Raw genomic sequence first — 72,089 nt, 5'->3', positions numbered from 1 at the left:
GTCCTCTGGTCTGTTGGACATGATGGCAGCTATTGGGATTTGTGGGGTGTAAGGGTCGGTCAGCTTGACCGATTTGCAGGCCCGATTCCAGATCTGGATGCCCAGGCGGATTAGGTGTGTATTATGCATTTTTGGCGCTGGTTTGATCCAGAGAAGGTCCCTGAGCAACCAGGGTGCGTCTGGGGGCTGTAAGAGGCTTGTGTCCGTTGAGGCGTCGTCAGCCATCCACTGAATCACGTGCTTGAGCTGGGCTGCTATATAGTAGAGCTCAAAGTTGGGGGTTTTTAGGCCTCCTTTGTTGTACGGTCTCTGTGTTATGTCTAGGGCGACTCTGTGCCTTCCTTCCCGCCATAGAAGTTTCCTACAAAGTTTATTCAGGTCTCTGAAGAAATGATGCAGGATATTGTAAGGGACATTGGTGAAGAAGTGTAGAAGACGCGGGAGTGCCACCATTTTAAGGAGTCCCGCCCTACCAGCCATCGAGAGGGGCAGTTTGCACCAGAAGTCAATTGATTTAGCCAGGCCTTCCTTTGCCCTGCCGGTGTTTAGTGCGTGTTCGGCTACGGGGTCACGGTGGATCATGACACCCAGGTATTTGAATGTGGTGGGTTCCCATTTGAGGGCTAGCGGGGGGAGGTGTTCTTTCTCAGTCTCGCTAAGGGCAGCCAGGGGGAATAGGCAAGACTTGCTGTGATTGATCTGGATCCCGGTGCATCTGTGGAACCCATCTAGGGTTTCAAGAATGTAGGGGAGGATGTGTTCGGGATCTTTTAGGTAGAGGAGCATGTCGTCCGCGTACATGAAAACGAGGTGGTTCACTCCATTTATCATTATACCCCTGTCTCCGTACTCCTGCCTGAGGTATGCCGCCACTGGTTCGATCGCTAGGATGTAGAGCAAAGGGGATAGGGGGCACCCTTGTCGGGTGCCTCTGGCCAGGCTCCATTTTTCTGAAAAGGTGTTATTGGTTCGCACTCTGGCGGTGGGATTGGTGTAGATGAGTTTGACCCAATTCATGAAAGCCGGACCGATCCCCATCTTAGATAGGGCGGCGTAGAGCCATTTCCATCGGACCGAATCAAAGGCCTTAGAGGCGTCGAGGGACACAACAGCGTATTTGCCGGGTATGCTGTTTGTGCCGTGTATGACGTGATGCAGCCTGCGCAGGTTCTCTGAGATGGAACGGCCCTGCACGTAACCCGTTTGGTCCTGGTGTATGAGGTGTGGGATGGCTGCCTGAAGCCTTCTGGCCAGTAGTGCTGTAAGGATTTTGTTATCTACATTTAGCATGGACAAGGGACGATACGAGCCGCAGTCAGTGCTATCTTTGTCGGGTTTAAGTAAAGGGATGATGGTGGCTTCAGCCATGGAGTCAGGGAGGTGGCATTTTTCGTACGCCTCGTTGTATACTTTGGACAATAGGGGGGCTAGTATGTCCTCGTAGGCTTTATAAAATTCACCTAGGAGGCCGTCTGGTCCCGGCGTTTTCCTGGAGGGCAGTGACCTCATGGTGGCCGTGACCTCGTCTGGGGTGACAGGGCCTCCGAGGGGGTCTGCCAGGTGGTCTGCCAGGCAAGGGAGCCTGATGATGTCCAGGACATCTTCAATTGAGGAGTCTGGGGGCGGGGCAGGATCGGAATAGAGGGTTTGATAATATTCCTTGAACGCTGCATTGATCCCCACTTGCGTGTGGAGGGTCAGGCCATCTATGGTACGGATAGTGCAGATGGGGTGCCTGGGGGTTTCCCGCTTTTAAAGCCACGCGAGTAGTTTCCCGGGTTTATCGCCTAGGGCGTGGTTCCTTTCAGTGTATTTGGTGTAGCTTAGTTTCCCCAGTGTCTCCCAGTGTGTCAAGCATGTCTGTTTGAGTTCGATCAATTTGTGCGTATGGGCAGGGTCAGGGGATGGTGTTGCTTCGAGGGCTTGGAGTTCGGCTTCGGTGCGCGCTAGTTGGGACGTGATGAGTTTTAGGGTCCCTCCAGCGGCGGCTATCATTTGCCCTCTTGTTACCACTTTATAGGCTTCCCATGCTGTACTTATGTGTTGGACACTATCAATGTTGGTTTGCCAGTATTGTGTAGTGCCCTCTCTGATTTGTTCATTAAAGGCTTTGTCTAGTAGCGCTTCGCTTCTTAGTTTCCATGTTGGGATGGGAGGTCTAGGGGCTTTGATGGCCCATGAGGTCATCAGGGGGGAGTGGTCCGATAGCACTCTGGCCAGGTACTGCGTGTCCTCAAATCTGGCCGCATGCTCTTCACTAACGAACAAACAGTCTATTCTGGTGTGAACCTTATGTGGGGGGGAGTAGAAGGAGTAGCCTCTGGTTTTGGGGTTTTGTGCTCTCCACAGGTCTTTCAGGGCGTATTGCTGCGTGAGGGTGTTCAGTATTCTGGCGGGTGGGGAGGGGTCACCATGCTTGCTATCCGATCTGTCTATGCGAGGGTCTAAGGTGCAGTTGTTATCGCCTCCCCATATTGTTATGCATTCGTTACTCGGGGACAGCCGGGTGTACAGCGAGCGAAAGAAGACAGTTGCATCCTGATTCGGGGCGTAGGTGCAGATCAGGCGCATATCACGCCCTTCTATGGTGCCCTGTACCAGGGCCATTCTGCCTTCATTGTCCGTTTTGGTGTGGGTCAGCGAGACGGGGACGGAGGGGGCAATCCATATCAAGACTCCTCTGGAGTATGTGGAGTACGAGGAGCCCACCAGGGTGCCTCTCCAGACTTTGGCTAGCGCTGCTAGCTTGGGGGGGCTTAGGTGGGTCTCCTGGAGGAGGGCGATTCCGACTCTGTGGCGTTTCATGTAGGCGTGGATGCGGCGCTGTTTGATGTAGCTATTTAGTCCCCTGACGTTCCAGGACATGACTCTGATCTTCTCAGCCATAGTCTGGATGTGGTCGTGGGGCTGTGGACAGTCTGAGGTTGAGGTATTGGACAATCTTGGTCAGCCTGGTGGCGGTTCCGTTGCGCGTGGTCCCGGTCTGGCGTGTGGAGAGCTTAAACTGTAATCCCAACTTGGGGTTCCCCCCATGAACAATAACGTCTAACTTAACTTTAAACACAACACGTCTAGCGAGGTTACCCTTGCTCTGACTTTCCCGTTTCTGCCCCATCGGACCTGGGTCTTCCGGAGCCATACGGGCGGGTGAACTCACCCAAACTAGCCTGGGGGTAGGGGAGGGGTTGCCTCCGGGGATGTTATCAAGAGGTACGCCGTGTCCGGCGCCGCTCCAGTACCATCAGTGTCACCGCCATTGCTGGCGTGTTGCTGTGTGATTGATGGGTGCTGTCCATAAGAAGTGAGGAAGGGACCCTCGCTGCGGGCGGCTAGGGTCTGCGTTGCTTCAGTTCGATGTCTGGGATCTGTTCTCTGTCCATCCATTCGCAGGCCTCTGCGGGGGTGTCAAATAAGTGTGCCTTGTTGTTGCGCAGGACTTTCAGTCTAGCCGGGTAGAGGAGTAAATAGCGCAGGCCTGCGTTCTTGAGTCTAGCTTTGGTGTGGTGGAACTGGGCCCTACTCCTTTGAACCTGTAGGGTGTATTCGGGGTATATTGCGATCTTTGCTGCGTCCCTCTGTATAGAGCCACCCATTCTGGAGAAGGCCAAGATGGTTTCCCTGTCCTTGTAGTTGAGGACTTTGGCTATTACAGGTCTGGGTGGGTTCCCCGGAGGGGGCCGCCTGGCTAGGGAGCGGTGGGCTCTTTCTATGGTGAAGCCCTGTGACAGTTTTCCGGCTCCAATTTCGTGTATGAGGAGGTCATCGAAGTAATTAGTGGGGTCGTTGCCCTCGATGCCCTCGGGCAGGCCGATGATTCTAATGTTATTTCTGCGGGCCCGTCCTTCGGCCTCATCAGCCCTGTCTTCCAGGTTCTTCACCTTTTGCGCCAAAATGTCCACTTCCTTTAAAAGCTGTGTTTTGGACTCGGTGTTGTCTCGAACTTGGATCTCGAGGGCGTCCGTTCTGTTGGCGATGGAGCGCACATCCTGCCGCAGTAAGTTCAGGTCGATGGCGACCGCGTCTATTTTGTTCTCCATGGTCTTTTGAAGAGTCATGATGGCCTTTAGTAGCTGGGAGTTGGCCGGCTCGGGCGTCTCGGCGCCCGGCGCCCCCCTAGGGGCGGGAGCCGCCTCGGGCCCAGTCGCTCTGGCGGCCGCGAAGGACTCCATGGTGGTTTGGCGGTGTTTGTTTCGGGCACCCTTGCTGGTCATGTCCCCGCCGCGAGGCCCCCCAGTCCTCGGCAGGCACTGTGCGGTCTGTAGCCTCTGGTTGTACTGATGGTCCGCTGTCATGCGAGGGATACCCGGAGTGGGTAGTCCTGTGCGTGTCGTCGGAGACGGTACTGCCGGCTGGTGTGGGGGGAAGCTTTTCCCGTTCCGAGGGGCCTGTCTCCCGGTGTTCGTGCGCTGGTTGTCCCCGGGCCTTGCTCAGGGTGCCAATGGGATGTGGGTCATCGGCCCGCCGGGCAATGCCAGCGGAGTGTGGGTGCCTCAGCTGCTTGGCAGGGTGGCTAGGTGCAGATCGGCTTCGAGGCCCCTGCCTCGGGTCCGGTGTGGGTGCAGTAAAGGCCGCGCCAGGCGCTCCCCCTCTCCGACTCCTTACCGCTTTCCTTCGTGGTTGCGGGAGTGCGGATCTCAGCGGGGGCCGCCGCTGCCACCACAATCCGATTTCCTCCGAGGCAGTTCCGACTCCCCCTCCGACGGCCTGGGGCTCGGGCGTGCAGGTCCAGGCCCCGCGGGTGCAGGCGCCCTCTTCGGATCACCGTTGGTCGGGCGCCCAGGTCCTCAGCGAGCTCCTTCGAGATTGGTCGCAGCGCTCCGCTTACAGCAAAGGGCCGGAACTCACAATGGCCGCCATTTTCTGTGCCCGCATGGCGTTCTTTTCTTTTCGACGTTGCGGGCCAACGGAGGGACGCAGGGCTTCCAAACTTCGACAGCGGGCAGATCAGGCTTTCGCACGGCTTGTGTGCTGTTTTCAGATGTTTGTAATCGTATAAAGCAGTAGTTGGCGGCGGATCGTTAAACGTATCGTGCGGAGCTGCACCAAACACGTCTCTCCTACATGGCGGTTAGCCACACCCCCTTAGACAACTCCTTGATATTCAGTGGTTTCCGCAAATCTCCTGCTATCCCCTCAGTATGCGGGTACATTTGAAACGGTTGTCTGAGTACATAACGTCTCTCATAAACTTGATGCAGTATTGGTATGATACCTGGTGTCATGCACAGTGTCTTCTTGTTATTCATCCAGTATGATGGAGGTGAGGGGGCAGACTCCTTCAGTGACATATACGTTTGCTCCTCTATACTGTGATAAAGCTTAAGTACCTTTTTAGGGGCTCCATCTAACATTGTTCTTCATGAAGTGGTTTGGTGGTTTTGGATGCACGCATCCGAAAAAGAAGTAACCCTAGGAACTGGGTTTGAAATGCACCACCTCCTCCAACGCCATTCTGAATTGGCCTTATTTAATTTAATGTTGTTTTTATTTATCTGATAGTAAATATTTAAAACATAGATAGACAATATGGGGCTTTTGTATGCTTGGGCAGCAATGAACCACATCCTTGCTAGATTAGGCGATCGGCTGCAGCCTGTGCAACAACACTTGACCGGTTTAGTTAATTAATCCCGGGATCAAAGTATGGAACCCCTTGATGACCAAAGCAGTGTTTTTGGTTTACTCTCTGCAGTGACTCTTTTTCTTCCTGAACAGTATGCTACTACTTGGGCTGCCTTTTTATTTTCTTTAAATTGAACTTTTAATTGGATTGCTTCACAGAATCACAGTTTTGAAGTGGATGTACTATGTTTTTGGGTTGTGGTCGTTTGGTAGGTATTTGTTTCTATGGGTGTGTTATGCTGCAGTGGTTGTGGCCAGGGACTAGAGTCTTGGGTGCATTGCCGTAGGCCATAGGCCATGCACCAAAGACTGTAGGCCCTACCCACAACCACCGCAGCATAACGCTACAATGCTAGCAAACATGTTTATTGTGGTATGTGGGCTGCTTAGGGGATACGTTTTCAAAAATGTGAGTACTGGTTGGTAGTAGTGTAATAGTGTTTATAGGATAGTGAGATGATGTGTGGATTGGGGAGGGGAAGCACTTACTTTTTTGGATGGAAAGAGTAGGTTTCTTCTGAGTTCTCGTTCGTACTTCAGACGTTGTTAATGTATACTTTGTTTTTGCAGTAGTAGTGCTTTCTGATAACTGTGCATAGCATGCACATGCACTTTTCTTTGCCTATGTGTATTCTGTATATTTTATTTACAATCTGCTAGTCGAATGTGCTTTAGAAATTAGTACAATAGTAAGTGCACAGAGCACACCTGGCTTCGTAAGGCGGTGTTATTGGATGTTAGAAGATAGAAAAAATATTCGTATGCTTTGTTTGCTATTTTTACAGGGTACATGGCAGGAACTGTATGGACAAGTATGCAATGTATGTATTTGTGAAGGTGCGGGAAATAAATCAGAAGGATTTGATGGGGTCAGCAGCTTATTACTCAGTAGGTGATTACTAAAGTACTGGGTGATTCTGTGGTGCTTGGAGATGGGAGAGTCTGAAATAAAGTAAGGGTTGCGGGGAAGGACCTGGTGCTTGTGTTGCAGACTGAAAGTAAGGGGGGAGATGTTGTATGTCTTGCTTTACAACACTGTACATAATTGTAGATGATGTGATGGATATGACTGCACCTGTGCATAGTTGAATGCTGTTGTGAAATCTAGAACGGAATGGACAACCAGCTGGAATGAGAGAGCTGTGTAGATTGGAAGAACAGTTGTAGAGGCAATGGTGTTGTTTTAGCTGGGAGCCTTTCAAATGATATTGGTTATCTGACTGCATACATAAAGATGCATGTACTCATCCTGGCTGCGTGTAATTTTATAACACATTAGAAAGCATTTTTCGATAATTATACTGTTATTTCTCCCATCTTTTAACATGAAATGACACTTTGTTGGTTAGCTGTGTGTGTTGTGTCTGATTACTAATAAAGTCATTTGTAAAAGAAGTTGCTGCGTTTAATTTTATAACACACTAGAAAGCATTTTTCGATAATTATACTGTTATTTCTCCCATCTTTTAACATGAAATGACACTTTGTTGGATAGCTGTGTGTGTTGTGTCTGATTACTAATAAAGTCATTTGTAAAAGAAGTTGAAAGGATAGAATGTTTGTGAAATATGGAGAAATATGGAGAACATATAGAAAGAAAATTGTATGTACATCTTATGCACTTTAATGCATTAAGTGCTATCATGGTTGAAATGTGGTTAAATACGTGGCAGTGGTTACAGAAATGATAGAATGAATGAGGAAAATAACAGTTTGCACATTGCAGTTAATAATATGGGTAAATAAAACTTTGGAGAGCAGACACCTTTGCAAGTGACACTTGATGATAGTAGATGGGAGAAATGATAGTAAGTTTGTTTTAGAGGTTACACAGGGTCAGTGACAGTTACTCTGTTTATATGCTTTTATACAAAAGATGTACATGTACCATACATGGCAATCCTCCCGGCAGACTCCCGATTTTTCAGTGAAAAATATTGTTATTTTTCACGTTCTCCCACCGAAAATATATCTTTGCCCAATGCATTCTTATGACACAAATGTTGACTTCCGATTTTTCGGAGGAAATGTCCCTCCCAGGTGGGTCGGAATGTTGGCATGTATGATGTACTGTGCAAAAAATATTCATACCTGTACTCTGTGTTCATGCATGTGGATGTGCATGAATCTGCAAGTAAAAATGTTGGATAGTTTACTAGTAGTTGCTGTAGGGGCTTTGTAGTCGCAGCGCAATTGTACTCGGAGTGATCAACAGTACATCTAAAGTGCTGAATTTTGATGATGTAGTTAGACGTAGAGGTCTTGCATGTGATTGGTGGATGGTTGTGTGACTGCTTAACAGCAGAAAATGAGGGAGTGGTGCAGAGAGTGAAGTGGAAAGGGTAGAAAGGCTACCCTAGTGTTATTTTCATGCTCCATGGACAGCGCGGCTGTTCACAGACAGGGCATGCCACATCCGGGGCTTCCGAGCATGAAATGGGAGCGTATTTTGAGGATTAGCCAATGAGGTGTTGAGGTTCTGCTTCATATTGAGAGAGGCTGTCTGTAGTGAAGATGGTGGAGGTGGAGAAAGCCAGGGTGATGGTGCTTGGATATATGTTTGTGAATGGTTTGGAGCAGTATGCTGAATCTAGGAATGTGGCTAAGCATTTTGACATAAAAGGAGTGGAAGTGGTGTGGTGCACTGTGCCTGGTTTTAATTTTCAGGCAATGCTAGAAGTTTGTCAGGAAATGGATAGGTATTATAGGCCACATGTGGTTGTTCTGCACTGTGGTGCATTGCATTTGGGCTATGTCTGTGCCCCTACTTTGTTGCAAGATCTGCAAAACTTGGTTCAGGCAGTCATGAATGTGCTTCCAAATGCAAAGGTTATTTTTTCTGCTTTGGTCCCTAGGGTAGTATGGGACAATAGTTCTGTTTTTTGTCCTCAGCAAAATGTTGGTAGGTGCTTAATCAACCGAGGATTGTTTGCTATTATGACTAGAGATGGCATGTTCTTTTGCAACAATGAGAACATTGACTCTGGTAATGTTGATTACTTTAAAGAAGAAGGCATGTCTTTATCTTTTATGGGAAATGCCATGCTGTTTTGGAACATAAGGGTTTGCTTTGAAGAAGCTAATCTGAAGATTTTTGGAGGAAAATAAGGAAAAAAGACAATAAAAATACAAAATAAAAGGTGTTTCTGAAGCATCTGCAAAAAACCCAAAAAAAGGCTCTTTTCAGAGCCAACCTCAAAGGGGAAATGGGGCACACCATTTAAATTTCCATTCCTCACTCGCAGATTTTTCGATTTGTCCATGGGCAACGCAGTTGTCCGCGGACAGTGCACATTACATACAGGGTATTTGCGGCTGAGAGGCATGCAAATGAGACTGTACAGAGCAAGGGATTGGTCAATAGGGTTTACTGGGTGTGATGGATGAGTAGAGAGTTTGTCAGAAAGTCTTTTTCCTGAGAGGAGAGGAGATAACTATGGCTGTGTGTTTCAGAAAGCAGATTGTCTGGATTTTGGGAGACTCGTGGATAAATTGGTTGGAGGTGCATGCAGATCGCTATGGAGTGGCTGCACATCTTGGATTCCCTCATGTGGAGGTACACTGGCATGGAGTGCATGGAATGAAGTGGCTGGATTTGGTTCCTCTTTGTGCTACTTTGTGACACAGTGTCATCCAGACATTATTATTATTCGTTGTGGAGGGAACAGTTTAGGACATGTCTCTGGAATCTCTTTGCAATTTTCAATGAAAGAAGGACTTGGGAAAGTCCTGCACATGTTTCCAAAGTCCCGAGTAATTTTTTCTCGTATTGTGCAGAGACAAATGTGGCTGCTTTCTTCTTCATTTGGTCCACAAATGGAGAAAGCGAGGAGCAATGTCAACAAGGCTGTTTGTGCCATTTTGAGAGATGTTGGCATGTCCTCTTTTCACAATGAAAATATTATGTTTCGTAGTACACACATTTTTCGCAGAGATGGAGTACATCTTACTTATGCTGGCAATCATATTTTTCTGCGAAATATACAAAATGCATTGTGACCCTTTTTGGAATTAAAGCAATCCATTTTGCAGTCAGTGTTGACCATTTGAAGTTTTCAAAACACAAAAAAAACCACAAAAAGGCTCTTTTCAGAGCCACCATTTCCTTCCAGAGAAAAGTGCAATGGTTGTTACAGGGCAGCACTGCACAGATTTTAGATGTCCGCGGATGGTCCGCGGACTTCTAAAAAGGCACAGGGGCCTGTGCATTTCATTCACACTTCTCTTTTTGAACTGTGAAAGGCAGCTCTGAATAGAGCCTTTTTGGGGGGGTTTGTTGTTTTATATAATTTTAGTTTTTTTAAACACGACACACAAGGAATGGAAGGGAAAGGAGGATAAGGAAGGGGCACCAACCACAGGAATAAGAAGGGGCAGGTGGAGAGAGGAAGATGTAGGGTGGGCCTTGTTCAATTAGGTAGCAGTTCTTCTGATGCTCCTTCACCACAGTCTCGAAAGCACTTTGAAGGTTCTCCCGCCTGCAGAGTACTGCGTTGCAGTACATGCACAATATTGTGACCCTCGAAAGGTAAGGATCAACAGCATCATGTATGGCTTGCAAGGCAGCTGGAGGGATGCTCTGCCCCACAGGAGTGTCTCTTGTGGTGGCAGGAGCGGAAACGGAGGATGCTGCAGAGGAACTCAACCTACTACGTTTATTGCAAGGTACAACCTTACAAATACCCCCACCGTGGAATGATTTTAGGTATCGCTTCATTGAGGTATTACCATAGCTGTACAAACCCGGTTTCCCATGGCTCAGTACCATCTTGCACTGATTGCAGGTCACCTTGTGTGCACGTGCTTATGGTACTCCATCAACAGTGGTAATTAACCTCCACACCCAAGGTTCACGGTGAGACATAGTAGTAGGGACTTCCACTACCTCATCCTCTTCATCCTCTTCATCATTCTCCTCTGTATCCTGATGCCTGTTCCCCTCTGCAGGCCCTTGGGGAGGTGTTGGTGGTGGAGGGGTTGGGGGTGTTGCTGAGACAGCAGCAGCACCAGCAGCAGCCATGGATGCCATGAGGACAGCTGTTTCAAAGAGCAAGAGCAATCCAATGCAACAATGAGCAGTGCCTGTCCTGGAAACCCAAAAACAGAATAAGGAGCAGCTCTAGGGTGTGGCCTTTTATAGGGGTGCTGGGGAGCTCGCTTCGAACACTAAGAAAGGGCTCAAAAAATTCCAAAAAGTATGCAGATCGCCAGGGACATAGTGTGGGACATGTGCAAGGGTGAACTTTCCCAGGAAAATACCTTGGATTGATGAAAGAAACACTTTTTAGGTGTCCGGGGGCCCGGACAGTATTTGTTACGCTTAGTGCGGGTGCGGTCATATGATGACATGGAGGACACGTTGGCGAATGGGACGGCTGTCCGTAGGACACCAAATGCGCCGTGTCGGGTCTACGCATGCGTGCGGTTGTTCCAAAGACAGTGTTCCAGTCCTTGAACTAATTAAAATTGCGACACACGTGCGGCGGAAAGTTGCGGACAGGCACAATGTTCGTATGGGCAAGGGTGTGGTACGCATGTGCGCGGGTATATTACAGACAGTGTTCAGGTCCCCGAACAAAACAAATGTGCGTCACAACTTTGCAGACAGGCGGACAGGCAATGTGTTCTACTGACATATTAATTCTGGTTACGGACAATGCAGAAAGGGAGAATGTTCTTAGGACACTTTATTTTGCATAGTTGCGAGCATGCAGACGTGTTTAGTGTTCTGCGGACACCCCCATTTTGACTACGGCCATCTCAAACAGGTATACTGTCCTTAGTACATCCCCATTATGGTTAAATATGGAAAGAGGGACATCTTGCATGCAAGCATGTGAGCACCACACACCGTGGGTAATAATAAGCAGCGCTCAGATACCTGAGGTTTCGCAGCGCTATATAAATGCTAAATAATCTTCCTCTCTCTGCCCATGCTCGTAATCTAGGCATTTACTTTGTTTCCTCCCTCTCCTTCACCCACCATATTTCTCTCACTTCCCGCGCATGTCGCTACCACCTTTTCAATATTTGCAAAGTATGCTGCTCACTCACCTTCCACACCACTAAACTTTTAATCTCCTCCCTTTTCTTCTCTCGTCTTTTCTACTGTTCTTCTCTCCTCTTCGGACTCCCTGCTTCTCATCTTGCCCCCCTCAAATCCCTCTACCACTCTGCCATTCGTACCATCTGTCTTCTCTCTCCTCACGACTCCATCTCCTCCTCGCTCTCACATCTTGGCTGGCTTTCCCTTCATTCCCAACTCAAATTCCACTTCCTCTGTCTTGTCTTTACATCTCTTCATGATCTTGCTCCCAAATATCTCTCCTCTCTCATCACATTCTACAGTCCCTCCCATTCCCTCCAATCTGCAGATCTCTTCCTTCTCTTTGTTACCCCGTCCCCATGTGCCTCCTCTCGTTTTCACTCCTTTCAGCTCCTTGCCCCCCTCCACTGGAACTCCCTTCCTCTCTCTATCCGTTCCATCCTCACCTATTCCTCCTTTCGTGTCTCCTTAAAATCTCTTCTTCTCCACTCCCCTCCCTGATACTCTGATCCTCCTCCACCGTCCCCTCTCCCCCCTTTTTTGTTTTTTATCATCCTCATCTTACCTCTCTCCCCCTGCCTCGTTTCCCCTTATGTCCCCTCTCCTCCTCTATCGCCTTCAGCTTATCTCACTTCCTGTTCCCCACTCCCTTCCACCCTCCCCCCTTCTTCCCTCATTTATCTTCACTGGCAAATAGCTGTATTACTGGTTTGACTCATATTTTGTAATTGCTTATACTGTTATTGTATTCTTGTTGTTACAATGTAAAGCGCTTTGGCGTAAAGCGCTATATAAACACAATAAACATAAACATAAATTATTATTATTATTATTATTATTATTATTATTATTATTATTATTATTATTATTATTATTATTATTATTATCTTGTGTGTCCTAAGGACACTTCCACCTTGATTGAAGACAGTGCGAAAAGGCATAGTGTCCTTAGGACACCCCCATTGTGGTTAACTGCGGACAGGCGGACATCTTGTGTGTCCTAAGGACACCTCCATTTTGATTGCCAACAATGCAAATTCAATTATATTGTTATATAGTTAATACATTTATTAATGTGATTATTTATTGGAATTGTTTTATTTTGATCTAGTTGTGTTAAATTGAAATTATTTATATTTGGAAAAATGGAAATAATTTTGTGACGGCCTCCACCCCTTAAAGCATTCTCTTACCTCCAATTTTAATATGAACCTTTGAAAAAGAGTCCAATTGAAAACACCACATTTTAAAAATTCCAAATACACTGTATTTATGTATAATTGCTTTTATTTATTTTATTTTTTGGATATGTGTAAGGTACCTATACAACAAATGGTATTTCAAGGCACCACAAGACACAGTGTTACTTTTAGAAAAATAATTACAGGTTACTGTACTTATAACAAGAACATTTTTATGTACAATGTTTTCTGGGTTTCATTACCCAGATAACCAGAAATTGAGGATGTAAAAGTAGACATACATTTTATTAATATTAAAAAAGCATATTTGTTTGTTGTTTATTTATGTTGGTACTTTTCAATGTTTTTATTTAGAAGAAACTGTTTGTAATGTTCATATGTTATGTACAGCATAAAGCACAATTAAAAATTACATTAGGTGCTGTGTGCCTTTTTAATATTACTGGCTTCATTATTTTAAATTGGTATAAAATGTATGGGTGGTATCCCTTAAGTGCAATGGTAATGCTATTACTGCCACATTTAAAGGTCTGCCCAAAAATGGATCTGTCGTGTTTACCCCCAGCTGACAGAAAGGTCTGCCCAAAAATGGATCTGTCGTGTTTACCCCCAGCTGACAGCTGGGGGTAATCCCACCGGACAAATTCCCATTTTTGGGCCCAATTAGTGGTGCGCTAATTGTGCCGAAAATTCACCATTGTGTCCAATATACCCAATGGGGTATTACAGTTGCTGCCCAACCCTTGATCTGGCGGTAATAGCGCCGGACCGGTGGGCAGAAATGCTATTAGCGTGGGTGGTAACCCAGCAGTAATACTGCCGGGATACTGGCCAACTCATGATGAGGCCCATACTGTTTTGTAAAAAAAAAAGATTTGGTGTCACTAAATATTTACTTTCTAAAAGCATGTCTTAATTGATGTTATTTTAATTTTTGCAGATGAGAAGTGCAGATTTGTTTCTCCTACTGCAATTATTGTTCCTCACTTTAAGCAGCATAAAAAACAATAAGCATACTCATGATCAATACTTGGTCAATTTAGAAGTGGCACACAAACACCAACATGGTGTTTTACAAACGTATTTGCACTTCCAGTTTCTATACATTTTCTTTTAGTATTTGTTTTTTGGGTTGTACTAACTACAGGGGAACTGTTTTTTTAATTGAAGTTTATTAGGTAGATCGATTTTTATAAACATTTTTAAAATATATTTGCTCATGTTTATTTCACATTTGTACTAACATTGCTGAATTTCCTAAATTATATTTTTGAAGGTCACCCCTTTTTAATTTCGATTTTCAGATGGTGAAAATTATTTCAGTTACATTTCATACATCATCTGGGATGTTTGGCACTTCATTTGCCAGATGGAATTTTTCCAGAGGTAGTTATATTTTTGGGATGTTGTTTTTTTTTGTTTTTTACTAGTAGTAGCATTTGAACTGCTTTGACTATCATCAGTACTACTAAAATGTACTTGCAATATTTATTCCGTTGTTGAAGTTTCTGATGTAGAGGTTAAAGGAGTAGTAGTAATAGGTACATTATATCTTTCATTTTGTGTTCCACGCTAGTTTAAAAAGAAAATAATTAAATCCATTTTACAAACAAATATATGCAGTACATAATATGGTACTGTCAAAATACAACATAACAAAAGTAATAAGGAGAAGGCAAATAATTAAGACAGCAAAAGAATTAACATAATAAACATATACCGACTTCCCAAACATATAAGAAAGGAGTCCCTATCCCCTTTAACAGACATAAACGACAAAGCAGAAAACCCACAGTGGGAACAAGAGAAACGCAAAACAAAATGAAGCTGAAGATAAGCACAGGAAAGGAAGTAGGGTTTAGCCAAATCATTAAATCCAGAATCAAACGAAGATTGTAAGGTAACCAAGATGTGTGTAATTAGGCATATAAAGCATTGAAGGTGTACCTTATCAACTGGTATTCCTCAATCAGTTCTCGTTTCGCATATGACACTTTTTCTCTAGCTGACAACAGTAACATATATTGGATCCATTCTTCAAGCTCAGGCTTCCCACTACTCTTCCACTTCTTAAGAATCTTCTTCTTAGGTCTCCCTTGCTATCCCTAAAGTGTGTATTGAAACTCCTGGGCTGTGGCCAGTGCCATATGGCTCTTTGTTTCTGGAGTGGCTGGCTTTCTTGTTCAGGCCTCTTTAAAAAAAACAAGGGGTTCCAGAAGTGTAACACTTGGAGTAGTCACCGTAAACAAGAAAGACTAGGAATAACACATAAATTGTCTTTCTGGAATTCTATACAATAATTGCTAGACTCATTAAAGGTCTGCTGTGTGAGTGTGCTGCTTCCCTGCGCTTCTCTTAATTCTTTAATACACAGTTATGAATCCTCCCAATGGTATGTATTTTGCCAACCTCTGAAGCCTGAAAAGTAGATCCATGCAGGCTTGGCATGTGGCCAACTTTGCACCAGACCTGCAGATGAACTGGCCTTCTGTTAAATCTCAGTTACCAGTTTAATTGTTTCCACTACAGAGTGTAATTTGCTTTCTCACTTTGAGAACATTCAGACATGTAATTGCTAATTTTACTATAGTCGGTTAGATAACTATAGCTGGTAAGATAGCTCAGTGGGTTGAGGTTGAAGGTTCGAATTCCGGCAAGGCCAACTCATCCTTCCATCCTTCTGAGGTTGATAAATGAGTACCTGTAACGCTCACCTGATTCCCGCAGAGGCGCCGGTCTTGACTGGGTGAATGCCGTATCTTCAAAGGTGATGTGTAACACACGGTTGGCTCTTTGGGCTGGACCTCTGTGCACTGTATGTCTGACTCGAAGAGTAAGATGTCTGCAGATAGAAAATATGGGATTAATGAACTGGGGTTATTGGGTGCCTCTCTCCTCTTCCCTTTCTCTTCTCCTGTAGAACCCCAAAGGTTAACACCCTCACCTTAGGTAAGTGAACGCCAAGCTCTCCATCTGCCTCGGGGCAGGGTGCCGTAACCAGTTTCTTCACTGGATAAGGGTGCAGGCCTCTTGACCTCAGAGGACTGCTGTCCGTCGTTAACTGCACGAACGGTAAGTTCTGGGCACTTCAAATGTCTTAAAAGTCTTTTGTAATGATATCTCTTGTTTTGCAGGGTTCCGGCGATGGCGGATGGCGGGCTGATGAGAGTTGAGGATCGAACCCGCGTGAGGAATAGAAGCGCCTGGAAGCACGTAAGTAAGCGCTTGTAGCCTGCTTCACGATGCGCACTAACTGTCCCTTTTATCTTGCAGGTACAAGTTCGGAGCTTTAGAGAAGCTGAAGGGTGCTGGAATATCCACTGGATTCGGCGTGGGAAGGAGTAATGGCACGTGAGTAATAAAGTTGCCCAATGTCTTTAAACGCACCTTCTTTTGTCTTTCAGATGCGGGATGCAGCGCCGAAGGCCTCCGGAGCGTGCGAAGAGCTGGTAAGCTTTTGTCTTTCAGATGCCGGAATGCAGTGCGAAGACCTCCGGAGCATGCGAAGAGTAGGTAAGCCTTTGTCTTTCAGATGCCGGAATGCAGCGCGAGGCGTTGGTGACAGCCGATGGACCAGGTAAGAGATGCGCTGCCACTGAAGACCGTAGTGCTAACCTGTTCTTTCTTTGTCTTTACAGGTGCTGCTGAAGACTGGATTCCAGGATGGTAAGCCTTTGTTCCCTTAGGCCCAGGATCAGAAGCAGAAGACACGATGAGCGTTCTGCTGCAGAGAATGCAGAATAACGCAAAGCAAGATTCATCCATCGGGTGTGGTTTAAATAGCCTCCTGTAGTGCTTAGGTGTCTCCTTCCACAGCCACGCCTAGGTAAGAAAAGAGTTCCTGCTTTCCAGAAGAGTTCCAGTGTTCTGAACCTAGGGAGTGGCTCCTGCCCCACCCAACAGGAAAAGTAGTCCCAAACAGAAGAGGATCAGGGGTTCAACTGGCAGGTAAGTAAGCAGCATGGTCTGCTGCAGGTAAGTCCACCCAAGCATTATGAGCCCGGCGCGTCCAGCGCTGGGACTGGGCATCTTTATGAGCCTGGTGCCACTGGTGCCAGGACAGGGTCCAAAAGGTCCCAATTGGGACTGGCTGGCACTCGGAACCGGGGTTATGGGTCTGCTTCCAAGGGAGTCGGGCAAGTCCTGATCTTTTGGAAGCAGAGATCATGACAGCACCCCCCTCAAGGCCCCTCCCAAACTGGGCTTCTCCGGGGGTTTGGGCTTGTTAAGAAATGTTCGATGAAATCTTTTGATTAGACGAGGCGCGTGGACATTTTCTGCAGGTTCCCAGGATCTTTCTTGGGGACCGTAGCCTTTCCAGTCAATCAGGTAAAATAGTTTAGATTTGGAGATCTTGGAATCCAGGATGCTTTTGACTTCAAACTCGAGTTCTCCATCAACTAGAATAGGTTTTGGAGATGTAGTTAGTCGGGTTTGAGGTTGCACGGGTTTTAATAGAGAGACGTGGAAGACCGGATGTATCTTCATGTGAGGGGGCAAGTCCAACTTGACCGCTACTGGATTTACTATGGTAGTGATGGAATAGGGACCAAGGTATCTTGGGTTGAATGTGCGTGGTCCTTTTAGAGGTAGATATTTGGTGGATAACCAGACTTGATCTCCTACTTGTGTGTCCTAAGGACACCTCCATTTTGATTGCCAACAATGCAAATTCACTTATATTGTTATATAGTTAATACATTTATTAATGTGATTATTTATTGGAATTGTTTTATTTTGATCTAGTTGTGTTAAATTGAAATTATTTATATTTGGAAAAATGGAAATAATTTTGTGACGGCCTCCACCCCTTAAAGCATTCTCTTACCTCCAATTTTAATATGAACCTTTGAAAAAGAGTCCAATTGAAAACACCACATTTTAAAAATTCCAAATACACTGTATTTATGTATAATTGCTTTTATTTATTTTATTTTTTGGATATGTGTAAGGTACCTATACAACAAATGGTATTTCAAGGCACCACAAGACACAGTGTTACTTTTAGAAAAATAATTACAGGTTACTGTACTTATAACAAGAACATTTTTATGTACAATGTTTTCTGGGTTTCATTACCCAGATAACCAGAAATTGAGGATGTAAAAGTAGACATACATTTTATTAATATTAAAAAAGCATATTTGTTTGTTGTTTATTTATGTTGGTACTTTTCAATGTTTTTATTTAGAAGAAACTGTTTGTAATGTTCATATGTTATGTACAGCATAAAGCACAATTAAAAATTACATTAGGTGCTGTGTGCCTTTTTAATATTACTGGCTTCATTATTTTAAATTGGTATAAAATGTATGGGTGGTATCCCTTAAGTGCAGTGGTAATGCTATTACTGCCACATTTAAAGGTCTGCCCAAAAATGGATCTGTCGTGTTTACCCCCAGCTGACAGAAAGGTCTGCCCAAAAATGGATCTGTCGTGTTTACCCCCAGCTGACAGCTGGGGGTAATCCCACCGGACAAATTCCCATTTTTGGGCCCAATTAGTGGCGCGCTAATTGTGCCGAAAATTCACCATTGTGTCCAATGTACCCAATGGGGTATTACAGTTGCTGCCCAACCCTTGATCTGGCGGTAATAGCGCCGGACCGGTGGGCAGAAATGCTATTAGCGTGGGTGGTAACCCAGCAGTAATACTGCCGGGATACTGGCCAACTCATGATGAGGCCCATACTGTTTTGTAAAAAAAAAAGATTTGGTGTCACTAAATATTTACTTTCTAAAAGCATGTCTTAATTGATGTTATTTTAATTTTTTCAGATGAGAAGTGCAGATTTGTTTCTCCTACTGCAATTATTGTTCCTCACTTTAAGCAGCATAAAAAACAATAGGCATACTCAGGATCAATACTTGGTCAATTTAGAAGTGGCACACAAACACCAACATGGTGTTTTACAAACGTATTTGCAGTTCCAGTTTCTATACATTTTCTTTTAGTATTTGTTTTTTGGGTTGTACTAACTACAGGGGAACTGTTTTTTTAATTGAAGTTTATTAGGTAGATCGATTTTTATAAACATTTTTAAAATATATTTGCTCATGTTTATTTCACATTTGTACTAACATTGCTGAATTTCCTAAATTATATTTTTGAAGGTCACCCCTTTTTAATTTCGATTTTCAGATGGTGAAAATTATTTCAGTTACATTTCATACATCATCTGGGATGTTTGGCACTTCATTTGCCAGATGGAATTTTTCCAGAGGTAGTTATATTTTTGGGATGTTGTTTTTTTTTGTTTTTTACTAGTAGTAGCATTTGAACTGCTTTGACTATCATCAGTACTACTAAAATGTACTTGCAATATTTATTCCGTTGTTGAAGTTTCTGATGTAGAGGTTAAAGGAGTAGTAGTAATAGGTACATTATATCTTTCATTTTGTGTTCCACGCTAGTTTAAAAAGAAAATAATTAAATCCATTTTACAAACAAATATATGCAGTACATAATATGGTACTGTCAAAATACAACATAACAAAAGTAATAAGGAGAAGGCAAATAATTAAGACAGCAAAAGAATTAACATAATAAACATATACCGACTTCCCAAACATATAAGAAAGGAGTCCCTATCCCCTTTAACAGACATAAACGACAAAGCAGAAAACCCACAGTGGGAACAAGAGAAACGCAAAACAAAATGAAGCTGAAGATAAGCACAGGAAAGGAAGTAGGGTTTACCCAAATCATTAAATCCAGAATCAAACGAAGATTATAAGGTAACCAAGATGTGTGTAATTAGGCATATAAAGCATTGAAGGTGTACCTTATCAACTGGTATTCCTCAATCAGTTCTCGTTTCGCATATGACACTTTTTCTCTAGCTGACAACAGTAACATATATTGGATCCATTCTTCAAGCTCAGGCTTCCCACTACTCTTCCACTTCTTAAGAATCTTCTTCTTAGGTCTCCCTTGCTATCCCTAAAGTGTGTATTGAAACTCCTGGGCTGTGGCCAGTGCCATATGGCTCTTTGTTTCTGGAGTGGCTGGCTTTCTTGTTCAGGCCTCTTTAAAAAAAACAAGGGGTTCCAGAAGTGTAACACTTGGAGTAGTCACCGTAAACAAGAAAGACTAGGAATAACACATAAATTGTCTTTCTGGAATTCTATACAATAATTGCTAGACTCATTAAAGGTCTGCTGTGTGAGTGTGCTGCTTCCCTGAGCTTCTCTTAATTCTTTAATACACAGTTATGAATCCTCCCAATGGTATGTATTTTGCCAACCTCTGAAGCCTGAAAAGTAAATCCATGCAGGCTTGGCATGTGGCCAACTTTGCACCAGACCTGCAGATGAACTGGCCTTCTGTTAAATCTCAGTTACCAGTTTAATGGTTTCCACTACAGAGTGTAATTTGCTTTCTCACTTTGAGAACATTCAGACATGTAATTGCTAATTTTACTATAGTCGGTTAGATAACTATAGCTGGTAAGATAGCTCAGTGGGTTGAGGTTGAAGGTTCGAATTCCGGCAAGGCCAACTCATCCTTCCATCCTTCTGAGGTTGATAAATGAGTACCTGTAACGCTCACCTGATTCCCGCAGAGGCGCCGGTCTTGACTGGGTGAATGCCGTATCTTCAAAGGTGATGTGTAACACACGGTTGGCTCTTTGGGCTGGACCTCTGTGCACTGTATGTCTGACTCGAAGAGTAAGATGTCTGCAGATAGAAAATATGGGATTAATGAACTGGGGTTATTGGGTGCCTCTCTCCTCTTCTCTTTCTCTTCTCCTGTAGAACCCCAAAGGTTAACACCCTCACCTTAGGTAAGTGAACGCCGAGCTCTCCATCTGCCTCGGGGCAGGGTGCCGTAACCAGTTTCTTCACTGGATAAGGGTGCAGGCCTCTTGACCTCAGAGGACTGCTGTCTGTCGTTAACTGCACGAACGGTAAGTTCTGGGCACTTCAAATGTCTTAAAAGTCTTTTGTAATGATATCTCTTGTTTTGCAGGGTTCCGGCGATGGCGGATGGCGGGCTGATGAGAGTTGAGGATCGAACCCGCGTGAGGAATAGAAGCGCCTGGAAGCACGTAAGTAAGCGCTTGTAGCCTGCTTCACGATGCGCACTAACTGTCCCTTTTATCTTGCAGGTACAAGTTCGGAGCTTTAGAGAAGCTGAAGGGTGCTGGAATATCCACTGGATTCGGCGTGGGAAGGAGTAATGGCACGTGAGTAATAAAGTTGCCCAATGTCTTTAAACGCACCTTCTTTTGTCTTTCAGATGCGGGATGCAGCGCCGAAGGCCTCCGGAGCGTGCGAAGAGCTGGTAAGCTTTTGTCTTTCAGATGCCGGAATGCAGTGCGAAGACCTCCGGAGCATGCGAAGAGTAGGTAAGCCTTTGTCTTTCAGATGCCGGAATGCAGCGCGAGGCGTTGGTGACAGCCGATGGACCAGGTAAGAGATGCACTGCCACTGAAGACCGTAGTGCTAACCTGTTCTTTCTTTGTCTTTACAGGTGCTGCTGAAGACTGGATTCCAGGATGGTAAGCCTTTGTTCCCTTAGGCCCAGGATCAGAAGCAGAAGACACGATGAGCGTTCTGCTGCAGAGAATGCAGAATAACGCAAAGCAAGATTCATCCATCGGGTGTGGTTTAAATAGCCTCCTGTAGTGCTTAGGTGTCTCCTTCCACAGCCACGCCTAGGTAAGAAAAGAGTTCCTGCTTTCCAGAAGAGTTCCAGTGTTCTGAACCTAGGGAGTGGCTCCTGCCCCACCCAACAGGAAAAGTAGTCCCAAACAGAAGAGGATCAGGGGTTCAACTGGCAGGTAAGTAAGCAGCATGGTCTGCTGCAGGTAAGTCCACCCAAGCATTATGAGCCCGGCGCTTCCAGCGCTGGGACTGGGCATCTTTATGAGCCTGGTGCCACTGGCGCCAGGACAGGGTCCAAAAGGTCCCAATTGGGACTGGCTGGCACTCGGAACCGGGGTTTTGGGTCTGCTTCCAAGGGAGTCGGGCAAGTCCTGATCTTTTGGAAGCAGAGATCATGACAGCACCCCCCTCAAGGCCCCTCCCAAACCGGGCTTCTCCGGGGGTTTGGGCTTGTTAGGAAATGTTCGATGAAATCTTTTGATTAGACGAGGCGCGTGGACATATTCTGCAGGTTCCCAGGATCTTTCTTGGGGACCGTAGCCTTTCCAGTCAATCAGGTAAAATAGTTTAGATTTGGAGATCTTGGAATCCAGGATGCTTTTGACTTCAAACTCGAGTTCTCCATCAACTAGAATAGGTTTTGGAGATGTAGTTAGTCGGGTTTGAGGTTGCACGGGTTTTAATAGAGAGACGTGGAAGACCGGATGTATCTTCATGTGAGGGGGCAAGTCCAACTTGACCGCTACTTGATTTACTATGGTAGTGATGGAATAGGGACCAAGGTATCTTGGGTTGAATGTGCGTGGTCCTTTTAGAGGTAGATATTTGGTGGATAACCAGACTTGATCTCCTACTTGTGTGTCCTAAGGACACCTCCATTTTGATTGCCAACAATGCAAATTCACTTATATTGTTATATAGTTAATACATTTATTAATGTGATTATTTATTGGAATTGTTTTATTTTGATCTAGTTGTGTTAAATTGAAATTATTTATATTTGGAAAAATGGAAATAATTTTGTGACGGCCTCCACCCCTTAAAGCATTCTCTTACCTCCAATTTTAATATGAACCTTTGAAAAAGAGTCCAATTGAAAACACCACATTTTAAAAATTCCAAATACACTGTATTTATGTATAATTGCTTTTATTTATTTTATTTTTTGGATATGTGTAAGGTACCTATACAACAAATGGTATTTCAAGGCACCACAAGACACAGTGTTACTTTTAGAAAAATAATTACAGGTTACTGTACTTATAACAAGAACATTTTTATGTACAATGTTTTCTGGGTTTCATTACCCAGATAACCAGAAATTGAGGATGTAAAAGTAGACATACATTTTATTAATATTAAAAAAGCATATTTGTTTGTTGTTTATTTATGTTGGTACTTTTCAATGTTTTTATTTAGAAGAAACTGTTTGTAATGTTCATATGTTATGTACAGCATAAAGCACAATTAAAAATTACATTAGGTGCTGTGTGCCTTTTTAATATTACTGGCTTCATTATTTTAAATTGGTATAAAATGTATGGGTGGTATCCCTTAAGTGCAGTGGTAATGCTATTACTGCCACATTTAAAGGTCTGCCCAAAAATGGATCTGTCGTGTTTACCCCCAGCTGACAGAAAGGTCTGCCCAAAAATGGATCTGTCGTGTTTACCCCCAGCTGACAGCTGGGGGTAATCCCACCGGACAAATTCCCATTTTTGGGCCCAATTAGTGGTGCGCTAATTGTGCCGAAAATTCACCATTGTGTCCAATGTACCCAATGGGGTATTACAGTTGCTGCCCAACCCTTGATCTGGCGGTAATAGCGCCGGACCGGTGGGCAGAAATGCTATTAGCGTGGGTGGTAACCCAGCAGTAATACTGCCGGGATACTGGCCAACTCATGATGAGGCCCATACTGTTTTGTAAAAAAAAAAGATTTGGTGTCACTAAATATTTACTTTCTAAAAGCATGTCTTAATTGATGTTATTTTAATTTTTGCAGATGAGAAGTGCAGATTTGTTTCTCCTACTGCAATTATTGTTCCTCACTTTAAGCAGCATAAAAAACAATAAGCATACTCAGGATCAATACTTGGTCAATTTAGAAGTGGCACACAAACACCAACATGGTGTTTTACAAACGTATTTGCAGTTCCAGTTTCTATACATTTTCTTTTAGTATTTGTTTTTTGGGTTGTACTAACTACAGGGGAACTGTTTTTTTAATTGAAGTTTATTAGGTAGATCGATTTTTATAAACATTTTTAAAATATATTTGCTCATGTTTATTTCACATTTGTACTAACATTGCTGAATTTCCTAAATTATATTTTTGAAGGTCACCCCTTTTTAATTTCGATTTTCAGATGGTGAAAATTATTTCAGTTACATTTCATACATCATCTGGGATGTTTGGCACTTCATTTGCCAGATGGAATTTTTCCAGAGGTAGTTATATTTTTGGGATGTTGTTTTTTTTTGTTTTTTACTAGTAGTAGCATTTGAACTGCTTTGACTATCATCAGTACTACTAAAATGTACTTGCAATATTTATTCCGTTGTTGAAGTTTCTGATGTAGAGGTTAAAGGAGTAGTAGTAATAGGTACATTATATCTTTCATTTTGTGTTCCACGCTAGTTTAAAAAGAAAATAATTAAATCCATTTTACAAACAAATATATGCAGTACATAATATGGTACTGTCAAAATACAACATAACAAAAGTAATAAGGAGAAGGCAAATAATTAAGACAGCAAAAGAATTAACATAATAAACATATACCGACTTCCCAAACATATAAGAAAGGAGTCCCTATCCCCTTTAACAGACATAAACGACAAAGCAGAAAACCCACAGTGGAACCAAGAGAAACGCAAAACAAAATGAAGCTGAAGATAAGCACAGGAAAGGAAGTAGGGTTTAGCCAAATCATTAAATCCAGAATCAAACGAAGATTATAAGGTAACCAAGATGTGTGTAATTAGGCATATAAAGCATTGAAGGTGTACCTTATCAACTGGTATTCCTCAATCAGTTCTCGTTTCGCATATGACACTTTTTCTCTAGCTGACAACAGTAACATATATTGGATCCATTCTTCAAGCTCAGGCTTCCCACTACTCTTCCACTTCTTAAGAATCTTCTTCTTAGGTCTCCCTTGCTATCCCTAAAGTGTGTATTGAAACTCCTGGGCTGTGGCCAGTGCCATATGGCTCTTTGTTTCTGGAGTGGCTGGCTTTCTTGTTCAGGCCTCTTTAAAAAAAACAAGGGGTTCCAGAAGTGTAACACTTGGAGTAGTCACCGTAAACAAGAAAGACTAGGAATAACACATAAATTGTCTTTCTGGAATTCTATACAATAATTGCTAGACTCATTAAAGGTCTGCTGTGTGAGTGTGCTGCTTCCCTGCGCTTCTCTTAATTCTTTAATACACAGTTATGAATCCTCCCAATGGTATGTATTTTGCCAACCTCTGAAGCCTGAAAAGTAGATCCATGCAGGCTTGGCATGTGGCCAACTTTGCACCAGACCTGCAGATGAACTGGCCTTCTGTTAAATCTCAGTTACCAGTTTAATGGTTTCCACTACAGAGTGTAATTTGCTTTCTCACTTTGAGAACATTCAGACATGTAATTGCTAATTTTACTATAGTCGGTTAGATAACTATAGCTGGTAAGATAGCTCAGTGGGTTGAGGTTGAAGGTTCGAATTCCGGCAAGGCCAACTCATCCTTCCATCCTTCTGAGGTTGATAAATGAGTACCTGTAACGCTCACCTGATTCCCGCAGAGGCGCCGGTCTTGACTGGGTGAATGCCGTATCTTCAAAGGTGATGTGTAACACACGGTTGGCTCTTTGGGCTGGACCTCTGTGCACTGTATGTCTGACTCGAAGAGTAAGATGTCTGCAGATAGAAAATATGGGATTAATGAACTGGGGTTATTGGGTGCCTCTCTCCTCTTCCCTTTCTCTTCTCCTGTAGAACCCCAAAGGTTAACACCCTCACCTTAGGTAAGTGAACGCCGAGCTCTCCATCTGCCTCGGGGCAGGGTGCCGTAACCAGTTTCTTCACTGGATAAGGGTGCAGGCCTCTTGACCTCAGAGGACTGCTGTCCGTCGTTAACTGCACGAACGGTAAGTTCTGGGCACTTCAAATGTCTTAAAAGTCTTTTGTAATGATATCTCTTGTTTTGCAGGGTTCCGGCGATGGCGGATGGCGGGCTGATGAGAGTTGAGGATCGAACCCGCGTGAGGAATAGAAGCGCCTGGAAGCACGTAAGTAAGCGCTTGTAGCCTGCTTCACGATGCGCACTAACTGTCCCTTTTATCTTGCAGGTACAAGTTCGGAGCTTTAGAGAAGCTGAAGGGTGCTGGAATATCCACTGGATTCAGCGTGGGAAGGAGTAATGGCACGTGAGTAATAAAGTTGCCCAATGTCTTTAAACGCACCTTCTTTTGTCTTTCAGATGCGGGATGCAGCGCCGAAGGCCTCCGGAGCGTGCGAAGAGCTGGTAAGCTTTTGTCTTTCAGATGCCGGAATGCAGTGCGAAGACCTCCGGAGCATGCGAAGAGTAGGTAAGCTTTTGTCTTTCAGATGCCGGAATGCAGCGCGAGGCGTTGGTGACAGCCGATGGACCAGGTAAGAGATGCGCTGCCACTGAAGACCGTAGTGCTAACCTGTTCTTTCTTTGTCTTTACAGGTGCTGCTGAAGACTGGATTCCAGGATGGTAAGCCTTTGTTCCCTTAGGCCCAGGATCAGAAGCAGAAGACACGATGAGCGTTCTGCTGCAGAGAATGCAGAATAACGCAAAGCAAGATTCATCCATCGGGTGTGGTTTAAATAGCCTCCTGTAGTGCTTAGGTGTCTCCTTCCACAGCCACGCCTAGGTAAGAAAAGAGTTCCTGCTTTCCAGAAGAGTTCCAGTGTTCTGAACCTAGGGAGTGGCTCCTGCCCCACCCAACAGGAAAAGTAGTCCCAAACAGAAGAGGATCAGGGGTTCAACTGGCAGGTAAGTAAGCAGCATGGTCTGCTGCAGGTAAGTCCACCCAAGCATTATGAGCCCGGCGCTTCCAGCGCTGGGACTGGGCATCTTTATGAGCCTGGTGCCACTGGCGCCAGGACAGGGTCCAAAAGGTCCCAATTGGGACTGGCTGGCACTCGGAACCGGGGTTATGGGTCTGCTTCCAAGGGAGTCGGGCAAGTCCTGATCTTTTGGAAGCAGAGATCATGACAGCACCCCCCTCAAGGCCCCTCCCAAACCGGGCTTCTCCGGGGGTTTGGGCTTGTTAGGAAATGTTCGATGAAATCTTTTGATTAGACGAGGCGCGTGGACATATTCTGCAGGTTCCCAGGATCTTTCTTGGGGACCGTAGCCTTTCCAGTCAATCAGGTAAAATAGTTTAGATTTGGAGATCTTGGAATCCAGGATGCTTTTGACTTCAAACTCGAGTTCTCCATCAACTAGAATAGGTTTTGGAGATGTAGTTAGTCGGGTTTGAGGTTGCACGGGTTTTAATAGAGAGACGTGGAAGACCGGATTATCTTCATGTGAGGGGGCAAGTCCAACTTGACCGCTACTGGATTTACTATGGTAGTGATGGAATAGGGACCAAGGTATCTTGGGTTGAATGTGCGTGGTCCTTTTAGAGGTAGATATTTGGTGGATAACCAGACTTGATCTCCTACTTGATATTGGGGGGCTTCCTTCCGATGTTGGTCTGCTCCTTTCTTGTATTGTTCTTTAGCCCTTTGAAGGTGAGAAACGGCTTCCTTAAAGGCTTGGGTGATTGTAGAATGCAGGTGGTCTACTGCTGGTGTTCCAAGATCTTGGAGTGGATCCAACTCCGAGGTTCGAGGGTGACTACCGTATAAAAGAAAAAATGGGGTCTTCCCAGTTCCAGAGTGGACAGAGTTATTGTAGGCATATTCGGCTATCCAAAGGATATCTTTCCAAGTTTTATCAGTTTGTTGTAGCATGCAGCGCAAATACTGTTCCAGAGTTTGATTGGTCCTCTCGGTTTGTCCGACGGTTTGAGGGTGGTGGCTGGTCGAAAGTCTCACATCAATTTGAGCCGACCGACAGCAACTTCGCCAAAAATGAGAAATAAATTGACTACCTCGATCTGAAATTAGAACTGAAGGAAAACCGTGCAGTCGGACGATGTTTTCGAGAAATTCTCGGGCCAGAGTTGCTGCTGTTGGTAAGCCTTTGAGTGGAATGAAATGCGCCATCTTGGAGAATAGGTCCACGATTACTAGGATCGTATTGTATCTGGAGCATGGAGGTAGATCGGTGATGAAGTCCATAGAAAGCGTATGCCAAGGGCGAGGCGGGATGTCAATAGGGCGTAAGAGGCCGGCTGGTTTTTCCTTTTGACTCTTGTTTTGGGCGCATACTCCACAGGACATTATAAAGTCTCTGATATCTTTTTTCCAAGACGGCCACCAGAATTAGCGCTTGATCTTTTCCGAGGTCTTGGTCATACCGGGATGTCCTTCCATTAAAGAATCGTGATAACAAGAGATTACCTTTTTCTGTAAATCTGTGCTGGGCAGGTATAACCGTTCTTGGAAATATAATAGGTTGTCCTTCACCGTAAAGTCCTTTCCCTGCAGATGCCAATTATGTATGTCTGCTGGAGTTACCAGTAGCCTGGCTTTATCCTTAACTTCCTCTATGGATTGTGTGGCGATTACACCTAGAATTCTTTGTTCGGGAATGATAGGTACAGGTTTAGGATTGATCAAATGTTCTTCCACTCCCATCCGAGAAAGGGCATCAGCTTTACCGTTTTTTGTACCAGGTCGATATTTATGAAGTCAAACTCGGCAAAGAATAGTGCCCAACTGAGTTGCCTAGAGGATTGAGCTTTTGCGGTTTTCAAATATTGCAGGTTTCGGTGATCTGTAATCACAGTAACGGTGTGTCGGGCCGCCAGAAGGTAATGCCGCCAAGCCTTAAAGGCGGACTTGATAGCTAGAAGTTCCTTATCAGTAATAGTGTAATTGATTTCAGGAGGCGAGAATTTGCGGGACCAAAATGCCACGGCATGCAACTGATTGGTTACTGGGTCCTTTTGTGATAGAACTGCCCCCATGGCAAGGCTCGAAGCATCAGTTTCAACGATGTAGGGGAGTTCTGGGCGAGGATGTTTTAAGATCGGTGCAGAGATAAATCTAGTCTTCAAATTCTGGAAAGCTTGTTCCGCCTCGGTAGACCATTCAAAACGTTTGTTTTTCTTTAACAAGGCGGTGATGGGCTGGACTATTCGAGAGAATTCGGGGATAAACCTGCGGTAAAAGTTAGCGAAGCCTAACATGCTTTGAACACCTTTTACGGAGGATGGCGATGGCCATTTGAGAATTGCATCGACCTTCTTTGAATCCATACACACTCCGCTAGGTGATAATATGAATCCCAAGAATTCAACTTCAGTCACGTTGAAAACACATTTTTCCAACTTAGCGAAAAGTTTGTGTTGACGCAATCTCTCGAGGACCATTTTCACGTGTTTCCGATGTTCAGTTTCCGATGAAGAATAAACGAGGATGTCGTCAATGTAAACAACAACACACACATCTATGAGTTCTCTGAGGACATCGTTCATAAAATATTGAAAGGCGGCCGGGGCATTGCAAAGTCCGAAGGGCATGACCTGATATTCAAATAGCCCATACTTGGTGCGGAAGGCCGTCTTCCATTCATCGCCCTCTTTTACTCGTACCAAGTGGTAGGCTCCTCTAAGATCCAGCTTTGTATATATGCATGCTTTTCTGACTTGGTCCAGGAGTTCAGGGATCAAAGGTAACGGATATCTATTCTTAACGGTGATCTGGTTCAGGGCGCGATAATCTATACAAGTTCTAAGGTCCCCTTCTTTTTTTGGAACGAAGAACAAAGCTGAGGAAGCAGGGGACTTGGAAGGACGAATAAACCCATTCGCTAGGTATTGATCCAGGTATTGTCAGAGGTGAAGATTCTCAGGCTCGGTGAGGGCATAAATTCTACTACAAGGAGGAGTAGATCCAGGTATCAGGTCTATCTGGCAGTCATAAGACCTATGAGGAGGTAGAGAGTTAGCCTGATCCTTCCGGAAAACATCTTGGAATTCTAGGTATTCAGGAGGTAACTGGGGAGCCTCCGAGGAAATTGCTGCCAGTGCAACACCAGGTCGAGGGTGACAAGTAGAGACACATTCTGGAAACTGAACCGTTCTTGCTCGCCAATCAATCTGAGGATTGTGCTTCTCTAACCAAGGAATTCCTAGAATAATCTGGAACTGAGGGGCCTTGATCACATCGAACACGATCTTCTCATGGTGTCCATCTTGACTTACTAGCGTTACTTCTTGGGTGGTATGCGTTACTGGTCCGGAGGCTATCTCCGTACCATCCACCGTAGTAATGACGTCCTTTACAGCCTTTGGACAAAGAGTCAGATTCATCCTCAAAACCATTTCATGATCCACATAATTGCCGATGGCACCGCTGTCGACGTAAGCTTCAATCGCATGTAATCGATCCGGATGTTCAGGGCTAATGAGGACCATAGGTATCACGAAATGCGAGGTCACGGAACTGGTTTTAACGCTCGGCAAGAGGACCTCTATTCTTGTCGGGCGAGGTCGTTTCCCTGCTCAGAGTTTGTGACCCTGGTAACTGCAGCTCCTACTGCCTTCTTGGCTGGTTTCACCGGACAGTCTCGAAGAAAGTGCCCCGAGTTTCCGCAATAGAGGCATAATTGCAGCTGTTTGCTCCTTTCCCGCTCCTTTCCCGCTCCTTTTGTGTTAGTGGTCCTTTCAGGCCCCCTATTTGCATGGGTTCCCCGGAGTCTACTCCTTTGGTAGGAGTAGGTGGTTTGGAAAATACTCGAGCATCAAACTTGGAACGATCGGCCTTCCTGTTCTGCAGTCTGTGGTCAATTTGAACGACTAAGTCAATATAGTCCGAACAGTCTTGCGGGGGATTCACTACTTGGGCTAACACATCTTTGAGCTCTCCACGTAGACCTCTATAAAACAGCGTAATCCTTTTGTCCTCAGGCCATCGAGTTTCCACTATCAGTCTGTTGAAAGACGCAATATAAGCCAAAAGGTCTTGATTACCCTGTCGCAATGAAAGGAGCTCATTGTCCAAGGCCTGCCCCTGTGAATGTCTTGCAAACAATTTTTCCATACTGAGCTGAAAAGCTTGAAAATCATGGAGAACCGGATCATCTTGATTAACTAGAGGGATCGACCAGTCTGCCGCATTGCCACTAAGGTACGAAAGCACGAAAGCTACCTTAGCTTGATCAGTTGGAAAGGCTGCTGGCCGGCATAAGAAGTGCAACCGGCACTGATTAATAAATACTGCAAACCTCTTTGGGTCACCAGAAAATCATTCGGGCGGCGCCAGAGGTACATTCCCAGGTAGGTTGATCTGCACTGGGTTCGTAGAGGATGTTAAAGGAAAATTTGCCCCTGATGCGGGTAACGGAGTTTGTCCGGCTTGTGACTGTAGCAATTGTCTAGCGAGATCGTCTGTTCGCTCCTTGGAATTAATCAGTTCCCTTCTTAGAGCATTCGTTTCCTGACGGGCTGCATGCACTTCTGCTCTTAGTTCCCCAAGTAACTGGGCTAGCTGGTCGGTATCCGAGGTTTCCATAGCGCCTGGGTGGGAGTTTTGCGATAGGCTTTGCGTTCTGTAACGCTCACCTGATTCCCGCCGAGGCGCCGGTCTTGACTGGGTGAATGCCGTATCTTCAAAGGTGATGTGTAACACACGGTTGGCTCTTTGGGCTGGACCTCTGTGCACTGTATGTCTGACTCGAAGAGTAAGATGTCTGCAGATAGAAAATATGGGATTAATGAACTGGGGTTATTGGGTGCCTCTCTCCTCTTCCCTTTCTCTTCTCCTGTAGAACCCGAAAGGTTAACACCCTCACCTTAGGTAAGTGAACGCCGAGCTCTCCATCTGCCTCGGGGCAGGGTGCCGTAACCAGTTTCTTCACTGGATAAGGGTGCAGGCCTCTTGACCTCAGAGGACTGCTGTCCGTCGTTAACTGCACGAACGGTAAGTTCTGGGCACTTCAAATGTCTTAAAAGTCTTTTGTAATGATATCTCTTGTTTTGCAGGGTTCCGGCGATGGCGGATGGCGGGCTGATGAGAGTTGAGGATCGAACCCGCGTGAGGAATAGAAGCGCCTGGAAGCACGTAAGTAAGAGCTTGTAGCCTGCTTCACGATGCGCACTAACTGTCCCTTTTATCTTGCAGGTACAAGTTCGGAGCTTTAGAGAAGCTGAAGGGTGCTGGAATATCCACTGGATTCGGCGTGGGAAGGAGTAATGGCACGTGAGTAATAAAGTTGCCCAATGTCTTTAAACGCACCTTCTTTTGTCTTTCAGATGCGGGATGCAGCGCCGAAGGCCTCCGGAGCGTGCGAAGAGCTGGTAAGCTTTTGTCTTTCAGATGCCGGAATGCAGTGCGAAGACCTCCGGAGAATGCGAAGAGTAGGTAAGCCTTTGTCTTTCAGATGCCGGAATGCAGCGCGAGGCGTTGGTGACAGCCAATGGACCAGGTAAGAGATGCGCTGCCACTGAAGACCGTAGTGCTAACCTGTTCTTTCTTTGTCTTTACAGGTACTGCTGAAGACTGGATTCCAGGATGGTAAGCCTTTGTTCCCTTAGGCCCAGGATCAGAAGCAGAAGACACGATGAGCGTTCTGCTGCAGAGAATGCAGAATAACGCAAAGCAAGATTCATCCATCGGGTGTGGTTTAAATAGCCTCCTGTAGTGCTTAGGTGTCTCCTTCCACAGCCACGCCGAGGTAAGAAAAGAGTTCCTGCTTTCCAGAAGAGTTCCAGTGTTCTGAACCTAGGGAGTGGCTCCTGCCCCACCCAACAGGAAAAGTAGTCCCAAACAGAAGAGGATCAGGGGTTCAACTGGCAGGTAAGTAAGCAGCATGGTCTGCTGCAGGTAAGTCCACCCAAGCATTATGAGCCCGGCGCTTCCAGCGCTGGGACTGGGCATCTTTATGAGCCTGGTGCCACTGGCGCCAGGACAGGGTCCAAAAGGTCCCAATTGGGACTGGCTGGCACTCGGAACCGGGGTTATGGGTCTGCTTCCAAGGGAGTCGGGCAAGTCCTGATCTTTTGGAAGCAGAGATCATGACAGTACCAACACAGTTTGGGTGATATTGTATGTATTTTTGTTCTATTTAAAGTGTTTAAGCATAAGTGCTATATAATAACACATCATTATCATTTGGCCTTCGATGTCTGCTTGCATTCACAGTAATTTGGTAATATGGGCCTATACACACTGATATTAATGATACATATGGTGATCCATTCTTGTATGAAATGTATATCACCTTACAGTGATATCATATTTTTCGTAGTGCACTTAGCCACAATGCTATGTGATGCCACTTCCTGTTATGTCAAGGGGTGAAAGGTTGTGTTCCAAACTGACATCACTTCCTGTGATGTCATCAGAGGTCAAGGGCTGTGAGATGTCACTTACACTACCCCTGGCATTTTGGTGAAATGACATCCCTGCTTAAATAGTGACTTACATGTGCTACTACTTACAGTAAGCTTGATGATAACCAAATGCCATCTCGCACTATCAGTAACTTGGAAATATTTCCACTTCCAAAGGCTCCCAAACCACTTAATCTATATGAGAGTATCATAATTCCAAGCTAGAATAAGTCTCCAGCCCAATACTGCCAAATTGCCTCCATCAGAATTACTCAAAGGCATTTGTGGCAAATTATACTTACCAGTAGACCTTAATGTAGAAACACTAGGCATTGGATGACCAGTACAGTAATATTTGTTTGTACTAGTTAATGGTGTTCCAACAAGACATACACATTTGGCAACAACTAGTTGACTTAAACAAAGTTAAAGAAATTATAGAGTATCTTAAAAACACATTGAATACTACAAAGATGGAAGCATAGAAGAAAGCTTAATTGAAACAGCATAAATATATGTGGATACATCACAAAATGGCCAATTTAAATGTGTTGATCCTATCACTACAACAAACATTCTTGACCAGTATACAATGCAACCACTACATTCCTGAGACACCATAAATTATGCATTAGAAACATATCAAATGCGTTAAGCCAAAGGGTCTCCAATGAGTATGTAGGGAACAAAGTTTAGAAGCACATTGTTTCCCCCTACTCTTCCCCACAGGAAAAGTCAGGAAGATCTGATGAAAGACCAATACACATCAGATCATCAGAATATCGTTCTCTACTAATGTATTCTGAAGATCCAAGATACCGGCAAAATGTTGAATAAAATGTTCATCTCTTGTTTGAAAGCAAATTAGCAACTCTATGTTAAGTAGTTGTGCGCACATTAAATACAGGATAAAAGACAAAGATGAAGTGTTAGAATCAAGTATTACAAATTTATTGGCAAATATGCGAAGGAATACTGGTTCTGATTTCATGCTAATGTACGCTGCATGGCAAGGAACCTAGGCCCCCCCAACATGGTTTATTACTCCGAGTTCTGCAGAATATGCATGGGATGAGTTGCATGACTTCCTACGCACTGCAACCCCAAATAAAGAAGGAGCAGACATCAAAGGTTCCAGAGAACTCTGTTCTCACTATCGTTTCATTGCCATGTTACACTTCGTCTGTACTAAAAACTGTCCTCCACTTGGAGAAGTAGAACACTTCTTTCAGATAAAAGAATATCAGTCCAGAGGAGCACCACACATCCACATGTTTTTGCAGATTAGAAATGCTCCCAAATATGGCCACGACACTGATTATACTTTTTTTAAAAATATGCAAAGTATATTACCCGTGACATCCCTTCAGAAGACCTACATAATAACCTACAGACACAAATCTTACTTTTCCAATGACATAGTATGGCCATTACTGCTGAAGTCTATTCCCTAGACCAGTTTGTACCAAAGGTCAAGTAAATAGTTTTGCGTTCTGTTGGCAACGAAGTGAAAGGCCAAACTCCCAAAAACACATACAGCATTAAAAGAGAATAAGCATCCAAATACATCAATGATTGCAGTCCTATCATTTCACACTTGTGGAATGCTAACATAGACATTCAGTACATGGCAGACAATTCAACTGCTGTTGCAGGATATGCCACAGCCTATCTCACAAAAGCTGAGAGAACTGAGCCAAAAGATGGCTTATCATCTGACAATACCATAGCATAAACATTTTACAGCTTTGGTATCAAAATGCGTCACATAGAAAGTGGGGGTCCTGTGAAGCTGCAGATCGTTTAACAGTTACAGCCTTGTATGGGAAGTCTGAAAACATTCTCGTGCACAACCTTGGTCTAGCTTCATCGCAAAAGAGTACTAAAATCCTACCAAGAAATCGAATCTATAGCTACAGAAAATCCAAACAGCCAAACCATTTTAAAAAACAATCTGATTTACACATACTATCCAAACAAAAGTACTGCTTTAAAAAACATGTGATTGTTCGATATAGCCCAAACCTATACATACAAAAATTATTTTAGGCCAAATGAGACAACTGGCAAATACTAAATTGTGAACGAAGTCTAGTAAGACTTTCAAAACCCATTCTAATTAACCATGTAAAATTATCATTTAAATCTGCAACGTTAGATAACTTTATTACATGACCCTTCCGCAAATATTCAATCCTTGGAAGAAAGGGAAGAATTGCTAAGTGAAGCTGCATTCAAGGCAAATAAAAACAATATAACAAATGAAAATGTTAAACAGTACAAAGAAATGTTAGACAATCAACGCCAAGAAGAAGAAGAAATAGAAACACAACTAGATAAAGACACTCCAGAAGAGAGTCAACCTTCTGCCGGTACTCAAATCAAAGTTAAATGATGGGCAACTAACCATTTACCTAGAAGCCACTGACGAAATTGAACATGGACTAAAACCTGCAAATAATACTTGGAGTTATAAAATGATCTTGCATGTAAGTGGTGAACCTGGTTGTGGGAAAACCTTCCTAATTAAAACAATCAGAAATGTTTATGAGACACAACAAATAACCTTTTAGATCTTGTAACAGCCCCCACGGTCTTGCTGCTTAAAGCATAGGAGGTGTAGCTATACACTGACTGCTCCTCCTTCAGGAGAACACAGAAACAAATTAGAATAATACAAATTGTCAGCAGAGGCTGCAACTGAAGTATGCAGAATTCTATGACAAATGAAAGCCCTCCTAGTAGATGAAGCAAGCATGGTTTCCAGCCTACTTACTGTAATTCATCTAAGAATGCAGGAAGTCCTACAAACTGCAAAAAGCCGTAGTAACTGGATACGAAGAACTGTTTTGAGGAAAATATGTCATTGCCTGTGGAAACCTCCTACAATTAAGACCAGCAAAAGAGCATCCCATATTTAAGACCGTCTACAAAGAATGCCGTAATGCACTCAGCAGCATAGGCAATGCCAATCTGTGGCATCATTTTCACTACAGAGAACTTGCACATGGCATGAGTCAGTCTGCAGATCCAACATATGCTCACAATTTCAAAAGCATTGGAATTGGTGGGCTTAATGAAGACACAAAGTCATCCTTGAAAAGTAGATGAATACATTAAATGTATGGAAAAGACACATCTACCCCTGATGTAATGGAACCATTAACTAAACAATGTATGTGTTTAATTCCAACACTTGAAAACTGTAACCAATTGTTAGGTAAGATTTTCATACCAGTAATAAATCTTCCTGACCCGAGTCAACCCCAGAACGTTTTGCTGGACTGGTAGATTATTTTTCCCTATACCTCAGTGAGTGGGAACCTTTTTCCACACTCAGAGTCTTTTACTCTTTTTATGGGGGTCATTTGTAAGACTCTCCATTGTGTCTTTTTAATTGTATCCTCGCTGACAACTTTTGGCACATACTTCCTATTGTTGCTGGGTTGCCCTTGGGGCTCCCCTTTTAACTTTCTCTGGCTAACCTTTTGAGAACTACCTTTCCCAAGGGTAGAAAGATCTTTGAATCATTTTTACATTTTATTAGGTAAGACCAGCACCTCCACCTTATGTGGAGTGCTGGGAAGATGCTGAATATCCTCTTTCTCATTTTAAATGTATTATTTATACTACAAGGACAAACCTACCTTTAATGGCTGGTAGCAGTGAAACCTTTTATTAATTCGGTGCACCTTTACCGCGGGCTGTTTCCACAGCCCCGGTAAAGGAACCCATAGGTGCTCTTTTTACCAAAATGGCCCCTGTCTTCTTTTTTCACCATTTTAGTGCTCCTTGTTCTTTCATGTTCCTTCCTCTGACCTCCAGGTGATGAAATTCCTTTGTGTTAACTTTATCTTTGCCAGGAATCCTGTGAACTCCCCACGCAGGCTCCAGAGTGTCTGTGAAGGCAGGAAGTGGGGGAGGAGTCCAAAACTCAGCAGCCCTTTGTCCTCCAGCCTGACTGCGAGAATCAAGTTCAAACTGGGAGGTCCTGAAAGGACTGGCAACCACCCCCCCCCCCCCCGCCCCCCAATTTTGAATGTTGCATGGCTGTTTGATTGGCTGGTTCCCTGCATAAAAGTCCAATCCTGGAATCTGAAGAGGTAGTCGACCATTGAAACCAAAACTGAAGAAGATGAAGAAATAAAGGCTGTAGTGATTTCCAGTGACAGGAGAGCCTGCTATGTAACCGGAGCCTGCTGTAAGCCTTCCTTCTAATTAACCTGGGGATCCCAAAAAAGGATGACCCCCACCCAAAGGCTGATGCGAAGAAGACCTACATTTTGAGCCATCCCATCTCGTGATGTGACCTTGCAGGGCTATAATACCCCAATAGACTCGGACCTCAAGCTATTGTGCGGTGCATGGTCTTCCAAATTCTGAATCTTGCTGAAACTTTGTGGGCATCCTGCTAAACCTCCAGAGATGTGAATCGAGTCTCAAAAGTCCCCTCACCAGAGTGCTGGACCTTTCAAATGACGAGAATACAACCAGCGATATTCAGTCTTCTTCTGGCTCCTGAAAAGGGTGCCAAAACCACAAAATTGCACCCAACTGCCAGGAAACTCTTGCCTGGAGCCTTCTCCTGTGACCCCTGCTGCAAACGTCTCTCCAAAGTCCTGTCTTCCATCTTCTTGACATAGGAATCCATCAACTGGGTTTTTGGCTGCAGATCCTGAAGTCTTCCTGCTGCAGCTCTTCTTCTGTGCTGAGGTACTGTCTTGGCTGGGGTATTTTACCTACTGTAAACCTTTGTGATTTCTGTATAGCTTTGGGGAGTTTTCTGTGATTGGGAGGCCACTCATCCAGTTCACCCAGGCCCACTACGGAATCCTCCAAGGGTGTCTTCTCTGAAGTGCCTGGCCCCTCAACTAACTTTAAAGTGAAATACTTACTTGTTCAAACAGTCTTTCCCTTGAACTCTGACTTTGCCTGCAACTGAACCCCATCTCACCCTGTCTAAAGCTGGCACCTAGACTACTAGGGTCCCTCTACTGCCTCTGAGTGAAGCTAGAGAATAAGTGAAGGGCTGGGTAATTAAAGGGTTCTGCCTTGAAAAGAATATGTGTTCCAAAGTTACTTGTAAAAGAAGTTGGTAGGTAACTGTAACTCTGAGAGTGAACAGTTACGAATGTTCTTACTTACCTTGAATGTTTGTCGCACTTTTCTAAAAAATATATATAAAAGGTTAATTTACTCACCTGTGAATTTGTTGTGCCTCTTCCCGAAAGCAATGCTGTTGGTTTCACTTCACTATTCCTGTCGGATACATGTATGAGTGTCCCCAATTGAGTCTTGCTTCCCTGGACTTGCTGTTAGCCTGTCCACAATAAGTGTGACTTAGGTTATACTTACCTCTTAAGTCTCTGATAGCTCATTTAAAAGGTACATAGGTTGTTACCTTGTGTTAGCTGTGTGCCATCCTAAAACATGTTAAAGAGTTATTTCTTAACTCAATTTGTGTTGCACTGATCTGAAAAGCAACTGTTATAGTATATTACAACATTAGGTTTTCCCTGCCTAGAAGAGCTGTGTGCAATTCTTGAAAATTGTCCTTTAGGTGTAGCTGATCTTGGTTTGCCTGGTGCAGCCAAAATTAGTGTAAAGAGTTCTTGCCTATCTTAGACTGTGCTCCACTGAACTGAAAAGCAACTGTAAATGTATATTACACCAAAAAGGTCTTACCTAGTATAACTGTGTTATCGAAAAATTAGTAGAGGTATATACTGTACCTTCAATCTGTGTTCTACTGTTCAGAAAAATATATTTGCAAGTTGGTTTACTGTGTGATTTCCTTTTTGAGTGTCACTGCATTACTGACAGGGTCTACTACCCTTGAATTACTGTAAAGTAATCTGAAAGTAACTTATGGTTTTACTCCCCAGGAATAAGTGTCACCTATACTGAATATGTTTGATAAGGTCTGACATACCTAGAAATATTGTTCATTTTGTAAATAAGGTCTATTGTTTGGTCTGTGTACTTTAAAGCATAGTGTTGTGTTTTTATAATTATGGTTATATATAATGTGATCGCACTTATTCACCCAAGAATCACCTTGATGTACTTGTATTTAAATAAACCCTTTATTTTTACAATACACAGTGTCAGGTGTTCATGGTTCTAGTAGTACAGAGATTGGTTCTAGTAGTACAGAGATTCAACCTTGCAAACCACAATCAGGTCTGCCTCCGTGACAATGAAAATGTTATGTTAATAAGTATCCGTGTTTTTTACTCCAAAAACACAGTTTGAAGTTCGCGGACCTTATACATGTTTGTCCACAACATCGTATTACAGTGACTTCAATCAGTGTGCCAATGATCGCAAGCAGACCACCATGTCTGTGGTGACAATGATACATTTTTATTTGTTTGCGAACATTACCAGGTGGCCGCGGTCGGTGCAGTGCACCTGGGTGATGTCATGCTGGCGTGCTAATGTTCACGAACACCATGTTGTGTCACGGACCACTGCAAACGTCATGACGTGACTGCGTCTGTGCAGCATGATGACTTGTCCGCAGTCAATGTCTGTGCTTGGCGGACATTTTGAAATTCAATTCAGTTTGCGCCCCCCCTACCAACTCTCCAATTGAAATGTTACCCTTTCACAAATGCTACTAACATTCTTTGTTGTTCTGTGAACTTTGTGCACCTTTTAATGCCCTTGTTTGGCTTCTGAAGTTCGTGAACTGATGCGGAAAACCGCAGCAGTTCCTCAAAGGGGACCCACCCATTTCTCATAGTCATTCTCAATCTGGCAGAGCAGAGGAACAACTTTGTGAAACTCCTACAAATCTTTAAAATGACATAAGTCATGGCCATCCCTCCCCATCTGGGCCACCCCCACCACCTGCAGGACCTGGAAAAGGGAAAAAGGGAAAAAGGGCACTGGAGCAGATGAGCTGCAGTAGAGAAGAGGATGTTGATGCAGTGGAAGGGGTACTTTCTACAAAATAATTCTATGTTTTTTGATCTTATAGTCCATGGACAGTCACGCCTCCATGGACATCAAGGGTGTAAATACACAGGAAAGGAGCTCATTTTGTTTGGTGGTGTAATGTGAATGGAAGGTGTAAATGACTTGAGTAAGGCTTTAACACATATTATTCATGCCACGCTGCATTTTTAATAGTTTGCATGGCAGATAAGAGGGGTGCAACAGAAATTCATTTCTGACACCTTTTTTCCTATCTGCTATACAAATGCTCCAGTATTGCACCAACATGGATTTTAATGCTGATGGAAAAGCTGGAGATTCTTATGGAGTCCGCCTGATTTATGCATCAACATAAAGCAGGCAGACTACATGAGGATCTATTGTGCATTTTTTTTAAATTCTATAGTAGCGCCATGGTTGCCGCCGGTATTTTAACGATTCCGTCATGGTGAATGGCGGAATTACCACCCCATTCCAAGGTTGGCGGGCGGTAATTCCCCATTCACCATTGGCCCTTCCCCATTCCCATTTTTGCCCCCATAGGGCTCAATGGAAATGGGGAAGGCGCTAGTTACGGTACCGCAAATTGCGGTACCGTAACTACCTCCAATGTGCCTTTGCGGGTCCAATTCTTGGTAGGGACCCGTAAAGGGACCTCGTAATTAGGCAGTAAGGGGTTAACGGCACCGCCACCTTTTACGGCGCCGTTAACCCCTTACTGCCTGGGTCGTAATGAGGCCCCAAGACTTTTATAGTGATCTACTTGTCTCACGGCCAAGAAGTATTCGACCATTCTAGTACCATTACCCAGTTGTAGCAATTACCCATAGCACATGCATGCCCTCTTTTCTCTTTCTATTAATACATTGAATTCCATTCGTTTATATTCTACCGGTAGTGGTTTTGGCAGCCGTAATATTATGGTATTTTCCCCCCCTTAATTCTACACCATACAACATACATGGTAATATTGTGCTGTATATAGCAACATCAATGTTCCATTTGACCATCACCCTGCTCCCCTATGAATTTACTTACTGAGTGTGCTATTCTCATACAACTGGCCTGTGTTTCATACCAGTGGGTCATTCAGTTCAATTGGTCATCGACAATTACCCTTAAGTATTTATAATTCTTTACCTTCTCGGCCGTTTTTCTTTTCCTATGGGCCACACCTTGTTAGATTTACTGTTCTTTTTACCGGTAAAAGCAGTGATTTTCATTTTACTGATGTTGATACGCAGGCCATTTGTCTCGGAAAAAAGCACACAACGCATCTGGTGTATGGTCTAGCAGTAACAGATCATCTGCATATCCGAGCCATCCTATTCTCGAGGCCCCGACTTTCATAGGACAGACGTTGCACTTTTTGAATGCCACAACTAGGTCAGCCAAGTATAGATTGAATAACGTAGCCGCCAGTATGCATCCTTGTTTAACTCCGCGAGTGGTATTGAACAGGTTAGATAGGCTGCCCTCAACATTCAGTCGTATCCTAAAGCTTGTTTCCTAGTACATCAGCATCATCATGGTTAACAGGCCATGAGGAATCTTCCAGGCAACAAGTTCTGTCCATAGTCGGTTCCTCATTACTGTGTCAAAGGCTGCGCTAAAATCTATATACGCTCCAGACACCAGCAGATGTCGTTGTGTCCATGAATATTCTACGTCCGATACCAATATAATCAGATTATGCACGGTACTACCTTGGGCTCAGAAATGTATTTGATTTGGTGGCAGTATCTTTGCATCAGCTATCCAGTGATTTAATTCTATTAGAAGCACTCTTGAAGATTTTGGCGAGGATGCCTAACTTCACTAACATTCTATAGTTAGACAGGTCTTTCCAGCAGCCCTTCCTATAAACTGGAAGCATGTTTCTTTCTCTCCAGGTGGTGGGTATGTGGCCATGTTTCCCGACGTATTTGAATACAAGCTACAATGATTGGGCCCAATGTCCCAGAGGCATACTCACTAACCCATTGCATGTGCCGTCTGGTCCGGCTGCGCGGGAGGCATTAAGCTTCTCAATGATGTTGATGATGTCTAGCACTGAGGGTTGGCACCGCCATAATGCCCGGATGTTTATGACACATGCATCTGCTGGGAATTCCGATCCTATAGTTTTACTTATATGAACTCGCCAAGCTTCCTCTAGGACACTATTTATTGGGAGATCTTTCTTCACAGTGCCTGTGATTATGTGTCATAACCCTGTGTTGTTGTTGGTCTTTGCATGAGATGCTAATTGCATCCAGACTTCCTGTGGAGCAGATCTGTGATGCGCCCTAAACCAGAGGTGTTGCTATGGGGGGCTGAGGGCGCTATAGCCACGGGTCTTTTGGTTGTAGCCCCAGATAGGAGCTTAGGGGATACAACCAAAAGGCTAGCTATCCCTGAGTCCTGACAGTCCCCACATTTCCCCCAGATCTTTTCCAGATCTAGCAACACCCATGCTCTCAACCATCTCCTGTAGATTGTTTTTAAGATTTTGATTTGGTTAGCCATTTTTGTTGCCATGTTTTCATTCAAAACCACTGCATAGGTTTCTCCAATATAATGGTGAATTTTCCATTTGGCTGCTTGTATTCTGGGGTCATAGCCATTTTCTTTCCTAGCACCCACATTCCACCTTTCACTCAGGGTTTTGATTTTAGGCATTTTCTTTGTCACATCCCTGATTTCTGCTATTTTTTTTTATTGATTTAATTGTGTTAAATGTAAAAATTGTAACACAATTAAATCAATAAAAAAAAAAAAAAGATTTCTGCTATTGATGATGCGAAATCCAGTAATAGGTCAGGTCCTAAATGTTCCCCATATGTTTTCCATTTGTCTGAGAACAGCGTTCGTTTTCTCTCAGCTACTACCTTGGCTTTGTCTAGATTCGTTTTATGCCACCGTATTACATTGTTATTGTTATTCAAATGAATATCACCATTCTCATCGTATCGGTCTTTGCTCTCCTTAACGATCAACCTGACACAAATAGGCATGTGGTCACTCTCCTCTCTTACGACTACCTCCAGCTCTTCTATGAACCCCAATGCCTTCTGGTTAACGAATACGTAATCTATGGTGGACGCACAATTACCACTTATCCATGTATATGCTTTGTGTGCACCACCTCAGCATTACTTGGTTAAATTCATGTAGCATCGCTGCCCAAACTTTGCCTTGTCGGTTGAATGCTTTGTCTTCAAATTCAGCAGACTCCCATTAGTCTAGTAACCCTTCTATATAGTTACCCATCCGGCCATTAAAGTCTCCCACAACCCAAGTAGGAATCATAGGGTCATGTTTGCCTAGTAATGCTTTTACTGCTGCTACATTTGTTTTGTTGGCAACGCCATTTGGAGGGTTGTATACATTAATGATGACTATCACATCATTCTGCAGGTCGTCACAGGTTATCTTGGCCTGTTGTGGCATGGCATTTGGTCTATTGGTTTCAACTATTTGCCATGAGAGCTGTACAGACATTAATAGGCCACCTTTCAGTCTCCACAGGGGGCGTTTAGTGGCCAGGTTTTGAGTCATACTTTGATCGTCTATCTGCCATGTTTCTAACATCCAGGTTTCTTGCAGTGCTACCACACAAAACATCTGGATGTACTCTAAACAGTCTGCTACTCGCTGACAAGTGTGTAAAACCTCTTTGAGCAAAATAGGCTGGTGTCATCGTAACGTTTGGGCAAAGTGGGTTTTAAAGACATTCAGCAGCCATTGCCAATACCCATCATTCTTCTACAAGGGGATCTCGTTCATGTCAGTGCTTCCCCGTCTGAGTTCTCTGTTGATCTTTCAAGTTTGTTCTCTGATGTAAACACCTATTTCGGTCTCGGCCCTGCTGGCCAAACTGGGTGTTTCTAGCGCTCCCTTGTTTTTCACTGTGGTCATCATATTTCATGACGTAATCCAAGATTAATTCGCAAACCAGAAATTTGATATTATCGTATTTTCGTCTACTGTTTGATCGACTATCCTGATATCTTCGGTAGTTATCCCTCTTAATGGGACCACACAAGGTAACACACTCAAGACTACCGCTCTGTTTAAGGGCGGGTGCCGCTCGGTCACACTTAGAAGGGTCAGTTGCAGTACCTTTCCTCTTTCTAAGCCATTATTACTATTTAGGGCTCGCATGTTTATGGGATTGTTGCCTGTCTTGGGTGCTAGGTACTCTGGGGGCAACCTGGTCTCACCTGTTATTTTCATTTATCCATAGGACATCTCCACAGTCCTGTTGCATACAGTTTTCACTACTTGATCTGTACTCTGCAAGAGGCATTGCACATCTTTTAACACACAGTCTTTCATTCCCACCTGCACTTGTTGCTTTCTCTTTTTATCTTCTATACATACAGCTACAGCTGCTGTACCCTTCCTTGTTCTCTCTCATGCCCTGACCCAACCATGTAGCTCTTTGCACACCTCAATCACCTCTGGCTGGTCATTCTGTGTCACAACGATTCTTTTATTTTATCATGTATTTGTGTTACTGCTTTAGACCTTGCTCTATGCTCTTGTTGGTCACCCTTCTGTTCTATTTCTGTTCTCACCTCTTTACTATTATGTTGTGCTTCACAGCCTAGCATTGCAGTGTTAATTTCCATTAGACTCTTGTCCTTTTCATGCATGATGCAGCTATTTGTCAGAGGGCGTAGTGTCCTCTGGGCATACATCACGGTCTGGCTGATTTGCTTTCCCCTCTTTTTCTTAGCATCTTGTCTCACCCTCGATTGTCTCTTGTGTTCTACTACTGGAATGCTTTTGGTGTTCTGATCACTATCATTGTCTTTATGGACCCGGCTGTTCGTATGTTTGTTTGTTTGTTCTATTTATTTATTTAGGGCTCCAGACCTAAAAGGGCGCTTCGGAACACGGTTACATAGTACATTATATACAGTTTCCAGTTATACATTTATACAGTTTGTAAGTAAAAAGCACAATTAAGGTATAGGCAGTATCATCAGACATAGGAGAGAGAAGATGGTAAATGCTAGTTTTTATTCAGTACCCATCTAATGACCTGTTTCCTAAAAGACTGAAAGGACTCGATAGATTTGCTGTTAAGTGGTAAGGTGTTCCAAAGCTGGGAGGCAAGGACCGTGAAGCTGGATCCTCCAACTCTTTTTAATGTGCATCTGGGCACCGTTAGGCATAAGGTGTTAGAGGATCTAGTAATTTTGGTAGCAGATTTCAAGGTACATTTGTTGGTGAGAAAAGGGGGGCTATATGGTTTAAGGCTTTGTATGTGAGACAGATGGTTTTTAGGTCGATTTTTTGTTGTATGGAGAGCCATTTGCACGATTTTCTGGTGGAAGAGATGTGCTCTCGCCTGGGGATGTTTAATGCTGATCGTAGCACGTTATTTTGGAGTACCTGTAGTTTATTAATTATGGATTGGTTTGCACCTAGGTATAGACTGTTACAGTAGTCCAGTTTGGACTGTATAAGAGACCTGGCCAACGTGAGGCAGCTATTAGAGGGCAAGATAGGTCTGCAGGCCCTGATCATCTTACCCGTGTAGGCAGTGGCTGAGGCAGTCATGTTAATTTGTTTGGAAAGTTTGGTGTTGGCATCAAGATAAAAGCCAAGGGCTTTCACACTTTTAACAATGGGAATGGTGTTACCATTGATGATGCTATTCTAGTTGGGGATGAGTTTCAACAGGTTATTGGGTGAACCGACAAGGAGAAGTTCAGTTTTCTCATCATTCAGGCAGAGGCTGTGTGTGGCCATCCATGCCTGAATGATGGTGAATATTTCGTTAATCCGGATGACGTAAGCATTGTAGTTACCTGAGAGGGTAAGGAGTATCTGGGTGTCATCTGCATAATTGGTGTAGGTGACACCCAGATGGTCCAGTTTGTCAAAGAGTGGCTTTGTAAATATATTGTACAAAGTGGGCAAAACACAATAGCCTTGTGGGACACCACATGTGATTGGGATAGAGTCAGCTGCCGTTACTGGTGAGAAAACACTCATGGTTCTATTTGCCAAGAGGGATTATATCCACATGACAGCCGAGGAGGAAAAGTGAGCTGCGGAAGATAGGTGGTTGCAGAGGATTTTGTGATCGACCAGGCTGCTGAGAGGTCTAAAAGGAGTAGGATGGCGGCGTTACCTTTATCTTTGATTTCATCAATCGGACTTTTAAGGTCAACAAGGGCAGTTTCTGTTCCGTGTTGAGGTCTAAAGCCAGATTGACGTATTCCTATCAGTTGGTTTGTCCCTAGGATTTTTAGCAAGAATGGGACCGTGGTGATGGGTCTGTAATTGGTGGGTATGGCCGGGTCTAATGATTGTTTTTTTAGAAGTGGGAGAACCCATGATTGTTTCAAGTTACTAGGGACTGAATTAGTGGAGAAAGACAGGTTTATTAGTTTAGTGATGAAAAGGGATATATCTCTGGCTGTGTCTTTTATAATCTGGGCAGGGCAGCTGTCCCCTTTGCAGTTGGACGGTTTTAGAGAGGCTATCATTTTTTGTACTTCCGGTATAGTTACCTTTATGAATGTGAAGCCTAAATTAGTGTCAGTGGGTGGTGGTGTACTTGGGATGGTAGACTTGCTACTGGTGAGTTGTTGTCGTTTACCCTCTATTTTGGTTTGGAGCCCTATCATTTTGTTGGCAAGGGCGTTCTGGATACTAGTGCACCAGGGTTTGTATTTCGTGCAAGTATCTGTATGTGGATTCAGATTTTCTAATTCCTTTAGTATATTGAATAGTTCTTTGGTGCAGGATCCTGCCTGATTTATCCTAACGTTGTAGGCTTCTTTCTTGGTGCGAATTATCTAATTTTTATTTAAGGAGGAGATATTCGTAAGATTGTTTTTTTTGTTTTCAGCAGATGGTGCCGTTTTCCATAGTGTTTCTAGTTTAGCTTTCTTTTTTCTCAATAGTTTGAGTTTGGGGGTGTACCAGGAGTTCAAATGAGCTCTAGGTTTTCCTTTGCGCAATTTCAATGGGGCGATGGTATCAATGCAATTGCCATGGAATCATTGTAGGTGTTGACCAATAGGTTAAGGTCGGTAGTGGCCGGAAGTGCGTTGAGAGTGGGAAGGACCAAAGGTATTAGGGCTTCAGCAGTGATGTTACGCTTGTTCTTGGTCGGACAGGCTGGTGCAGTAGGGCACTTTTTAGGATCTAGGTTATTGATATTAATATCTAATGGGATGAGATTGTGGTCAGTCCATGCGAGAGGTTGGGGGGCTTTGCAAGTAATATTGTAATTGAGAACAGCTACCCAGTCGATGATTCTACCTTTCTGATGAGTAGGTTGAGTGCTAAGTTGTGTTAAGCCATGCACAGTTAGAGCGTTCGCGAAGGAGGAGGCTGGAGAGTCAATGGGGTCCTTGTACCCAAGGTTAAAATCTCTGAGGATGATAATTTGTGCTGATGGCTTAGAGTTCTCAGCTATTAGAGAGGTGATGTCTTTCTCAAAGGCTCCAGGATGACCTGGGGGTCTATATATTAAGTGAATTGAGATTGTGCTATTGGGAGAGGTTTGCAACTTGATTGTAAGATGCTTGCATGATTTTAGTGGAGAGGAAGTGACTGATCTGAAGTCGTCTAAGGATGATTTAAAGATGATATCTACACCTCCTCCCCGAGCATTGGGTCTGTCGGCTCTGAGGATGGAGTATTTGTCAGGAATAGCTAAGGTTAAGTAGGGTCCTGCTGCCTCATGTAGCCAAGTTTCTGTTATGGGGAGGAAGTTTGTTAGTCAGGATGATGTCAGTGATTTCTGTAGGATGAGCAACAAGGGACCTGACATTTAGTAGTGCTCCTTTTAGGGGGAGTAAATTGGGCTTGTTAGAGGCTGTATCCTTATTATTAGTCCTAGTGTGGGCTTTGGCAAAAAGCTTACTAATCATAAGGGGGAGTCTGGTGCCTAGTCTACTGTTACGGGCTGTGGGGTTAGGGTTGACTGTGAGTGTGTTTCCTGGAGGCTTGGTTGTGGGGGGCTTAGTACTAGGTTTGGTGTGGTTGGGCTTAATACTAAGATTGGCGCCCCCTGTCAAACATGGAACACTTGGTCTAAGGTGGCACAAAGTTCTATCAGAGATAATGTTGGCTAGGGTGTCAACTGGGCTGTCACTGTCTTTAGTGGTGTGGTTTTGGAGGTAGCTAAGTGGGAAGGGTGACATAGTGGGCAGGAAGGTGTGGGGCAGGGGATGGGGGAGTGTCTCAGGCATCCAAGTTTGGCTAGGCCATTACTGAAAGCTATGTAGTTATTACCGCTGCAAGGTACACTATCTTGCATGACACAGAAAGGGAACATGATGAGTGTGAACCAGGTGAGCATGGTCTTGGCTGAGGTGTGATCTAGGGTGTAGGGCTAAGATAAGCAGATTTGACAAAAAGGTTAAAGATGCACACCGGTAGGCAGATTCAGTTTTGGCTAAAGTGTCCACAAATAGGCAGATTCAACTTTGGCTAGGTGCTCACAAATGGGCAGGTTCAACATTAGCTAGGTGCACACAAATAGGCAGATTCAACTTTAGCTAGGTGCTCACAAATGGGCAGGTTCAACATTAGCTAAGGTGTACACAGATGGGGATGTATACCTACTAAGGTGGCTATTAGAGAGACTATCTCCAGGATGCATGAGTCTGGATACCCCCATGGGAGGGAATCATCAAGCAGTAATGTATTGTGGCCTGCTAAAGCATGAATTTAGGCTCAGTGCAGCAGGACTCTAAACACAGTGGGCACATAAGCACAATACTGTAGAAATGACGTAAGATTAAGGCGCACAGTGGATGGGTATCAAAGGAGCAGTGACACATAAGGACCTGGTGTGTCAGAGGTCTAAATAACACAATGAGTAGGGATCAAAATGTGCAGAATCAAGTATGGCACTAGCCAAGAGTGCATGTCTAGATCGTACCTTAAATGCAGGTGGCGTATTTAAATGCAGCACAACAAATGGTTACCCTATATACAGCATATGCACAATGCTAATGAGTTGTAGTTGCGTCCATGGGCGTCTTTGAAAGTCTGCAGGCCGTAGCAGCAGGTGGGTGGGATAGGATTTTGCACGTTGACTAAGAGAACCGCGTGGATTCAAGCAAAGTGGAACTTATGGTCAATGAGACAAGCGGTAATACAGTGGGAGCCTCGGTATATGACTCATGTTAGGGACGGCATGGGAAAGGCTGTAAAGTTAGATGGCAGCACGCTTACCCAGTCAAGCAGTGTCGGCGGCAGGTGAGCATCACGGAGGGAGCAAGAGTCATGGCCCTAGGCTCGACGGCTCCTGACAGGCTCACGACAGGATATGGTGCCGTAGGAAGTGTGCCGTATTGGATAACAAATGCAAACGGGCAGCCAATCAGAATTGGATGCAGGTTCCTCTGAGGTAGAACCCAAGGAAGTAGGCGAATACATGGCGGGCGGCCATTTTGAAGTGGCTGGAACCTCGTGTCTCACAATGGTGGAGACTCCAATAGTAGTGAAGTAGTGCAGAGCAGATGAAACGGAACTCCATACAGAGATGGGTGACAATTATGGCAATATTATCAAGGCTTAGGTGAAATGAATGCTCGGTCGGCGGAGTTAAGCTGTGGGCATCAACGTTGCAGCAGGGTATGTCAGGGGGCCTACCTTGGAGTCGATCATGCCTCCAGGCATGCCAGTGCTCCTGCAAGTGGATGGGGAGCTCCAGCTCCTTCTCAGGACAGGCAACGAGTGAGTCTCCAAGCTCATGACAGGATATGGTGCCTTCGGAAGTGTGCCTTTGGACCTGGGCCGACTCTGACAGCCGACTGTCTCGTCCTCCCCCACTTGGGTGGCTGATGTATTTTGACTTCATAAATCAGTTTCCTTATCAGTTTAACTGGCCTTTATATTACAATGGTCAGTTCCTTGTATATCTTTTTTCCTTTATTTATACTGTTATATAATAATAGTGACTAGACATCTATCTTCATCTCTATGCCCTCCCATCTTTCAACTAACTTGCTCAGTAGATTTTCAAATACTTCGAACATAGCCGAGGGCAAAATGCTATCATTACTTACATTACTAGTGTTTATTTCATCAGTCCTAGATATATCTCTTTACTTTGTTATTTGTGTTTGTGAACAGTTTCCATTCATTACCATCAGGTCACAACATACAATTCTCATTGTGAATGGGGAGTATTGGTTGTTCTCTAATTCTTGCGGACAACAGTGGATACTGATATCACCCACAGTATCACGATCTGGCAGAAGGGTGGATGCAGTAGGCCCGGTATTATCTATCTCGTTTGGCTCATTATGACCGTGGCTGTTTAGGTTAACACCGGGCTGTCATTCTCTGGCTGGGCCTACTGTATCGTCAAATGTGCTTTAACACATACTATCTACTCTCACACCAGCACTACTCTACACGCCATCATCAACTTCATATACATTGCTATCACAGGCATTATTTTTGTCCACAGGATCTATGCATTCTGTTGCCATAGTAGTAGTTAATTCTGCTGTATGCCTAAATCACATTTTGCTCATTGTGTTACACTTCTGGGTACCTTTAGGATTGTCCTGAGCTTTACCCACGTCAACATGCACTGACACAGGTCCTACTCTGGTGCTGTTATTCTTATCCTTCATGTCCTTCACATCATTCTTTTCAATATGATTATTATTACTTGCAGGATAAAAAACATTTTCCAACAAGTTAGACCCAACACATTGTATGATATGATAGGTTATTTATAACGCGCAATACCCATAGGTTTCTAAGCGCGGACCCGGGGATCGAATCTGTGTTGCTCCGTGTCATACTGCTTCCAAGGCGAGCACGTTGCCGCTGAGCTACCCTCCCGAGACTGCTAAGGACTCATTTAGCGCAGCAACAATCTCTTGTGTCACAATCTCTTCTTCAGTTGTGTGTAACTCGTCTAGGTCATTATATAATGCTCTTACACTATCACGTTTTGGGAAGTTGTTAGTTATTTCTGTACATTTCACTGGCAACATTATTTCACCCGGGGCAGCTATAGTCTTTGGCAGACATGTCTTACGATGCCGCAAGTGGTAACCACACTCAGTTATTGACACTTTGGTTAGCTGACCCCCTGCCACCGTCAGATCTTTCAGAATCTCAGTGCTAGATGTGACAAATGTCTTGGTGGCTATCCCTGATACTGCACTAGACGTTGCTATTGACGCGCCAATGTTGGCACTCCCTGTTGACATACTGGGCCTCATTACGAGTTTGGAGGCAGCCATGCCCTTAACAAGGGCATGGCTGCCTCCAAACTCGGGTCCGGGTCCGAGTTCCCTGAATGGGGAAATACCGGTATTTCCCCATTCAGGGAACCCGGACCCAGACCTTCCCCATTCCCATTTGAACCCCCATAGGGCTCAATGGGAATGGGGAGGGAGCTAACAACAGGCCCATTAATAATGGGCCCATTGTTAGCTCCCTGGTCCCCTCGCGGGACCCGCAAAGGATGTCTGGTGTGACCAGATGTCCAGAGCGGGTCCCGCAAGGGAACCTCGTAATAGGGCGGAATGGGTTTAACGACGCCGGCACCATTACTGTCTTTCAGAAAGATTGCTTCCCCCTTTAAATCCCTCACTAGTCAAAGGTGGATAATCGGTGTACCACAGCATGAAATATAATTAAAATATAATTCACAGTGGACACTAAAACAATGGGGCAGCTTGCCCCTTAACCACTCTAGCACGCCGCTGTTACCTGCTTACTACAACACTCGTCCTATGGCTGAGGTGTGAGCAAGCGAGGGAGATTAGTATCTTAATGTGCTCTGCGCCACAACTCATTAAACACATATTACAACAACTTACTTCTGTAATTTTCCACTTATCCATACCTTCGTCACTGCAGAGTACACCACATGAATTAACGTGTCTTTTTAATGATTTTTCTAACCTCATGCCCTCATTCCATCCCCTCAAGCAGCATACACTACCGGATGCATGTGTGTTGATGCGTGCGGCTGGTTCAATTTATTGAGCACTTCCTGGTTGGTGGGAGGTGCTTGGTTCATCTATTTAAAATACAGAAAAAGGTGTTATATTGGCATCAGGCTAAGTGTATATCATCCAAATGCTTACAGTAAACCTTCACAGTGCCAGAAATAAAGCACACATACACCATTATCCTCAGTGGCCAATATTTCAGAAAAGCAGCGTTATCCAGCGGCTACAGCAAACAGCACTTCGGTCGCACTTGCTGATGCGCAAGTGCTGATGCGTGCGGCCAGTTCAATTTATTGAGCACTTCCTGTTCGGTGGGAGGGGCGTGGGTAATCTTTATCCTCAGTGTCCAATATTCCAGAAAAGCAGCATTCTCCAGCGGTTACAGCGAACAGCACTTCCGTGGCTTTTCCATATGTATATTTAACCTGACGATCACTTCCCACATCCACTGAATTTCAAGGGTTTTATTGTGTTAAATCTGATCACATTAACTATCCCTTAACTAAAGCTTTTTCAGTGAATTTCAAAGGTCTTGCTATACCATAGTTTATTCAAAGCTACTAGCCGTGCCCACTGTGCATGTTCCACCAGTAGGTTTCTTTATGGCCCACTAACCAGGACCTTCAGGCGTGGCCACTGTGGCCACTATGCATATTCTGCCTATATGTTTCCTTAGGGTCCACTTTACATGTTACACCAATTCATTTACTTGGTGCCCACTAACCATGGCCTTTAGCCCGGGACCTTTTTATATGTTGCATCATTATGGTTCTATGGTGCCCACCCATAGGCCTTTGGCTGTGGCCAATGTCCACATTACATCAATAGGTTTCGCTTTACAGGTTTCAGCTCTAAAAAAAATAGTTTTACTCTTTTACAATGCCAGCGGTTATCACCAATGAACTACTCATAACTGTGGTTATAGCGGTCATAACCATGGGTACCAGAAAAAGAGATTTTTCTCCCATTACCCCTGGTCACTCTTCATTTTGTGTGACACACTTTCATTCCCACTCACGCCTTCCATTGTTAACGCGTTTTTCTCACAGGATTCCCACAGTTACGCAATCATTTTTTAATTGTACCTCTATCCCCTAACCACCCACAAATCCCCAATTTCACCTGGTCTCCTCTTGCCCCTCCCCACCTCTATCCTGTTGCAATTTAATTATTTTCCCCCCTCAAAATTGCTTTCCTTTTTTTTCGGCTAACCCCAGGCTACCCGCATCTCTTGCATCGAGCATCCCGTTCTCAGCCAAATATTTTAACAACTACTGGATGGAATAACCCCAGACTCCTCCTGCAAATAAATCGAATCAACGCTTCATGCCCAAGAGGTTTCTTATTTGGTCCAATTCCATCCAGAGGTTTTTGTCTTGCGGCGCGCAGAAATTTTGACTTTTTCCTGAATGGGAAAATGAATGAAAGTAAGCCGAAAACCGCAGTTTTTTGCTTTCTTAATAACTTTTTCTTTTTTTAAAACAAATCTTTCCCAAACGTTCCAGTGCGGAGGCGGTAGACAGAACAAACATTTTGTTTGCCAAATATCAGCCAAATCCGACCTGCAATCAAAAGTTATTAGCATTTCAATTTTCAGGTTTCCTATGAAACTAGCTACACATTTTGACTATAGTGCGGCAAACGTTGCTCTATAATATATATATATTATATATATATATACATATATATATATATATGTATATATATATATAATATATATATATATACACACCCACTTAGATGTCATGCTTAACTTTAGCCTCATCTAGACAGGATTGTGAATGTTAGCATGTGCCACACTTAGATGTCATCCTTAACTTTAGCCTCATCTAGACAGGATTGTGAATGTTAGCATGTGCCACACTTAGATGTCATCCTTAATTCTAGCTTCTGTCACTTCTAAACAGGGTTATAAATGTTAGCATGTGCTACACTTCAATGAAACTGTGAGGGATGACAAGTGCCACACTTGGATGGAATAGTGAATGATAGTGGGCACCACACGTTGACACAATTGCAAGGACAGCAATGACAACTAAATAATGCACTAACAACTTCAGCCCTCCGCATACACCTCTCAAACTCTAACAAACACAGCCACAAGCCTAAATACAGCAATCCGCACAAACTTCACTACATTGCAACAACAAAACAAACCACACATAGACTTGCACAACAGCACAAGATGACTACCGACCGTAAAACACCCCAAGCCAAGCCCAGCCAACTGACCCACCGGGCTGAGGCTGTCAAAAGCACATCACTGCTCTCTTGCACTTTTCCAGCTTATTCCCACTAACCCACCCCCTCTCTTCCCCTTTTTCAGAGGTGCCAGAGCGCCAGGGGACCACTCTGGTGGCGATAGTGCGCAGTACAAATAGCCTTTAACATTAACATTCTCCCCACCCCGCAGGGCATTCAACGGGTCAAAGAGTGTAGATTTTGAGCTTGATGTGACAGCTACCACAATGAGCTGAACACTTTATCTAGTGTGAGCCGACTTCTCTAAGCGCTACACGGAGGCCCCTTGGATGTCAAAGGCCTAGTCCGTTCGGGAAATATCTTGAATTCCCCATAGGCCAGTCTGCCTCTGCAAGTGGTCAAAATCCCCACTGGCTAGCTCTCAGACCCCTCCTTGTTAATTCAGAATTTTCGGACTCGACACATTTTCGAGTCCAGTGCCTTTATTTTATCTCCACCCCCTCGTAGCTCTTTCTTAGCACCTGGATCACTAATATGGGATTCCGGTTCTTTATTCTATCCCAAAAATATCCCTAAAGCAGCGCACGAATCCAGAAGTCATCCTTTAGCAATAGGAATTAGGCAGGGTACAGTGTTAACAGCTAGAAACTGCGGATTAGTTTGTGCCATAAAAGGAAAAATAAGAAATTGTGAATTGTAGAAGTGAGATGTTTGACTGCCACCTAGCGTCGGAATAAGCAGTTTAAGTGTAATTCCACAAATTCACGCAGCAGTGGGGACGTGGCTTTTTTTATTTATTTTTTATCCACGTTTCAAAATGTGTATAATAATAACCTGAATGGGCTATGCCTTCGTATCACAATCCCAAATGAATGTCACCAACAAGTCGCATTCATTCCACATTACTATTTATGCACTTGGAAAGAAACTGGTTCTTCTGTGCCTTGAAACTGAAGGTTACGGCTGAAGAAGGGAGACGCTGCCTAATCTAAATCGCACATGATAACTGAAGACCTGGGTTACAGTCTCAGATTTGTACCTGACGAAAGAAATTATGAGGTTCAGTTGAGAAATATGCTCACTGTGAATAAACATGCACACCTTCTAATAACTAACCGCTTGCTGAGATCTAGTTGCATTTTTTTTTTCTCCAGAGGTCCTGCTTCAGGATATGCTCTTCGAGGTCAAGACAGGATCATTCTCTGGATACTAGGTCAGAACCTCACTGCGGTTTCAAAACTAGGCGGGGGGAGGGGGCTTCTTTCACTACCCTTTCTTCTCCCGTTGACAGCAGCCATCAGCAAAATGCATACATGCCAACCCTGTTGGCATGTATGAAAATGGGCCAATGTCTTGGGTTGGGAGGTGGGTATATATGGTGCCTGTACCTTTAAGGGCACACGCGGCAGAGTGTGCATAGTAAACAGGGCGGTCCTCGGGTCGCCAGTGCGACCATGAGGCCCGGACAGAGAACACTGTGTCGCGTGTGTTACATATGCTGGGAGGGGGGCTCATGGGGCCGCAGGGGCACACCAGCAACTATTCACATTGGCAACGAGGTCATCTGGTCAATCCAACACATGACCCCGCTGGGCTGAGGTGGTGAGATATTTCTTGAGGGTATTTTTCTCATGATTTCCATGCCGCGGAGTCGGCGAGTTCAAAGCGGACAGCCGCCATTTTGCCTGAAGAAGGTTGCAGCTCCACCGTTGGGAGTACTCGTGCACCCCCCACGATAATCTTCGGTCTCCACTCACGCACGGGGTGACAGTTTGTTGCAGGGGAACCCGGATTTGGGAGGTTTCTGGACATTTTCTTTTCAGTATTGAGGTGAGGAGAGGGGTGAGGACCAGGGAAGTTTGTTTTCCTTTTCCCTTGTCCCATCCAGCTCAATTTCTGAAGACTTTGGCCTGTGCACTAGGAGGACATTCCTGGTTGGTTGGACACTATTGGAGGGGTAAACCATTACAGCAAACCTGAGGGTGGAGTGTTGGCTACATTTGCATGCTAAATTTTGGGTGCATTCTGCCAGGTGGCGGGCCATCGTGAGTTGCGGCTCCAGACTCAACATGGGTGGTTGTGCGCTCACCAGCATTGGTGACCAGGATGATGGTGCAGGAGCGCAGGTGCCGGCAGGCCTGTGGCCCCAGTGGATGCGTGTGCGTCAAGACAGCAAGGGGCACCTACACCGATGCCTGAATTTGATGTTTCTGGGGTCCGTCAAGCCTTGGACCAAGGTGGAGACTCTAGTTAGACCGTCTGGACATGTATTTACAATCCACGGTGAGAATGATGATTATAGTAAAGTGGCCATGCTTCTATAGTCGGCAGGCCCGGCAGTGCACAAAATGTTTCAATCTTTGCAGCCAGTGAAGCATGTTACTCAGCAGCCAAGGACGCTTTGCGCGAACACTTCATGACACTAGCCAACGCGGACTATGAGCGTTTTATCATGTGTAGTGCCAAACAGAAAGATGATGAGTCTCTAGACACGCTCTGTGGCCGTCTACACCAGATATTGATTTCATGTGCCTGGGAGCATGCACAGACCATGATCAGAAACCAGCTCATTCAAGGCTGTTCATCTGGCAAGCTGAGAATGCAGGTGCTGCGGGAACTTGGACTCACATTGCCCCATTGCTGGGCCGGTTCCATGAGGTGCCTGAGATGAGGGCGTCGAAAAAGGATGCTGCCATTCGGCCAGGGAAGACTGAAGAGTTGGGTGCCACCACCAGAAAGCAACCGCAGTGTCTGGTACAGGTAAATAAATGAGTTGACAGTACCTGTGCTGGTGGACACGGGGGCATCAGAGAACATGATGACAAGAATGCATTATGACGCCATGGTGGTGCTACCCACATTGCAGAAGCCGAGATCGCGAATCTTAACATTTAGCGGGGAGCAGCCCATCCCATTGGCCGAGGTGTTTGTGGCATGGAGGAACATCCATCAAACCTCAGTTCTATGTGACGAGCGTTAGCAGCAACACTCTCCTTAGCTGTGCAGCGGCTGAGGCATTGGGCATCGTAAGCATCGCATATGCGGTGTATGTGTAGGACATGCAGGAACTTATCACAAAGTAGAGCCAGCTGTTTGAGGGGATAGGCCGCATGGCTGGCAAACCTGTGAGGCTTTATATCGATGAGCCAATACAGCCATTGCACTCAAGCACCCCAGAGTCCCATTCCATCCGAGGGACCTAGTGGATAAGGAATTGGACAATCTGGTGTTGCCAGACATTATAGAGAAGGTGGATGGACCTACCCATGGGTGTCGCCTATAGTCATTGCGTGTAAGCCGAAGCAGCCGATTCCGTGAGGATGAGTGTAGATATGAAGATCCCAAACAAGGCCATAAAGCGAGAGAGACACCTCACACCCACGATTGATGACATCATCGCGGAACTGCAAGGGTTTGGTTCTTTTCGGAACTCGACCTGCGTTCTGGCTATTATCAGGTGGTGTTACTCTAGGACTTGAGATACATCCCTACCTTCACCACAAACACCGGGGTCTGTGCCGTTATAAATGCCTAAGCTTTGATGTTTTATCAGCATCGGAAGTGTTCCAGAACATCATCTGAGGGGCCCTGGCAGATCTGGATGGTGTTCTCAATATCAGCAATGATATTCTTGTGTTCGCAAAGACAGAGGCTGAACATAGGGAACAGTTGGTAAAAGACTCTGTAGCGGCTGCAGGCGCTGGGGCCGACTATGCATAAAGAGAAGTGCGAATTCCTGAAGAGAAAGATAACATTCTTCAGATTCATCTTCAAGGAAGTGGGGTATGTCACCGGACCCCCGGAAGGTCAAGGAGATCTTGGAGACAAGGCCCCCTGAGAATGTAACTGAAGTCCGAAGCTTTCTGGGGATTGTCAACTACTGTGGTCATTTCACCCAGAACCTGGCCTCCAGGTCGGAGCCCCTGAAAAGCCTCCCTAGGAAGGATGCAACGTGGCAGTGGGGCCTGCTAGAACAAGCTGCATTTGAGGAAGTGAAAGGGGCGCCAACATCGTTGTCATCGGAGTTGGTGGTGGACACCAGCCCATTTGGTCTGGGTGCAGTCCTTACCTAGACGGACGCTCAAGGAGAGATCAGACCAATCGCCTATGCGAGCAGAGCACGGTCTGAGACAGAGCAGTGCTATTCGCAGATTGAGCGGGAGGCCCTGGTGGTCTTGTGGGGGTGTCGGCACTTTCAACACTACGTGCTTGACCAGCCAGTGACGGTGGTGACTGACCACAAACCTCTGCTGCCGATCGCGACCGGTTCGTCATCAAAGCCCCCAGCCCGCATTTAAAGTGCTCCTGGAGTATGGGGTCTCGTGGTGTATCGGCCAGGCAACAGCAATGCAGCAGATTATCTGTCACAGAACCCAAGAGCTGGAGTGGAAGAATGCGAAGATATCAGTGGTGAGGAGGCTGACGAGAATGTGCATCTGCTTGTTGAATCGGCAGCCCCAAACTCAGTGCCACTCAAAGAGCTCGAAAAGGCTGCAGCGGCAGAGGATGAATGCTTCCTGATACTGAAGACGGCCCTTCAGCAGGGGTTGTGGAATTCGTTGGTGGACACCTTTGCACAAAGAACACAAGAGGCGCGGCTGATGCTGGAACAGTTGTGGAGGGTGAACGATGAGCTGACGTTTGTCCAGACAGTGCTCTTACTCCGGGGAGAACGCATTGTGGTGCCGACGTGTATAATCCTACAGGTCATGGAACTGGCGCAGCAAGGGACAGCAAGAACGAAAACGAGATTATGCCAGAAAGTGTCATTCCCGGACTTTGAGAAACGGGTGGAAGATTTTGTGTCGGCCTGTGTGTGGTGTCAGGCGGCTGCCCGGCACACGGAGAGCCTCTCGTTGAAGCCATGCCCCAAGGAACAAGACCATGGGAAAGTGTGCATGCAGTCTTTGGGTCCACCGACAGAGACATTCACTTCTTAGTGGTGGTGGACGAGTGGTCCCGGTACCTCGAGGTCGAGTTCATTGAGTCAGTGTCATTTCACAAGGTGGCAATCGCCCTGGAGAAGATCTTTGCCACGCATGGGTTGCCTCAAACCCTGTGCTCTGATAATGGACCACCGTTCCAAAGGGACAGTTTCGCTCAGTTGATGGAAGAGTATGGCATACACTACAGAAATATCACCCTAGTCTGGCCCCGTGCCAACAGTGTGGCCAAGCGGTTCATGAGGACCCTTAACAAAGTATTCCGGATTGCTCATCGACAGAGCCAATGCCTACAATGGTAGCTCTGTACCAGTTTCTGAGGGAGTACAGAGCCTCCCCCTCATGCATCAACTAGAGTGGCACCAGCGAAAGCAATGTATCGACGGTGTCCGAGGGGGTTAATACGTGAAGTGCTGGAGAGAGAACCAGCAGTGATGGACAACGCTCAGGTGGAGCAAGAAAGGAGGTTGAGGACAGAAGGATAGAACATCAGAAGAGGACTCCAATCCCATCACCTGATCCCCAGTGAGGAAGTGTTGAAGAACCGGCATCCACAAGGCAAGCTTTCACTGATTTATGAGCCTAGTCCCATGGACGCGGTAGCTGTGGCTCTATGGTGACTGCATTGAATGGAACTTCCACTGTCACCCCAAATGCCAGTTTCTTTAAGAAGGTTGGGGAGACCAGGCCAGAGGCAACCTTACGACGAGACTGAAGAGGTACTGGACAACGGCGGTGGCCTGGCCAATCCGCGGCATCACCTGGGTTAAGGGGATGCAGGTGAGGAGAGCCCGAACCGGGAGGCGGGCAAGAGGTATCCCCATAGGGCAGGGAGGGGGAAGCCTGCCCAACTCAGTGACTGTATGTTGGACCCCTGAACTGGTGTGCCTGGGCCACGGGCTAAGCATAAACGTTTGGGCCTGGGAGGGAAGTAAATAAAGGGGTCTGTTAAGTTTGTGGCAGAGTGACGCAACTCCGCTGCATGTGCGTAATAAACAGGGCGGACCTTGGGTCGCCAGTGCAATGGTGGATCCCGGGCAGAGAACACTGCACCGCGTGTGTTCCATATGCTGGGGGGGCTCAACTAGCTGGAGGGGCACGTCGGCAACTATCCACAGTAGACAAGAGACACATGAATCCATTATCACATTAAATATTCGGACCGTTGAGACAGATGTAGGTTTAAGATTGTTATTCTCTCATAATAGCAGATACCGTTTTAATATAAAATGGACTTCAGAAATCCCCCAAGTCTCTTCAGTACTGCTCATCGACATTAGTAATCTCCACCGAGATACGTGCCCTTTTACCTCACACAATTGGCCGCATATCACTTGCAGTGCAGTCCTACACTGGCCTCACAAGCTGTTCAGACCAAACCTGATGGGAAAACAATTTGCTGAAGAGTGTCCACTATCTTGCAAGGGCGATTCCAGTTTTTTAGTGTGTGAAGAATGTACTGTACTCCTTCAAATATTCCCTATGTGCATTTAGAACAATGCGCATGCAATGCTTAAATGGTGTTGGATTCGTTTTTTTGAAAATGTGTCTCCCAATTCCTTGTGAGCGTTGTGCAAAAAAAGAATGTTCCTTTTCGTTTGTGAATGACTGCAGAATGCAGGATCACGATTCAGAAATGTAAGGAGCGTTTATTTTTTAATTACTTCTTTTTGTTGCCTTCTTGATGGCAAAACATTAGGGAATTCATTTACTGACTTTGTTTCCCCTATACAATTCAAACAAAATGTATATTTACAACTTAAAGCTTGCATTCGAATCCACTCCTGGGTCCAGCATTTCTCTTTTGCCTAAGCCAGATTTTCCAAAAGTAAAGATATTAAAATCCAGATTTTGGATCAACTTTATACAGTTGCTTTCCCAGCATGCTAAAATATTTTTTTTTTTAAATCAGTGCATCCTTGGCCATTTGGAACAAGGAATTCTAACCAGCAACTAAGAATTTTCTATATAATGTCCTTGTTTTCCATTTCCCCTATGACCTTTAGGGAAAGTTGTTTAATTGGATAAGAATGGGAGTAATCATCAGACGCGCCAACCATTAAGTTCAATATAAATTCTGATTTCCTGGTGAGTCTAAATTCAATTGACACGCTGACTCAGTGGTCTGTTTCCAAATAATATTTCAAATTTATTTGAACGGTGTTACTTCACACCAATTTTAAATAATTATTCAAGCAATGAACAATGTTGATTTTCTCATTTGTTCAGGTCTCTCAACACGTGTTTCCCCATTTCCATTATTAACGGCTCATCACGATAGAATAATTGTCTAAAAAGCAAACCAATATAAGCTAAAGTAAATCAGACTCTATGAATCACAAAAATTGCTTGATATAATTGCTTTAAATTCTTGAAATAGTTTTCCAGTTATCATACATTTTAAAGCAAATTCCATCATTGTTTTACTATTAAGAATTGAATATACATTTAATTCTATTCAAGCAATACATAGTAAAGTGACTCACCCGGATTTCACAATGTCAGAAATTATTTAACAATTTGTCTTGTTTCTTATCACTCTTATTACAAATAGTCCCTGTTGGGAAAATCTTTAAGCTGTCTGTATTCAAACTGTTGCCCCAGAAGGTTAAGTGGAGAAACGAAGACAAAAAGGTATTTTTGTGTAAATCTTTGAGTAAAGAAGTAAGTGAGGAAAAAGATTCTGCATATAGTGCTAGAGCCTAACCATGCTCTAATAGTAGAAAGTAAAGACATAATTGTACCTTTTGATGCTAGATATTGTAAGGCCATGGTAAGCCTGGTGTCCCATAGTTTCCTTTAGGAAGAACAGGTAAAAAATTGATTTTTGCGCTATTTATGTTGCAAAATCAGCGTTTAGCGGGATGAATTCATGCGCAACCGCCTGTTTACGCGCGGCCGCGTCATGATGTCATCACGTTCATCCCAAGGCAATTTCGGTAAGGGACACAAGATAATTCTTCATTTGGACCTTAAACTTTGAAGGTGAAAGAAAGAGTGGAAAGACTATGAAGACAATTGCGTAAATAAATGAATAATGAAAACTAGTGAATCATTTTTGGATATGTTGAATATAGTTATGAACCTGTTTTGAGTCCTGATATTAGTGGTAAAAAATGTGCAGATGGCTGAATTATAAGGGTATAATATATAGTAATTTATTGTCTGATTATAAGGGAGAAAGAAACACAAAATTACAAAATCATGAAAGCAACTAGTGAAAAAAGAGAAAAAGTATATAATGACAATTTGTAAACTGGAAAAAAGAAAGGAAAGGAAGGAATATTTAGGAGTTGAAAAGAGAGCAATATAAGTGGGCATCCCCAAACTTAACCAGCAAAAAAAGAAGAAAGTGAATTATTGGTAGGTTGAAATAGGAATGGCAACTTAATTAGTATATCTTATACCTTGCTTTTTACATATGCATTTATAGCCAGTTGTACATCTCTGGGTCACAATTTAAACCAGTAATGCAGGTATCCATAGTACAAATCCATTTCGATTCCCTTTGTCGAAGGAGGATCTCTTTATTACCTCCTCTTGGTCGCTGTAACACTTTTTCCAGGCCAAATACTTTAAGGTCCTCAATAATAAAATGTTGATGATCTATTATAGCATGTACTGATAGGGGATATCTGAGGTCCTTGTTTCGAATACCTCTTAAATGCTCTAAGGTTCTGGTTTTTAATGTCCTGATTGTGCTGCCTATGTAGGTTTTTCCACAAGTACATTCTATCCCATATATAACGTACTTGGTATTGCAGTTAATGAACTGATTGATTCGCTTTGATTGTACATTTGGTAGAAGGATCTCTTTCTTGCCCTGATACATAAACAGGCAAAGTTGACATTTTCCACAATTTATTACCCAAAATGGGATTTTGATTGAAGATTTCTTTCAGAATTTGGCTGGAGATGGGACTGAGAAAGTTACCAATGGTAGGTGCGCGACGGTAGCAGATGCTGCAATGGTTGTCCAGATATGTGTTTAAACTGGAATCGGTTTGTAGGATGTTCCAGTATTTATTTAGAATTCTCTTGATTTTAGTTGCCTCCATACTGTATGTTGGGATGAATTTAGGAACAATTTCTGTGGTTGTTCTTTTGGTTTTGTCAAGAGATAATCTCTTGAGATTTTTTTCTGCTTTCCACACTGCTTCTTTCAAACTCTTGGGGTCATATCCTCTTTGTTCAAATTTGATCTCTGGTTAAGTTACATTTTCTTGATAGGTAGTTAATGTGCTAAGGATCTCACCATATGGAATATTGTTGATAATATCTCTTGGATGGTGAGATGTAGCACAAAGGAGACTATTGCATGCTGATAGTTTGGAGTAAAGTTTGGTGTGAATCTGGGAGTTTTCCACAGATAGTCCTACATCTAAGAATTCAATGCTATTGGAGCTTACTAGTAAATGTAAGATTGTAATAATTCATGTTGAGGTGACATATATCCATGTCCAGAGGTTTAGCGTCTCCTTCCCAGATAATTAAAATGTCACTGATGAATTGACCCCAAAATTTGATGTTGTTCGAGAATAGGACATGGTTCCAGGCATGCTTGAGTTTGAAGAACCCCATGAAGAGGTTTGCATATAGAGGAGAAAACTTTGACCCCATAGCTGTACCTTGGGGCTGTGTGAAGATGTCTTTGTCAAAACAAAAGATGTTGTTTTTAAGTGAAAAGTTTAACATGGAAAGGATCGTCTCATTCTGCTCTTTATAAGAGACTGATCTTGTTTTTAGAAAATGTTTGGTACTTTCCAGTCCTTCGTTATGTTGGATGCTCGTGTATAGCGAGACTTTGTCAAGAGTTACAAATAGGGAATTAGGTTCCCATGGTATTAGATTGAGCTGTTGAATGATGTGTTTGGTGTCTTTTACAAATGAGGCAAGTCCTGATGCAAAGGGAAAGTAGTCCTGGCTCAAAGTGAATTATCGAAATAGGGACACTTTTAGGGACGCCTAGGACCTTTTTCCAAAATACTCCCTCAAGAATGTCCTGTACAGACATAGGTGTAAACAGCATGGTTTATATGTCAATGTAAGGACTGCTTTCATTTTGTAGAACTGGGAGTAATGAGAAAACGTCCAAACCTACGAAGCAACGCTAACCCTTGAGCCGCTTGCACTTTTGATCTGAGCATAATAACATTCCCATTGTCATTCAGTATAAAGCCTAAATAACAGAAAGTATCCACTTGTGAAACCGGGACTTCATGCAATTACTAAATAAAACTCAATTTCCTGCTCACTCTTGTAAGATTTAATACCATTGTGTTCGTCTTGGCCACATTAATCATCAAATAATTCTGGCCAGCATAGACTTGAAGAGCGTCTAACTGCTGCTGAAGGCCAATGGGTGTTCGATTGTCTGCATACAAAAGCCATTAGATTCGGTACCCATTTTACCGAGGAGTAAAGGCTTGTACTTTCACCAATGCTTCTTTAAGATTAAAAATAAATAAATTTAATAAATCAAGGGCGAGAATACACCCCTGCTTCAGACCTCTAAAAGTGGGACTGCACTTGTATAGCGTTCCCTGTTAGTTTAATCTTACTTGTAAAGACATATTACTATAAAGGTCCACTAAAATCTCTACTAAATAATAATAATAAAAATAATAATAATTTTGCATTTATATAGCGCTACGAACCCTCAGGCATCTTAGCGCTGCTTATTATTACCCACAGTGTGTTGTGCTCATTTATCAACCTCGGAAAGGATGAAAGGCTGAGTTTGGACCTGCCAGGATTCAAACCTGCGTCGACAGGTTCTGCACGAATGCCAAAGCGAGCGCTGTACTCGCTGTGCTATCTGAGTGGAACATAAATATGCCGGACAATTCCACCCTCGAAGTTTAGTCCATAAAAGCTCCAGGGAAACACTATTGCAGGTGTGGCAACATCCATAAACTCAAGATAAATTTCAGTGGCAGTAGCTAAAAGCCTTTTTTAAAATAAATTTAAAATAAAACCGTTGAGACCCGTACCACCTCCCTTTACAAAACCCGTCTGCTGTATATCAAATTTAAAAGTGTCCTTCAATAAGGCTAAAACTAGGGACGCAAAAATCTTTCCCCGAGCATCAAGCAAGGCGATAGGTTTTTTTAAACAGGTTCTACCGTCCTATCGCCTTTTTAAAAAATTGGAATGATCATTGCAGATTTCTAATAAAGAAGGATCTGCTTAGTACTCAAGACATGGCAGAAAATCGTTCATATAACATTTGCCCAAAATTGTTGATGCACTTTTAATATAAAATTGGAAAGCCCATCAGGACCCAGGGCCCGCACATGTTTAGGGCGCATTGACTAGACCACCCACTGTATTTTAAAAGTTCCTCTTTACATCCCAGACTACCAATGGTCTAATATCCAAAATATATACAATCCTTAACAGTCCACAGGAGACATGCCTTCCACATTACAAAGCACTATAGCAGTGATCTAAATAGGAATCTGGACAAAGACAGCTAGTCAAGGCTTCAGGCCAAAAATGTTTCAGTTTCATTTCAGCATGCTTAACCAGCATAGAAGACATTTATGAGGTTTCACCTTACACAAGACCTCACTCAACTTTTTTCTCGAGTTGAATCGTGGCGGTGCTGGGGTTCCAGATGTGGCAATACCATACATTCGATACACAACACGGCTTCTGTTACCAAAAATCCCTGCGGTCTGCGCGTGGGAGAGACGGGTAAAGGAGCTTAGCCCCTGTGACAGTGTAGTAGCAACATGAATCAGAAAGGCTATATTGGTAACACGATTACCAAAGCTGCCCAATGGCAGTCTGATGACACCTCAGACTCAATGAAGTGGATATCTAGAATAAAGGGAATGCATACGTTTGATAAGCTGACTATTGACTCTACGTAAGGTTTTGAAAGTAGGTTGCTTTCCAAGCTCACATTTGAAGGAAGAGCATTCCAGACAAAGGATGCAGAATAGGGAAAATATTTGTCATTTGCTTTCAGCCTCTTTGGGCGTGGGCAGTTTAATAACATGGTGTTGCTTGAATGCAACATTTTGGTAGGTTGATAGATGGCTATTTTCTCTTTAGGTATTCTGGGTCTGCCCCATAGACTGCCTTATGGGGTAAAGACAAGCCATTTTGAATGGAAGTCTAGCTCGTACAGGCAGCCAATGCAGGGACCTTCCGTGTGCTGTAATATGGTTGTCCCGTGGCACGTATTTTATAATGCGAACAGCATCATTTTGGACTACTTGAAGGGCGTGCAAATTTTTCTTGGATGCGCCGCTCAACAGGGGATTACAATAATCTACTCTTAATAGGATGCTAGCCCTGGCCAGTGTGTCGCAATTTTTATATGAAATCAGCAGTCCGATTTTACTTAATAGTTTCAAGTGTATTGTGTATAATGCTGTTCACTTGTGCTTCAGGGCTGACATTGCAGTCCAGTAAAGTTTTAATCTTGGTCTCTGTTTTGATAACACATCTGTTTTTGTATCTGTAATCTAGTTTGGATCTCCTACGGGTAGAACCAAAGAGTAGCAATTCTGATTTGGCATCATTTAGGCAAATCCAATGCTTTGCCATCCATTGTTTTACTATTTTGAAAGTGTCATTTAGTCTAATACTATCCTGGTCATAATTACCCTCCAATCTCAGCAAAAGCTGAGTATCAGCATAATTGGTGAAATGGCTGTTCATGTTCTCAATCACACAGGTGTTTGATATTAAGATTGAACAAAGTTGGGGATAGGCAGGCCCCCTGTTATCTGTGTGGAGGCCCCATAACCTCTCTGAAGGTTATGGGGCCATATTCAGACAGGACCTCACCGCAGTGGATAGCTGAAACCCTATCACACAAGTAAGAGTGGATCCACTTTATAGCATTATGTGAGAATTTACACGTTTTCCCCAATGCTGCCAAAAGAATGTGATCCATTAAATCAAATGCTGCTCGTAGGTCCAAAAGGACCAGCAGTCCACATCCGCCAGAGTTAACAATGTCTAACATGTCTGACTGCAAGTCCAGTAATGTACTTTCTGTACTATTATAAGGCCTAAAACCTGACTGTTTTAGATGGATGACATTTTCATGTTCTAGGAAGTCCTGGAATTGTTTTGTGGACACTTCAACATTTTCAAGAAAAAGGAGTGTTGGTAATTTGTCTTTGGTTAGATATATCGTTTTGATCTTTACTGGCTTTTTTGATGAGGGATGGTGATCGTGACTTGCTTCATATTTCTAAAAACGTCCTCATATCAAAAATAGGAGTTTATAAGGCGAGTCAGGAAAGGACCAAAAATATTTCCATTTGCCAGGATAATCTTGGAAGGAAGAACATCTCCTAAACAAGAAGTGGGATGCATACTCTTCATGATTTCCAAGAACTTCGCCATATTTATGTGTTGAAACAAAAAGTCCTGTTCTTTAACCTCAGTGTTCCTGTGGGGTCACTAATCAAATTACAGTCTCACAGATGCGAGGTTCTCACCCAAAACAGCCGCGGCGGAAGACTTGATCTCATCTTTAGCCCCTAGGACAAAGGCTTGTTGAATTCTAGTACAATCATTTTCAGAAGGTATGAAAGAAATTGTCTGTTGTCTGGGATTTTCAATCTTCTTCGGTATATTAAAGAGTTCTTTAACTCCAATATTGGCCCTCACAATTTGATTTTAGAAGAAGTCTTCCTTGGCATCCTATTTGGCACTTTTATAGGTCTTCATAAGTTCCTTGCAGGTTTCCGTAAGACATATTATGTCTAAAACATGTTCCAACATATAGTCATGTACATCTATCACATGTGCATTTAGAGATCTTGTAGTTAATAAAACTATCTTAAACAGATGCTGGCTTCGAATCTCATTCAGTTGTCCGAACTGCTTGGATTTAATGTCATATACATGATCCGAATTAGTTATGACCTTTGGCTGGCTATCTGTGTTAGTTACAGGGAGGAGATTACTGGTATTGCCTGGGGCATTTACATGGTGCTGAATAGACAGGTTTTCATTCTCTACACAGGGGGAATTAATTTATAAGTTTTCAGCAACTTTGTTATCTGTTCCATGATAATAGGTGATTATAGCAGGTTCCGGAGGTACAGTGCTGGGCTTGAATTCCTGGAGATATTTGAGCACAATGGCTTCCTGTGACACTTTCCGGGCAGCTAAGGATAATGCGAGTGCAGGCAGGCAACATTGTGCTCAACCAATAACTGTTGTGGTACGAGCACAATATACATATAACAGTGGGAATATAAACTAGATAAGGGGAAAAGGATTACCTGGGTGGCTGCAGCATCCTGCAACCCAATCAGCACTAACATGATTGTTGCTGTCGTGTCTGCTGGCAAAGACAGTTTCACGCAAGGGAGTTGTAGTTTGTGCATACGAGGTAGCGAGCAGGCAGTTCTAAAGCAAAGCCCTACTTGCAACTAAAAGGGCAACGGTGCAAATATGATTTTAAAACTCAAAGTAAGATTTCTGCCCACCTGCAAGAAACCACAAGAAGCTGCTAATTTTGCTGGGTAAGCACTTCATTTTGGCGGCCATTGCGCCTGGTGTGACGTTTTTCATCATACTGAAAGCAAAATTGTTTAACATCTTTGTGTAACATGCAGAGCAATCTCTATTCTGTATTTCATCCCAGTTCCTGGGTTTTGCTGCAATTTCGTTTTGGTGCACTGGAGGCTCTTTGTGCTTCGGTGCCTTCAAGATGGTGGCACCACCTTACCTGCAGTAACTGCCTTGGGCTGGCTACTGGTCGCTCCCTCCCATTGGCTGCACACGTCTAGATAGACCAATCCGAGCAACCGGGAGGTGGGAGGTGGGAGCCGGCACCAGCATCCAAGTCCCACTCCGAAGGCCCCTGTCTGCTCCAGTATGCCCCCTGGTCGCCTGTGATGCTGTGTGCTCCCCTACACACACCCCCTCTGGTTGCCTGTGATGCTGTGTGCTCCCCTACCCTCCCTAGTTGCCTGTGATGCTGTGTGCTCCCCTGCCCCCCTGGTTGCCTGTGATGCTGTGTGCTCCCTACCCACCCAGGTTGCCTGTGATGATGTGTGCTCCCCTATCCCCCCTGGTTGCCTGTGATGCTGTGTGCTCCCCTACCCACCATGGTCGCCTTTGATGCTGTGTGCTCCCCTACCCCCCTGGTCACCTGTGATGCTGTGTGCTCCCCTACCCCCGCCGGTCGCATGTGATGCTGTGTGCTCACCTACCCCGCCAGTCGCCTGTGATGCTGTGTGCTCCCCTACCCCCCCCTGGTTGCCTGTGAGGCCGTGTGCTCCCCTCCCCCCCCAGTCGCCTGTGATGCTGTGTGCCCCTCTACCCACCCTGGTCACCTGTGATGCTGTGTGCTCCCCTACCCACCCGGTGACCTGTGATGCTGTGTGCTCACCTACCCCCGACGGTCACATGTGATGCTGTGTGCTCACCTACCCCCCCCGGTCGCCTGTGATGCTGTGTGCTCCCCTACACCCCCACCCCTGGTCACATGTGATGCTGTGTGCTCCCCTACCCCCCCTGGTCGCCTGTGATGCTGTGTGCTCCCCTATACTCCCCCCCGGTCGCCTGTGATGCTGTGAGCTCCCCTACCCCCCCTGGTCGCCTGTGATGCTGTGTGCTCCCCTATACTCCCCCCCGGTCGCCTGTGATGCTGTGAGCTCCCCTACCCCCACCGGTCATCTGTGATGCTGTAATCTCCCCAACCTCCCCCCAGGTCACCTGTGATGCTGTGTGCGCCCCAACCCCCCACCCCCTGGTCGCCTGTGATGCTGTGTGCTGCCCTACCACCCCCTGGTTGCCTGTGATGCTGTGTGCTCCCCTATCCCCCCAGTCACCTGTGATGCTGTGTGACCCCCTTGTCATCTGTGATGCTGTGTGCCCCCCAACTCCCTCTCTTGCCCTTGAGGTCCTTCCCCCTCCCGCATCCCATTCTTCCAAGTCTGATAGTGCCCCCAATTCATTTTGGCATTTGCATGCTGCTGCTGCCGCCCTGCCACATGGGGTAGGCACCATGTATTTACCCATTAAGTTGACATTAGCATTTGTATGTTGCTGCTGCCCTGCAACATGGGGTAGGCACCATGTATTTGCCCATTTCTGGACTCTCACATCTGTGTGCCGCTGCCCCCCTGCAACCTGGGGTAGGCACCATGTATTTGCCCATTGTGGACTCTCGCATCTGTGTGCTGCTACTGCCGCTCTGCAACATGGGGTAGGCACCATGTATTTGCCCATTAATTTGACATTAGCATTTGTGTGTTGCTGCCACCCTGCAACATGGGATAGGCACCATGTATTTGCCCATTGCTAGACTCTCACATCTGTATGCTGCTGTCACCCTGAAACATGGCCCTGCTCCTTCTCTCCCAGCAGCTTCACCATGGGCATTGTGCCTGACAGACATTTGAGGTACTTTTTGGAACTGTGCTGGTTACACCTACTTTATTTCTGCTGTCTATGCAAGTGCATCTTGAAAAAAAGAAATTAAAAATCGTACCGTGCCTTTTTCTTCACTGTAATTTCCACCTAATCATCACAAAAGCAGTAAATGAATTGTTGCTTACCACCAAGCCTCACTGCATTGATCAGCAGCTTTTGAAGCCTTTTACAGCTGCATTTTCACCCATCCACGAGCCATTTCCAATATGGCCGATGGCTTGGATTGCTGTTGAGGCCACTTGGAGTGCCCTCCTTTCGTGCCTCCTGCTGTCCCCATTGAACAGCTGGGTCTTTAATCTCTGCATCCAGGGACCTGCAGGATTTAGCTGGCCCCTCATCTAAGACCCATTTCTAAGGCCCCTGTCCACTGCCAGGATGCTACATGAAGGTACTACGGCAACCTGACCCTCCCTGGTGCTGCCAGTTCACTCAGCCAAGACTCTCATACACCCTCCCAACGGGTTAGTTTACCTCCTTCTGCCTAGCCTTTCTTTTTCCCCTTCATTGACCTTCACTCTTCCCTCTGCTTGCTCCAACTGGTCTCCCTGTAGGCTCTCAAATGCCCTCGTCTCTGCACCTGCCTCTAACTCATTCCTCATTTTTCTCACCTATGTTGCCTTAGCATTGAAATTTGGGTTGTTTGGAAAGTCAAATTTGGGTATGTTTTGTAATTGAAATTTGGGTTGTTTATGAAAGTCAAATTTGGGTGCGTTTTGAAAGTCAAAATGTGGGTGTGTTTTTCACATTACTTTGACCCTCAATTGTAACCTACTAGCCCAGTGACTGTTCCTTACCACTATTCTTGCATATTTCTCATACTGCCTCCTCTTTGTACTTACTCATGGCATTATCTCTTTCTCCAATCTACTCTAACTGCTTCTCTATTAACTGTCTATGGCATTATCTCTTTCTCCTATCTACTCTAACTGCTTCTCTATTAACTATCCTTCCCTTCTCATTAAGTCTGGTAAGAAGACATTCAAAAAGGATATCTTGGCTTCCAACTAACATCTCCCCATCGCCGATACCAATTCCAGCGCCCCTGCCAGACAAACCCTCACTGACATTCTCTTTTTCATTCCTTCACCTGATCTATGGACCCCTCATATGATCTCTGTGCTCTGTCCTGTCTCCTACTCTCCCATTAATGGTGGCACCATCTGGGATGTCCTCATGGATTTCTTTGACTCCTCCAGAGTCATCATTAATGTCTACCTGAATGGCACCGTCATGGTGCAAGGCCCTCAGGCTAATCTCTTAGTCTTTGCTAGACGGTTCTGTTGGGTGTCCTGACCCAAGTTTGAGCTATCATGCTGCAACATTTGGTGCTGTGGGCTTAGAAAATCCAAGATGGCCAAAAAGCCCACATGTACGACAGAATAGGAAAACTGTGCAGTACTGGCATGGAAAACATCATGATGGCCAGAACTTCCCAGAAAATGCACAGGGAAATGCATGAAGAATAGGCTGCCACCCATTTTTGCCTATGTTGTGAGCACAGGAGGGCACTGCCTAAAACCACCATTGGGCTACACACAGTAGCCTGAAACCATTGCAAAAGGGGCAATGCTGATTGCCAAAAGCAACCCACAACTATTTGGAATTCATTCCTTCAACGGGCACAAAATAATTTTACTGCAGAACCACACCAGTGCCATGTGCTGAACCTGGATAATATACTTCCATGTAA

This window comes from Ambystoma mexicanum, chromosome 1q (assembly GCF_040938575.1).
Source record: "Ambystoma mexicanum isolate Mex_15411 chromosome 1q, UKY_AmexF1_1, whole genome shotgun sequence".
NCBI classification, from domain to species: Eukaryota; Metazoa; Chordata; class Amphibia; order Caudata; family Ambystomatidae; genus Ambystoma; species Ambystoma mexicanum.
This window is presented reverse-complemented; position numbering follows the sequence as displayed.